A 60,948-nucleotide genomic window follows, 5' to 3' on the forward strand; every position below is an offset into this window, starting at 1 on the left:
GCTTAACATGAATTATTTCTTAATTTCATCATGTTCATCAATTAATAGCATTAAAAACAGAATAACCCCATAATCATTGCAATAGCATATGAAAATAATAAAAATCAATTGCTTAATCTATGAGAATCTGAACTACATCAAAACCATAACCCAAAATGGGTTAGTTGATAGCTAAATCCATACAATAAGCAAGAAAAACCATAAACACAAAATTCAACATAATAAAAATGAGAGAAAAGACAAGAGATCTCCCCTAATTGAAGAATCCACCGGGGTTAATCCCAAATCTTCTCACTTTTTAACACAAATTCGTCCAATCTCAAACTAAGAAGATGAAAAAGCTATTCTAGACTAAGGAAAACGCGACTCCTCTCAAAACGGTAAAGTTTCGCTTTTATAACTCGCCCAAAAACCTAAAACTTTGCCTAAAATTGAAACTGTGCGTTTTAAAGAAACTGAAAACTGCAGACTTCGCTGCGGCGAAGAAGAAATCTCGCCGCATTGACGAAGTGAACTGGATTCTCGTGCGTGACTCATTTCGCTGTGGCGAAGAACAAACTTCGCTATGGCGAACCTCCATGAAGAATTCTGAAATTACAGAATTGCCCTCCACTTGCTTCTTTGATTGAATCTTCGATCTTCGATGCTTTCCCATGGGAACAAGCTTCATAGTGCTTCACTCTACCTCAGAACTCTCCCAAATTATGAGATCTGCTTACTTCTAAGTCCAGAAACTCCAATTCGCTCATTATTTGGTCAAAATATCCATTTTAGCCTGAAACACAAAATGTAAAGAAATTAGTAGCAATTCAGGCATAAATGAACTAAAGAGTATCTAAAATCCACCCTAAAAGCCTAATAAAAATAGTATAATTCTCAGATTATCAAAAACCCCCAAACTAAAGACATGCTCGTCCCCAAGCATCAGGTACAAAACAAAATGAAAGAAAAACAACAAACGCCCAAATAAACGCAAAACAGCAAAATTAACAAAAATTAAAAAGAAAAACATAAGACTTAACTCAACACACAAACTGCCTAGAATTTATACAAATCTCAAAGGTTGTCGCAAAATTATTACTAGAAAATGTTCAACACTCCAAGAAGTTATAAGTTGCATCGACTATCTTTCTCTATTGGTCCCCCAAACTATTCTTTTAGTTCATTCATACAACTCTTCAGGTTCCTTGTGTTTGCATTAAGTCCAACATTCTCCTAAAGGGTATGATTATGTGTTTAGGGTAGTTGGATTGGGAAATTTTCGGTTTACAAGAAAATAAAACGCAATGATAATCTCATAAGGCTCAAGTGGGTGACTAGGGACAATTCATTCGTGGGTTGGCTGGAAAAGCTCAAACGTTCCGAAAAATGCCTAAATCATTTCCTCAACAATGTCTCTACCTAGAATTTCACCTCAAGCACTTCTCTACTAGGTTCTAGAGTCCACCAACATTATCAAACTTTACCTAACCACATAAAATGAATCTAAGCATGCCAAAATAAATGAAAATGGTGGCTGAACCACTCAACAAACCTCAATCAAAATCCAGTCAATAAACAAAAACTTGAAGCAATGCTTAACATTTTTCAAAAATAGAATCCCAACAACCCTAATCTCATCATTGATTTATGCAATTCATCATTAGCATACACAACAAAATATAAACATAAAATAAAATAAAATAAAAGTTCAAAAATTCTCAAATTTTTCCTACCCCCAAACTAAAGATGACATTGTCCCCAATGTCACATTATGCACAAATTAGGAATAGAAAAACAAAATCTGTAAAAGTACGATATAGTTCCCTGATTAATCCGTGAAGCTGAAGTGTCGCTCAACATTGTGCACACCCGGTCCTTGACTTTTTCATCACCAAAATCTGTAAACACAATTGAGAACTATGGTGTCCACTGTGTTAGAAAACATTTCACGAACTAATATGAAAATATTACAACCCTAATCTCGTCTTTTCAGCTAAAAAGTTCAACACAAATTTAAACTAAATGAAAAACAATCCAAAAACAAAACACAAACAAATCAAAAATCAGTTCAAAGTTCCACAATACCGAACAATAAGCCAAAATAAAAACAAACAAAAACAAAATACAAAACAAGTGTTCTTGCTCATTCGTCGGCCTCCTCGTCTCCCTCGGCGTCGTCCTCTTCTGACTCGAAGCCCATCCACTCATCTGAATCCCAGTCAGCCTATTGGAATGCTGAAGTGTCAATATCCATCTTCTGGCACCAGCTATGTTCCAAATTATAGATCATTCGGGTCTGTACTACCAGCCATTCCTGATGTTTTGACATACGTCTCATCTAACCCATCATTTGCTGTATCATTTCCTTCATAGTAGTTGTGGAATTGGATGATGTGGCAGCTCCCTGTGTGGTTTTCTATCGTTTTGTCCCGACGCTTGGTTGCTCATCATCTGTATGTTCAAGGTGCTTGTGATAATAGTCTGAGTTGAGGACTGGGGCAACATGGATCAGTGGTTCATCATTAGTCTTCTCGACTCCTGCTTTGAGGCACAATGCTGTAATGAGATGTGGGAACGGGAAACTGCCTCCCTTGGTTGAGCTGCATTCATGATAATGTTAAGAATAATGTTCCCCACATCAGTCTGTTTCCCTGTGGCAATGGAATAGAGAAGCAATATCTTTTCATAAGTTACTGTGCTATAATGCGTCTCCGGAATCATCCTTGCACTCACAAAATATTGCTACAACCGAGCCATCGGAGTCAGATTTATTCCCTTGATAGACTTCTTTCCTTTCTTCAAAACCTCCCAAGTGGTACTCGGTTTTGTTAAGACCGGAAGTATTACATCAGCATCAAATCATTTTGACTTCCACTCCGTATGCTCATCACAGGAGATTTTAGGTAATTCAAAGAATTTATTGATCTCCTTAACATTAAAAGGTACATCAATCCCCCTCACATAGATAACCCCTTCATTACACTCAGGGAGGTTGGCATAGAACTCTCTCACTATCGGTTCTACAGCCGCATGCTCGAGTTGACTCATAAACAACCCCCAAGTCTCCCTTGACTCCATTCGTCAGCGTGGTCAGTGGTCAATCCACGCTCGGGGATAAATCCTTTATCTTTCCTTTGGGCTGCCCCTTCATAGCGTTTTTGAGCGTTGTCACTTATAAACTGATTATCCACTTTCTTCCTCTTTCCTTTACCTTTGGATGGTACTTTGACCGGCATTTTTCCCACAACAAATTTATCTCACAAATTCAATTCTAAACACCCTACGAACAACCACACTCAATGCTGCATAAGCACCACAACTTTCAAAAACTACAAAATGACCCCCAAACTACAAATTTTCCGTAATCAACCCAATACTCCAAAAATCAAAATCCACACTCCTCAATATCACACAATGCAAAATCAACACTTCCTCCAACACAAAATTAACGCACAAAATCACCAAAATCCACAACTCAACCACAATCAATATTTTCATATCCACAATTCTAAACATGAAAAATTTCGATTAAAAGCTTAGGGAACTTGAAATCTTACCAAAACAATGGAGTATTCGCCACCAATTTAGTCAAAAATCACCTAGATTGCAAAAACCCCCAATTTCTTGAACCCAAAATTTCCTTCAATTTTTCGCAAAAATCTTGGTTAGATCGAGTTGTGTTTGTGTTTGGGATGGTTTAGGAGTTAGAAGAAGTGATGGAAATTCATTGGAAAGGATCAAGATTGAAAGTGAAAAAAATTTCTCTCAAATGTGTTTGAAGGGTGGCGTGAAAAATGAAGAAAATAAAGTGGGTATTTATATAAAGCAGACTTCGCTGCGGCAAAGTTCATCATGTCGAATTTAGGGTTTTTAAAAACCCAGTCAATGCTGTGGCGAAGACAAATTCTTTGCCGTGGTGAACAATTCCAGTAGCTACTAGCCCCAATGAAGAACTTTCTTCACCGCGGCGAAATTTCCTTTGTAAATTTTGCTTAACTTTCTTTGCTGTGGCGAAAAATTACAGAGACGCACCGCCGTTGAGAAAAAGATAGTTCACCGCGGCAAAGTCTGGGACTTTTTGAATTCCAATTTTTCACAAATGTGTTTTGCCGCGGTGAAAACTGGATAATTCCGTTTTCCACCTTGATTCGATAACTCACCTGAAACACCCAAAAACATACAAATTAGACTTCATCTAAAATTATAGGAAAACTAAACAATTAAAAATAACCACAACAACTGAAAACACTTGGGTTGCCTCCCAAGTAGCGCTTGTTTATAGTCAGAAAGCTCGACTCTTTTAAGTTCTCTTGTTGGAATGTTGAGCCGGAGAGGAATTGACTTGCAACTCATCACTTCGTCAATGTATGGCTTCAACCTTTGGCCATTGACCTTAAATGTGCCTTTTTCTTCATGTGACACTTCCACCGCTCCAAATGGGTAGACTCTTGTAACTATGAAGGGTCTGGACCATCTTGACCTAAGTTTTCCTAGAAAAAGCCTAAGTCTAGAGTTAAACAATAACACTTTCTGACCCACTTCAAAGTTCTTCTTCCGGATATGCTTGTCATGCCACTTCTTGGTCTTTTCCTTGTACATTCTAGCATTCTCATAAGCTTCTTGACGGAACTCATCAAGCTCATTCAAAGTCAGCATCCTTTCTTCCCCAGCAGCTCGTAAGTCCATGTTGAGCTGCTTTACTGCCCAACAGGCTTATGTTCAAGTTCTACCAGCAAGTGACATGCCTTCCCATAAACCATCATGAATGGAGACACTCTAATCGGAGTCTTAAATACAGTTCGATATGCCTATAATGCATCATCCAATTTCCGTGACCAATCTTTCCTAGATGCATTTACTGTCTTTTCTAAAATTCCCTTCAGTTCTCTGTTCGACAATTCTATTTGCCTGCTGGTCTATGGATGGTAAGGTGTTGCAACTCTACGTTTTACCCTATACTTTCCCAACAGGGCATCAAATTGCCTATTGCAAAAGTGCGATCCTCCATCACTAATGATTGCCTTTGGTACTCCAAATCTTGAGAAAATATTCTTTCTCACAAAATTAATCACTACCCTGGCATCATTAGACGGCAATGCAACTGCTTCCACCCACTTTGATACGTAATCCACTGCTACCAAAATGTATGGTTCCCAAAAGAATTTGGGAAGGGCCCCAGGAAGTCAACTCCCCACACATCAAATAGCTCAACTACAAGGATGTTGTTCAATGACATCTCATCCCTTTTTGAAATATTACCACTCCGTTTACATTGGTCGCATTCCTGAACCATCCGAAAAGAATCCTTAAAAAGGGTTGGCCAGTAAAACCCAGATTGAAGAACCTTGACTGCTGTCTTAGTTCCTCCAAAATGGCCACCTACTTCCCTCTCATGACAGTGCCTTAGAATACTTTCCATTTCCTCTTCCGGCACACACCTACGTATCATCTGATCAGCGCAGTGTCTATAAAGGAATGGTTCTTCCCAGAAATAGTATTTCAAATCTGAGAAAAACTTCCTCTTTTGTTGGAAGGTCATGCTAATGAGGAGCACTCTTGCTGACAAATAGTTTGCAAAATCTGCATACCACGGTACTTCCTCCACTCTCATCAATTTCTCATCCAAGAAGGTTTCTCTGATTTGGGTTTCTTCTTCATTTCCCTGAATTGGTCATTCAATCCTTGACAAGTGATCCGCTACCACATTTTTCGACCCTTTCTTATCTCGTATCTCCAATTCAAACTCTTGTAGCAATAGGATCCATCTTATCAGCCGAGGTTTTGCTTTTTGCTTTGCCATCAGGTGCTTGAGTGCTGAATGGTCCGTGTAGACTATCAACTTGGCACCTAACAAATATGAACGAAATTTATCAAAAGCAAAAACCATAGCCAACAATTCCTTTTCAGTGGTAGTATAATTCAATTGTGCATCAATGAGTGTTTTGCTAGCATATTGAATTACATGCAACACTTTGTTTTTCCGCTGTCTTAACACTGCTCCTAAAGCAAAATCACTAGCATCACACATCAATTCAAATGGTAGTCTCCAATCAGAGACTGCAATAATAGGTGCAGATACAAATAGTTTCTTTAGAGTTTGAAAAGCATGCATGCATTCATCATTAAAACCAAAAGCAACATCTTTAATCAATAAATTGCAAAGGGGTTTAGAAATCTTAGGAAAATCCTTGATGAACCGTCTATAAAACCCCGCATGCCCCAAGAAACTTCAAACTGCTTTAACATTGGAGGGTGGTGGCAGCTTCTCAATCACGTCCGTCTTTGCTCGGTCCACTTCTATTCCTTCTTTAGAGATTCTATGACCAAGCACTATCCCTTCCTGGACCATGAAGTGGCACTTCTCCCAATTGAGCACCAAGTTTGTCTCCTGACATCGCTGCAAAACAAACGAAAGATTTGATAAACAATTATCAAAGGACGAATAAAAAATAGAGAAGTCATCCATGAAGACTTATATAAACCTCTCCACCATATCACCAAAGATCGACATCATGCATCTCTGAAATGTGGCTGGTGTATTGCATAACCCAAAGGGCATCCTTCGGTAGGCAAGGGTGTCATATGGACAAGTGAAGATTGTCTTCTCTTGATACGCAGGAGCGATGATGATCTGATTGTACCTTGAACAACCATCCAGTAAACAGTAGTAAGCATGCCCGTGTTAGAGTAGATGCCCTAGAGTCAATCAATTATTGTAGAATTGACTCTTTGTAATGATGTTCATTAATCAATAATAAAAGGCATTTTATCCTATATCGCGTAAATCATTATTATTGCAATATGTATTGATATATGTCCTTAGAATGGTAAAACTGTGACGAGGGTATTAAGTGTTTCAAATCTTGATAGTGAGAACCCTATGAGCACATATGGTGGCCATTCTAGAAACGTCCGTAGCCCCAGCATTATTCTGAAGTAAGGGCACAGATAATACGATAAGGCTATCATAGTGTTGAACGACCTTGTCGAAAGGCAGTGACTGATCTCACTTGTCAAGGTTGTTTGGTGATAACCTAGTGCAATACATGGGTGCTTGCTGTAGGCGATTACACTACAGCAAGTTCACTGGACTGACCTACCAGAGGATTCCATATGGATGGTAACCCTAGTGTCTATGGAACAAATCCTCAACGACTGGTGGTGCATGTATCCCTAGACTTGAGATCACCAGAGCGCCTTGTGCACCAATTGGTGTAGTTTGACACTACCACACAGTTCTTTTTAGAGCTATCATACGGTGGTGATTAGCTATCGAGAAGTGTATCAAGACTATTGTGGATTGACAGAGGATTCATCACTCCCGGTACGGGAGAAGTTATCTCACAACGCAATTCAGTATATGCGATGACACTAAAACTGTGGCCACAGTGGGATTGGTTGTTGCTCTATCCGGATTATAATACAGGTCATTGGTCTAGAAACTGAATACATAATATCGAGAGTAACCGAAGGTTGACACTATTTCTATGCCTTCGTCTCGTCAAGATAACGTATGATGAAAGGATCGAATTGTACGGTAACCTATCGTTGACGGTACTACTTTGCTGAATCTGAATCTATCGGGTGGCCATGAGCCTTGCTAGGAGCCATCTTGGTCTGTGTATTGAGACGATTAATTGGTGTTATCGCGATACTATACACTACAGTATGATGAGGAGCCTATGGTCCACACTGAGATAATTTAAGACTCAGGAAGAAAGAATGGCGTTTTCGTCTTTTTAGGCGAAAGGGTATTTTGGTAATTTTACAATGCAATTAAATTTGCTGAGGTCGTAGCCTTTATTTAATTTGTTAGAAAAAATTAAATAGTGAAATTCCGTTTAAATATATGTTCGCATATATTTAAATAAATTATCATTATTTTTAAATGTTATAATATATTAATATATATTAATTAATTTTATTGAGATATGATGATTAAATTAAATATCTAATTGGGAGTGTTTGGCAAATTTGGCGTGTTTGGTTGGAGCTCAAACCCATTCCATATGGGAATATGCAACAAAATAACAACTATAAAAGAAAAGGTTTTAGTTGAAAATGTGATGTGCGTGTTATTTTATTTCATTTTGCATTGAAAAAAAAAACCCTCTAGCCTTAAACACTCTCACTCTCACGCCACTTTTGCTTTTGCAAAGAATCAAAGTTCTTCTTGGTTTGTTCTTCTTGATTTCTTAAGGCAAGTAGGATCTAGCAAATCCCTCATTGGTTCTTGTTGATTGTCTTCGTGTAGATCTCTACGGTTCGATCCTACACTTGGATCGGTAGCAAACACGTTCAAGACAATATTGGTGGAGCCTCCAAATGTGGGTATGGTTCTAAACCTTGAACTGATTTTTTGCGATTTGTTTACTTTATATAAACTGTGATTTTTGTACCCGATCTTGGTTCTAGGAACGATCCATAAAGTTTATTTTTTGTTTTCCGCTGCGTAATTGGGTCGTTTCCTAACAGCCCGGCCAATCTCTCTAACATTTGATCATGAAAGGGAGAAGAATGATCCTTCCTTGTCGCTTCATTTAATTTCCGGTAATCAATGCACACTCTCCAGCCTGTGACCGTCCTAGTTGGTATCAATTCATTGTTCTCATTCTTTACCACTGTGATACCTCCCTTCTTTGGAACCACTTGCACCAGACTCACACCCATGGACTATCAGAAATTAGTAAATTATTCCCGCATCTAGAAGTTTCACCACTCCTTTCTCACCACTTCCTTCATCGAAGGATTCAATCTTCGTTGTGGTTGAACTCTATGCTTATTCATCCTCCATGAGTATCTTATGCATGCAAAAAGATGGAGAGATGCCTCTAATATCAGAAATAGTCCTCTAATCGCTGATCGATGTTCTTTCAAAACCCGAATCAATCCTTTCTTCCAAGTTGCTCAACTTTGAACTAATGATTACTGGGAATGTTTCCGCATCCCCAAGATACATGTTTTGAGGTGGAAGGTAAGGGTTTCAATTCAAGCTTTGGAGGTTCCTCACTTGTTTCCTTTTCCTTCTCTTTCTTAAAATCAAATTCCTCAAATTCAAGATCTTGGTTCTCATCAATCGGCTGAAGTGCTTCCAACAATCTAGCACATTCATTCTTTGCCAATTCTCTACCTCTACTATTCTTGATTGTGTATACATGCTTCTAAGTAGTTGTGGAGTATTCTCTTCAGGGTCTTCGCACTAGTTATGCACCACATCAACACTAAAGCATAAATCCGTCTCGGTGGAAACTTCATAGCCTCAAACACATTGAATGTTACTGTTTCATCCTGAACCCTCACAGTAACTTTCCTTCTTGCACATCTATGAGTGCTCTTCCTGTGGCCAGAAATGGTCACCCAAAATAGAGGCATTTCCTTATCCTCCTCCTGTCCAATACGACGAAATTTGCCGGAAAGATTAGCTGTCCACCTTCACCAACACATCTTCACTATACCATGATGTTTTGTATGGACCTATCTGCAAATTGCAACACATGTCGTTGGCTTCACTTTACCATGCCCAATCTCCTGAAAACAAAGGCATTAAATTGATGCTAACCCTAAATCACATAACACACGATCAAAAGTAATATCTCCTATAATGCAAGGAATAGTAAACCTCCCTGGATCTTTGAGTTTCGGGATAGCTTCTTTTGGAGAATGGCGCTGCACTCCCTCATCAGCATCACTGTTTCCTCATCCTCTAACTTCCTTTTGTTTGATAAAATTTCCTTAAGAAATTTCGCATAGCTCAACATCTGTTGCAATGCATCTGTAAAAGGAACGTTAATATGCAATTTTCTAAATATCTCAATGAATTTGAAAATTGCTTATCCTGATTCTTTTTCTTCAATCTTTGAGGAAACGACACAGGTGGAGTGTGATGTGCCAATTCTGGTGGTATCTCAAGAAATGACAATTTCTCTTTCCTTCTCTTTTGCCTCTCTTCCCGTTTATGTTTCTCTTCCCTAGAATAGACGGTTTCTCTTCAGCATCTATCTCTTCATCTACTTCCTCATCAGATTCTTCTTTTTCCCTTGGTGGCTTTTCTTCTTCTCTTGATTTTTCCACCTCTTCCAAAACTGTCCCACTCCTCAAAATTATTGCATTTGCTTGCTCACATGGGTTAGTCTTGTGTTGCTTGGTAAAGACCCATGTGGTCTCTCATTTAGCTTTTCAGCTAACTGCCCCATCTATACCTCCAAGTTTCGAATGGACGCCCCTTGATTTCGAAATTAGTTCTTGTCTCTTCTAAAACCTGTGGTCTCTTGCAGAACTTCCCAAACATGTCCTCCAATTTTGTTACTCTTGGGTCTCCCTGTTGGTTGTTCACCCCTGTTTGATTGTTTGGCAATGCCCTTTGTTCCATTGATTGTTTTGCTGATTTTGTTGGTTTTGATTGCCCAAGACAGGTTGGTGATTCCTTCAACCAGGATTATATGTGTTGGAGTATGGATTGTTCTGTGCCTTTGATTTCCAACCAAGTAGTTAACCTGCTCCGAGATGACGATGCTAGGCAAACATGTTTCCTACTTGACATTCACTGCTCACTTGATTACCTGCGAAAAAATCACAAGTTAGTTAGGAGCTTGAATGGAATTTACCTGCATACTTCCAACTATTTCTAAAGTGCTGTCAGTTGGGTGAAATGGCTGTATATGCATCAACTTCATGAAGACCCATAGATTCTTCGGTTGCACCATCTCATTAGGTCTTTGATAATTGTTGCTTGCCAGAACCTCAAGCAACTCGTGAGCTTCTTCCGGAGTCTTATTCTGTAATGCTCCTCCCGAGGCTGCATCCACTATAATTTGCACTTTCACTGTTATCCATTATAAAATGTTTGGACTTGCATCCAAACTGGCAACCCATGATGTGGACACTTTCTCAGTAATTTTTGTATCTCTCCCAAGCCTCGTACAATGATTCTGACTCTTCTTGAATGAATGACATGATGTCTTTCTCAACCTTGCCGAGTTTGCTGGAGGAAAGAATTTGGTCAGGAACTTCTGCGCTAAATCATTCCATGTGGTGATTGTTCCTGTTCGTAGTGCTAGTAACTATCCCTTACTTTATCCTTCAATGAAAATGGGAATAGTCTCAATCTGATTGCATCATCTGACACTCCGTTTGACTTGAAGCATCACAAATCTCTAAAAATTTGCAATGTGTAGATTTGGATCTTCCTTAAATCACACCCTAACTGAACTGACCTACTGGATCATCTAGATGTTTCCGCTTTACTCGAAGTTGTTGGCTTGTACTGCTGGTCTAGTATACTTGACCCACTGTCTTCAACTGTGGAACAGAGAATTCCCTCTTCTCTGCCATCTCTACACCTATTACTTCTGGTTCAACTATGCTTCTCTTTCTCTTCTTTCTCTGTTTAGTCTTCGAGTGGTTCTTTCAATCTCAGGATCAACAGGAACCATTGGCTGACGTTTTGCTCTTCGCATAAACTACACAGAAAAATAGCAGGAGTGAACTCACACCAAACAAAGAAAATCACAAAATTAAACAACAACAATTAAGTAAAAAAAACACTCCAATCTAGCTAACACAAGAAAATTTTAATGTTAACACAAACTCAATCCGCGCAACGGCACCAAAACTTGGTGCGTTGTTACTACAACATGCATAAATAGCAATGCACTAGTCGACAAAGAATAAAGTGATGAGTAAGTATCGTTCCCCCGAGGATTGGTTGCTAATCACTAAGTTTTCTACTATTTTCAAGTTGGAGCAATCGAGTTGTTTGGATTATGGGAGAAAATTAAACTTAAAACTAAAAAACAAATTTCTAAATATTCAAAGCTAAATTATGAAAGCAAGATTTAAAAACAAGGATAAAATCAATTTAAAACAACGGGTAGGGTTTTGATTTCATTCGGACTCTATGGATTAAACCTACAGATTATGCTATTCCCATATTCACATGCATTGATTGTAAATCGAATTCTCTAAATTGTAAACATACCTTCTTAGGCTATGTTTTCCTACTTTTCCCTATTAAACTTCCACACCCAACAATTTGAAGATTAATAGTTCTAAGCTCATTAAGCACCTAGAATCCTAGATTGATTTCATTGATTCTTAAATCTATCTCTAGCATTTAATACTACAATGGTGATTACCCAAGAAACTTAACATGAATTATTTCTCAATCTCATCATGTTCATCAATTAATAGCATTAAAAACAGAATAACCCCACAATCATTGCAATGGCATATGAAAATAATAAAAATCAATTGCTTAATCCATGAGAATCCGAACTATATCAAAACCCTAACCCAAAATGGGTTAGTTCATAGCTAAATCCATACAATAAGCAAGAAAAACCATAAACACAAAGTTCAACATAATAAAAATGAGAGAAAAGACAAGAGATCTCCCCTAATTGAAGAATCCACCGGGGTTAATCCCAAATCTTCTCACTTTTAACACAAATTCGTCCAATCTCAAACTAAAAAGATGAAAAAGCTATTCTAGACTAAGGAAAACACGACTCCTCTCAAAATGGTAAAGTTTCGCTTTTATACCTCGCCCAAAAACCTAAAACTTTGCCTAAAATTGAAACTGTGCGTTTTAAAGAAACTGAAAACTGCAGACTTTGCTGCGGCGAAGAAGAAATCTCACCGCGCCGACGAAGTGAACTGGATTCTCGTGCGTGACTCATTTCGCTGCGGCGAAGAACAAACTTCGCCACGGCGAACCTCTATGAAGAATTCTAAAATTACAGAATTGCCTTCTGCTTGCTTCTTTGCTTGAATCTTCGATCTTCGATGCTCTCCTATGGGAACAAGCTTCATAGTGTTTCACTCTGCTTCAGAACTCTCCCAAATTCTGAGATCCGCTTACTTCTGAGTCCAGAAACTCCAATTCGCTCATTATTTGCTCAAAATGTCCATTTTAGCCTGAAACACAAAACGTAAAGAAAGAAGTAGCAATTCAGGCATAAATGAACTAAAGAGTATCTAAAATCCAGCCTAAAAGCCTAATAAAAATAGTATAATTCTCGGATTATCAGAGGTACATATAATTTCCTGAGGATTTATCATACTAATTCTCTCTTTTATCTTTTTACCAATATGCGTGCACCAGGTTAAGAATGAGAGTGACACTTCTGAAGATGAAATTTAATCACATGAAAAACTATAAGCATAGCAAATTTTACTTTCTTCGACTTGATTCTTGTAAGGCCTCGTTCAAGCCTATTCTCCAGTTGTTTTAGCTCCTTCACAGTTAAAGCACTTAAGGATTCGCCCATTAGGTGCCTACAAGGTAAAGAGAGCATTACATTAATTAATACAGAATGTGAGATAAAATGTAAAACTAAAGCTACTGAAAAAGGAATCCTAGAGAATGAGTTTACACTATTTAGTTAGGCTTTCTGTCAATTTATTAAAACATTTTTTTATTTAATTCATTAAATTGAACATCGAAATTTTAACAAAACAGGATAATAGGGGCTACAAATGTTAATTTCAAATATTGTAAGAAAGAAATTGTTATTCAGTGATTCCTTAAGATGGGAAATGGCAATTAACCATAATTTTTACTTGTAGTCCTCTATTAAGTTTTCTATACAACAAAACTTGATGTACTTTTCTCCAACATAGACTCATTGATACCCCATTAAGTACATTAAAACACTTTGAAATTAATATGCTTGAAGTCTTCAAAGGGATTATGCGTATTTGAAGCTTTTAATTTCTGCACAACATATGAATTTCCATGGTGTGAGTATAGATTGATTGAACACTCCATGTATTTATTCAGACTAAATCTGATTATTAATTTTCTGCAAAAATAATTAAGAGCTATATTGAATATTAATTTAATTCAAAATTTATGTTGAATTCCTTTTGGACTCTACCACCTGTTGGAGTTCTGCAATATTTGAATCTGTTGCTGCAGCTTTGCTGATTCCTGCTGATAATACTGCATTAATTGGTCACATAAAACATAACAACACAAAAGACTGTTAAGTTCAGTTTAATTATAAATGCTAATGATTAATATTAATTAAAAAATGAATTAGAAACCTTTTTAATTATATACATTCATACAGTTTATACTAAGCATTATATACTTCTAATGAGAAAATGATTTGTGTCATTTACAGAACATGTAATATTTTCTTGGCTATGCAGTATTGAATACAAACTTATGAAAAGTTTGCTTATTTTTAATTTTCTACTAATGTGATAATATTATATGAATAATTGAATTATATATGTGGAAACAACAAACCTGAGCATTGGTCTCTATGACAGACCCTGCATTCAAATTATCTGAAGACGCCTTCTTTTACCTCTCTATGACTGACCTCATACTGCGTGAAAAATAGTAAAAAAGCATTAAGCTTCTAAATTGCAGCAAAATGATAAGTGAAAATGCATGGAAACTTGCTCAAGTATAAAAACATGTGCATATGTTTTGCTTTTAACTTTTTGTCGCCAGAAAATAAAAAAATAGTGAGCCTCAGTCAAGCCTTTTAGAGTTAAGAGAACTGACAAAAGAGTTAAGAGAACTGATAGAAGAGTGAACAAAACTGACAAAAGGGATATGATCTTAGATTATATTGCTTCAGCAGAAGGATGTATGAATTATGAAAGCTAAAACTGGAAATAAAAAAAAAAATTAAGAAACTTTGATTGATGCAGACAGAACTACTGCACGAAAGCTACATTTACAAGACACTGCAACTTTTTCTTTATTGCATCTGGGAAAATGTTGCTGCCTTTAACTACTAAATGGTAACTCTTATTTGAATTGTTTTGTTTTGTTCTATCATGAAAGCTCATTCACGACTTAAACAGAATACATATATTGACCAAAAAATTAACTTTCCACTAATGAGATGCTAACAAATAATTATGGTGAGGATTCCACTGTGTAAAGTATGGGCATAAATGATGTAGCTACAGCAGTATGGGCTGCAGATTTCAATATTTTTCTTTAACATTTGGAAGAAAATTAAACTATTGAAACTACTTAGCCAAGGTCTGATTCACTGCAATCAAGTCTGAAGATTTCAACAGCAAAAGAGTTTCTGTTATCTTTTAAGTTGTCATGTGAAGGGAGGAACATAAACTTGCGTACAAACTCCCCTAAACACAATACATGAATTAAGAGGAAGAATTCAGGAGATCAAAACTTTTGCACGAACATTCGGACGCATGTAAAAAAGAGATATGGAGTTTTAATGTGCACAGTAAACAACAATATGAAGAGATTGAGAGATAAAGTGAGGAAGACAAACTACTACTGATTTTCTTTCTTTTGTTTACTAAGGAGAAGTGCAATTACTAACTAAAGTAACCCTAAGATATTCGTTGGAAATATTGAATCCTTCAATTTGACCCTGATAATGATAAAAGAAAAATCTCATAAAGAGAACTAAGAGTTTCATTTTGTTTATACAATGTACAGCTGGCCTTCCACTTATACACGGATTCTCAAGTATCAATGAACCAAAATGGAACAAATGAACAACAACTCAGGGCTTAGAGCTGAAGATCCAGAGCTTGGTTGCCCTTTTGTTCCTCTAGTTAATCAAACACTTCATAAAAATAGTGAATCCGTGATGGACAAAGATTTCAAACATGGAATCCGTGAAGTTCTGAAATTTTGAGGTTCATATTCTGTTGAGGACAGAGATATCACAATATGTACTCAAAACATTCAGAGGGTTTACAGTGAAATCAAATCTTAGACATTAAGGGGCCCCTTAGTACTCAGCCAAAATAGTGATAATAATAATAATAGTAATAATCTTAGACATCGCTGTGCAAGTTCTGTTTAATAGCTGTAACTGTGTAAATCATAAAATTGTCAACTACACTGATAATTTTTGTGCTATTATAAGGAAAAAAAAAAAAAAAATTGTTGAGTCCAATCTGAACTCAATCTACCAATACCCTTTTATGAATGATTCAAAAGTATATCCAAAAGGAAAGCTTCAATAGTTAAAGATGAATCCAAAGAAATAACATAGGAATTAAGTGCATAAATGTGGATATATAATCAGCTACTTTCAAACAAAAAATGAGAAGTAAAAATTCAAAGTGCGAAGAGATATATAGGCACACTGTGATAATCAAGGGATGAGAAGAAAACATTACTTGCTGTTAGAATATTCATAGTGGCGGCCGCGGCTGGAGAAGACGATGAGCGCCACTTCAGCTTCACAAAGAATTGAAAGTTCATAGGCTTTCTTCAGTAGTCCATTCCTCCTCTTGCAAAAGTTCACCTGGCGGTTCGTTGTGTTCTCAATCCTTTTGATCTCTATTTTTCCTCTCCTCATTTCTACACCAATAATCCTGGAAGAATACTTAATTCTTACAAAAATATTTAAGAAAATTACCCAAATATACCTCTTCTTTATTTGTATATATAACAAAGTTAGTTAAGAGATGAACTGAAACAAAAATATTATAGACTGAAGTACTTACAAAAATATTTTTTATGACACAAATATCTCATAAAACCTAGTAAAAGATGTCACGAAACACAAATATCTCAAACTCCGAGAGTTCCATTAACTTTATGCATGCCCGTAGAATATCATGAACTGGAAAAATAAAAAATGAAAAATTGTTTTTGGAAGATCTGAGATGTAAGTGATGAAAATCGATCCAGAACAAAGAGTTCAAACTGAAAGAAAAGAATAAAAGCTGTATGACTGTGACAAACGCTGTATGGATATGAAATATATATTAATTGCAGAGAAAAGGTTAAACGTCTCCATAACCTGTTGTCCGAGAGAACTTCAAAGTATACAGAAAAATTAACAAGAGTTTGTAGTAAAGCTATCAGTATGGATCCATATTTCATTTCCTGTAACTTCCCTCTCTTTGTGTACGGCTAATCCTTTAAAATGGAGAAATAAACTAAGATCATATCAGATGATAAATTAATCAAATTTAGCTTAAAAAGGCAGGAGTTGAATGATTTAACTCTTCATAATAATAATAATAATAATAATAATAAAAACCAAAAAACATAGGATTATGAGGAACAAAATAACAATAAAATAAAAAACCATGTATGCACAAACGAAAAAGGTGAAAATATTAAACCAGTCATGATATGTAAAATTGGAGAAAAAGAATGGATGGTAGATCTTCTAATGTATAAGAAAAAGAAATATTAAGTTTCTCCGTAATAGATCCAAGTTTATTAATTGAAACCTTTGATGCTAAAAAAACCATGCATTAATTCTCTAAGTATATGTATTAACTATGAGAAGCCATTGATGCTCAAAATGATTTCTTTAAGAAGATGAGGGGAAAAAATCCCATTAATTAACAGACCTGAGTTTGGCCACAATCCGGCAACTTTCAGCTTTCGGAAAATTTCGTATCCCAAAGAAGCCAAAGCTGTTTAGACTTTGGCCATACTCTTTACTTTGTTTGTCTATGTAGGGAGATAAAGTGTAAGGAGTTTCAATGGAAGCGTTATGAAGAGAGACAAAGAGAAAGAGACTGATTCCGAACAAGAAAATGACATGCGAATTGCTTTTTGTAATTTTAGCTAATGAAACAACTTTGAAAGTTCAAATTGTTACTATATATTGCAATACTTATTTAGAGGGTTTAAACCATTTATCTCCCTGAAGTATCCAAAGTTCATTAGGTCCAAAAGTATAGCATATTATTCAAACACCTCCCCAACGGTTAGTTTTGGCAGTCAAAACTAACCAAAGACTACTTTTGACCATGGAAATGACTAAAATACTCTTAAAATGAGAAGAAACAATTTATTAATCACTACTGATTTGATATGAGGTCATGTCTACCATATTAAATTAATAAATCTAAACTAGATACCATACGGGTTACTAGACCTTAGAGATGCTGCCAGAAGATCGATTATAGAGTTTATGCATGTGGGAAACTATGATACTCGACCTAAGTGAAACCAATCAATGCAACGATTGGTCAAAATCATGGTCAAGGCCCTCCTCTTATCCCATACACACTTATACCCACACATCTTCTAACATCATCTAAAAAGGCTAATGAAAATTAAACATATCAAGAACATAAATGAAGAACATATATATTAAACAAATCAAAGAACATAAATGAAGAACATATATGGGATCTTTTGCTACCCTTAACATTATCAAAATATTACAACACCCTTGAAGTTGAGGGAAAGTTTAGAAGTATGAAAGAAACATGGAAGAACTATGGTAAAGATGAGCAAAGAAAATATGCAAGGGAGAAGTGAGAGATTGTTGATAAGAGAATAATGTAAAAGTAAGAGAAATATACAAGAGTTTTTCATAATGCTCCTCTTCCACGAGAAGGTAAAAGCTTTTATTTATAGGGAAGATTAACACATTGCATTCAAGACTCATTAATGAGTCATTTAATACATGACTAGTCTTTTTTTTTTTTTTTTTTTGCCTACAATACTTGACTTTTGCAACTCATACGGAAGCTATTACACTAAGTTGGCAAATTACCATTTAGTCTGCCACTATTTTACATATAAACATAAAAGACACAACTTTTATTTTAAGACATGCAGAGCTTTAATCATCTGACAAGTTTGTAACGTGCCCCAAGTCTTCATCCTAGAAATCGAGACAACCCATTGATTGAATCCAGTCAGTAGGGATTTGTCGAGAAGATGTATCTGGATGAGTATCCAGAGAAATGTCTGGAAACTGAGATGTCGGCTTTGTAGAGGTACTTGGTGCATGCATGTACTGTTGTCGCTTGGATTTATGAAGATAGGTATTACGAGATTGCTGAAACTCTTCTTCCTGCACAGTATCTTGCTATGAGTTTGGGTACCACCATTCTGGATAATCTGAAGTGATATTGAATTAAGCAGTGATGGAACGTATGCATCTTTGTTTGGCTTGGAGTAATTTCTCAGTGTAGTCTGGAGGAAAAAGTTCCCACAGAGCATCATCGTGAAAGGATGGCCATATTTCATCTAGAATTATCTGAATTTTTTCAAAAAGGATTTTTTGAATTGATCTAGTCTCAACAGGATGGTCAAACATATTGTGGACGAGATCATATGGATAAGACCGATGAAATGTGACTTGATGCTGTGAAAAATATATGCCATCGGATCTGATAGAGTGATGTTTGTGGAAAAACATGATAGACCATGCCATTTTGGTAGACATAGGACCTTTGTATCGGGCAAGTTGATGAGTAAACACATATTTCCATTTTTCTAGGGTTTTGAACCATTTGAAAAAAGTCATCAAAGAGTGTAACTCAAAGGTTGAGGTTGACTGGTATTGGAAAATTATTTTCAACATATGATGGACTGGGAATTGAATGGAAATATGGTACTGGTGTAACATATACCAAAAGAACCATAATAATTCTTCTAAAAATATGATATCAAGACTTGGAGGTAAACAAAAGATTTTTGAAAAGGGATAATCTGGATGGACACCTAACATATCATACATGAATTGTCCATATTTTTCAATACATTGAATCTGATAAGAAAACATGAGGGTGGTAGCATTTTCATCAATGGTACGAGTTCGAACAAGGTCATCGAATTCAGGAGGTACTTTTGGAATATGGTTTGGTCAAGAAGATGATGAACATGAACTGGACTGGGTTAATGGTTGGAACATGAAACAGGGAAGAGGTTTGGATCTAGGGTTCATGAAACTGACTTGTTTAGTTTTAGGTCTGGAGAAATTCTCTGCAATGGTTTTGGTGTGACCTTTGATGTGCTAGATGGTGAAAGAATATTTGCTGAACCATTCTGCCCATTGAAGTAATTGTTGATGCGGAACCTTTTTCTTGTTGAATTGGAGCATTTGATCAAAAGACTTCATGTCTGTTTCAACAAAGAAGTGATGTGCAACAAGATGGAATTCAAACCTTTCAATAACATTTTTTACTGCTAATACTTCTTTGAAAGTAGAATGATAATGCTGTTGATGTAGTTCGAATTGTCCACTCTAGTACCCACACAAATGTTGTACTTTGTTATCATCTTGTTCAAAAAGCACTGCACCCAATGAGTGTCACTAGCATTCGTCTGAAGAATTCGTTTCCCAGAAGAAGGAATCTTCAATGGCTGTGTGTGGAAGGATTTGCGTTTAAGACTCTTGATTGCATTGGTTTGCTTTTCAGACCACGAAGGAGGATTCTTCTTAAGCATCTGGGAAGTGGAGTAGTGAGATGAGAAATGTTGAGAATAAAACTGTGCATGTAATTGGCAATTCCCAAGAATTGTTGTATTTCTTTCTTGGTTGTGAGAACATCTGGGAATTTTTGCAACTCATTAGCAATATGAGGCTGAAGATCATACTTGCCGTCAGCAATCACCATACCAAGAAAATCAATCTTTGTCTATCCTAACTGCATTTTCTTCTGAAAGAGCATAATACCATAAAAGTGTATGATATCAGCAAATTCATGAAGAAGACGTCTATGAGATTTCTCATCTTTTGAAAAGAGAAAGATATCATCAATATAAATGAGACATGTATGAAGAAGAGGAGCAAAAATCTTCGTCATGGCTTTCTGAAACAGGGAAGGAGTGACCTTAAGGCCAAAAGGCATGACCGTTTATTGGTAATATTGGTAAGGAATGTAGAAAACAGTCTTATAATGATCATCAGGATGAATTCCTAGTTGCCAGAATCTAGCTTTGAGATCAAATTTGGAAAACATCTTTGCATTATGGAGATTTGCAAAGAGAATTTGTCTAGAACGCAGAGGAGATTTATCATCATGAAGAAAGAAAATCAATGTTTGATAATTGATAACAAGTCTAAGTTTTCCTCTGACTTGTTCAGTACGTTTATTGACATAAAAAGCTTCACATGCCCATTAAGAATCTGTGGGTTTGATCAATCCTTGAGATAAAAGCTGAGTACATTCTTGTTGGGCTAGGCTGAGATGTTTTGGTGTCATGCCATAAAAACTAGCTTTGGTGGGATTGATATCTTCGCTCTTGATGAATGGAAGATGGATAACACTACAAGAAAAAATACTTTTTGCAACTAGGCAAAAATAGTTGCAGATACCCCACATTTAGAAACTAAATTCCAATTAGTTAGCCAAAGGGAATAAAATTCTATGGCCAATTTTATTCCCGCCTTTAGCGTCTAAAATTAATATTTTGTGACTAATGTGATTTCTTGCCCAAAATATCACATAAGCGACTAATTTATTTGGTTGCCAATTCTTGCGTGAACACAATTGGCAACTATAACAAGGGATTCGGCAACTAAAATTATGGTTACAGAAAATAATTATTTGCACCTACTATATAGTTGCCAAATTAGATGCAAATATTTATTAATTAATTTGTAACTATTTTTATTAGTTACAAAATAATACAATTACCGAAATATCCAAGCTTTTAACAATAATTACAAAGGGCCCAGGGTACATTTGGCAACTAATTATTTTGTGTATATTACAATTAGTTGCAAAAACTCATGTATAGCAACTAAAATGTATTTAGTCGCTAAAAGTTGATGAATTTTTTTGAACCCAACTTTCCCGGTAAAATGAAAAAATATTATTTTAATTTGTGACTAAAATTACTATTGCGTAACTAATTAGTTAGTTGCAAATTATCTTCTTTTGGCAACTAAGATTTTAGTTGCCAAATGTATGGTAAATTTTGAGCGCCCCAAGTTCCTGCTTGAAATAAATTAAAATAAATTATCTTCTTTTGGCAACTAAGATTTTAGTTGCCAAATGTATGGTAAATTTTGAGCGCCCCAAGTTCCCGCTTGAAATAAATTATCTTCTTTTGGCAACTAAGATTTTAGTTGCCAAATGTATGGTAAATTTTGAGTGCCCCATGTTCCCGCTTGAAATAAATTGAAATTTTGGGTATGTTATTTTGGCAACTAAAGTTATAGTTGTTAATAGGATTTTTTTGCAACCAAAATGTTAGCCACTAAATATTGTTTATTAAAAATAATATATACTACTACTAACCAAAATCAATTTTATTGTTTGATTCTACTTTTGTCGCCTACATTACCATCTCTTTGATTCTACTTTTGCCGCCTACATTACCCCATTAAAGGTAACTTTTTGTTTTTTACTTTTATGTCAAAGCTCATTCTTTTATAGATGGTATTTCAATTTTATTATTTGATTTTCAATCCGTTTCTTCACAACATTTGCTTTAATTTGTTTAAGCATTTGTTGTTAGTGATGTTCCTAAATGGGTGGCTTTAACTTCGTAATGGGTGATTTTATTTTTGTCTTCTCTTTCATCTGACATTAAAATGAGTATTATAATTGTAATGAGTATTTTAAATTCGTTTATTGTTACTAATAAACGAATGGTGTTTGATTTTATTTTTGTCTTCTCTTTCATCTAACATTACCATTTTTCCCTAAAACTTTTGCTTAACCGCTATTTCACTCATTTGTACAAACCCTCATAGTTAACCTGCTTCCGACACTGGAACAACAGTTCTAGTTTCTACTACTCTCGTTCAGTAGACAACGACTCGCTCACTAACTCTGGTGCTTATTTTGTGCCTATTTCGACGGAGATTGTTAACTTCGGTGAGTTTTGACAAGACGTATCCCGAACACCCAAATGTAGCGGTGTTTAGAAAAATATAGAAACTGAACCTAACCGAGAACTAAACCAGTTTTTCGTTAACCGTTCGATTGTGGTCCACAAAAATACAAAAAACTGAATTTCCAATTTTAAAAAACAAAAATTAAAAAGTAAACAATTTTTCCTTAAAATTTAAAAAGTAAACAAATTGAAAGTCCCTAAATCCTTACAATTAAAGAAAAACAAAATCCCAAACCCGGTTTTAGGGTAACATTAAAAACAAAAAAATAGAAAGTAAGCAATTTTGCACAAAAATTTTTGAAACTTAAAATTAAAAAAAAAATTAAAAAGTAATAAACCCACTTATACAAAATCCCCAAACTAATTTTACCCTAAAACGCAAACACTCTCCACTTCTCCACTCCATTGGCATCTTCTTCTCCATTTTTCCACACCACATATAAAACATTACAAAACCCTACTGCTTTACTTCTGAACCCAGAAAAAGAAGGCAGAGAGTTTTTAGAAATTAAAAATAGGTGATGAATCTTAAAGATTGGTGTGTGTATTCTACACACGGCTCTCTCTCTCTCTCTCTCTCTCTCTCTCTCTCTCTCTCTCTCTCTCTCTCTCTCTCTCTCTCAATCGGCCTCCGTTCTAGTAGATCTTTTCATTATAATCATTACAATGACATCATGTTACCAGCGGTTCACCGTCGGTCCCGCCGTGTCACACACTACTCTACTTGAATCATGAAAACCTTCACGTACGGCGGTGATTTCATGCCTCTTACGCGATCAGAGAAATCAACGGCCATGGTTCGTCCTAAAATTGCTGAAACAACATTCGAATTTGTACGTGGCGGGGCCGGGAGGAGTGTGGGAGAGATCGGAGGGGGAGGAAGCGGCGGTGCAGAAGAGGAAGGTGGGGACATGGTCGTACGTGGTGGAGAAAAGGAGGAGTAAAGATGAAAGGAGTAGGAAGGTGGAAGTGGTGGTGGCAGCGGCGGTTACGGTGGTCCTGGGCATTGGAAATCGAGTGTCGTATAAACTGGCGCTTGCTCCTCTGAAGCATTACCCCTTCTTTCTTGCTCAGCTTGCTACTTTCGGGTACCTAATAATTTTATTTCTCTCTTTTACTATTTTTATTAATTAGTGTTTCCATCATATTTTTTTTATATTGATTTGTGTAGTATGAGTTTTATTTAAATATTCAAAGAAGAGAATTTATTTTATTTTATTGTATTTCTCATTTTCAGTTTTATTTTATATATTATCCCTTCAAAATCTCATTTTTTTTCTTCCTTGTTGCATATAGGAATCTTCCACAACCCATATTGGAATAGTTTATTCAGGTTGGCTTTTTCATTCTCTCTCATTGTTTGTGTGGTGAATTCAAGAACTTTTGTTGGGAAGTTGTCAGTACAAGTTAACGATATCCTAAAGGCAGCAGGTGCTGATATTGTTGAAACCATGGATTAGCCTGTTATATTATCCAAAATTAAACATATTGGATGTTGGTGATAGTCAAATTATTAAAGATGATAGGAGCATTGTGAAGGTGGTTTAAGTGTTTATTTATTTATTTTTTTTTTTTGAAAAGCTTTAGAGGAAGGATTGTTAGAATAAGGTTTACTGTGGAGTGCTCTGGATGGACGCAAGGCCAATTAGCTGGACAGAGCATTTGAGGAGGAAATAGAAAAGGCGAGTTTGAATCTTGAAAACGTTATTTTGGATTTGATGGATGGTAAATGGTGTTATTTCATAATGGATTGATAAATGCTATGACTAGTGAAACTTTTAGCTTCTGCGAGGGGAGTTGAACCCTCGACCTTTACAGTAACCTTTCTGTAACTGATAATTATTAAAAATATTAAAAAAAAAAATTCTTTATAAATTCTGAATTCATTTGGAAGATGCAGTTCTGCTCTAATTTTTCAATTTTATTTACTGCAGTTGATAAGCTATATATTTGAAAAATACTATTATTGTAGTTTTGATTCCTTGACTGTTGTATATTCTCCTTTATAGAACTGTTAACTACATATGCTTTTATGTTGTTTCTTCGGTAACCATACGTTCAGAAATACAAATCATTATCCTTAAGCATGACCACTGTTTTTGAAGTGATGTGAGTACCCTGCTAGCAACTTAGATAGCTGTAAGATAGCTTGGTGTACAAAAATGTTTTGATTGGTTTTAGAATATGGTTAAACTGAAGTTGAAAATAACCATCGGAAGATTGGAAGCAATGTATGACTCGTCATCGCTAGAATTTAAAGAAGGTTTCATCTTTTGTGGGTACAACTTTGGGGTGAATAATACTTTTTGTTTTTCGGATGTGCATGTCTTGAGAAAGTGTGGGATGTGAAACCTTTGGTTAATGGGAAAGAGATTAGAGTGTTTTGCAGCTTAAATCTGGATGGCCACTTATTAGGGAGTGGGTAAGGCAATCTTTATGCATCTAAGACCCAAAAAGTAAAAAGTTTTCAAGTTCCAAAGCTAATTAACTCTTTACTTTACAGCAAAAAAACTCATGGCAGCTTGCCCATCCCTCTCGCACAGCAGAGGAATGCCTTGGCTGGACGAAGCAAACCTACTCAATCCTATCTGGTATAGAAGTTCTACTCAAATTCTTTTTAATTTTCAATACTAATTCTTCTACCTAGTCACTTTGTTCTAGTGATGCACTGCCTTTGGTGTTACCACTGATTGTTTAAATTAGTTGTTATCATGGTTAAAAATAAGAGATTACATGTTACTGTTGCCCTCTTCTTTATGAATTTCTTGACCTTTGTTTTCTACCTGCATTTTTAAGATAAAGGAATAACAATGTTTCAGGAAAATTGGTTGATAGTTGTTCATGCTGCTGTTGGCCGTTTCTGCTTCCAATTCTGGTGGTAAAAAGAACATTCATCCCACATTAGTTAGGATGACTTTACTCAAGCTACGCATGATTTCCTTCCAGTTGCTATGCGAGACATTAGTAAACCTTCTCCTGAAGGTGGTCGCTTTGGTTGGGATGATGTTGGTGGTCTTAATGACATCGGAAGCGATCAATGAGGTTATTTTTCTTTTACTTCTGATCTTCTTATAAATGCAAGGCTAATAGAACTCCTTTGAACTCGAACATTTTGATATTTATTGCTTCCTTGAGTTGATAGCTTGTTGGACCTTTTGAAGTAGAACCCTATTGAGTGTACATTTGTACGCTTTAGATTTTAAGCTTGAAAATCAGTTCATCAAAGTTGATACTCATTGAAAAATCTTTGATGATAAACAGTGCATCAGTCTCTTCTAACTCTGACAGTTTAACTAATAAAAGTTCCTGTTTTTGGAGTAAATTTTTAGTGTGTCCTGTGTAATGTACAAATGTCAGAGCTAGATGCTTCTAGCTTCCAAGTTGAATGAGAAACTATTCTGACAAGTTTTGCTAGACGCAAGGGTTGTTTCAATAGTCCTACTTTTTATCTACAAGATGTCATTGGTTTAAATCCTCTTGGAACCACATATTTAAGATATTATATCTGTTAGGTTTTCTAACAACTAAAAGTTGTTGTAAATAGTTTGGGCTCTAAACTTGGTGCTCATGCCGAGGGGTTTTTGGATTATAAAAAGGAAAAAACAAAATCCATTTGTCTATTTGTATCATATATATTGCTAATTCTATATTTAATTGTCAGATGATTGAAGTGCCTTCAAAGTTTCCAAATATCCTTGCCAAAGCTCCTTTACGTTTCAGGTCAAATGTTCTCTTATATGGTCCTCCTGGTTGCGGCAAAACTCACATTGTTGGTGCTGCTGCTTGTTCTTTACGATTTATATCGGTGAAAGGGCCTGAGCTGTTGAACAAATACATTGATGCTTTTGAGCAAGCTGTAAGATGGAATTAAGCCTTTTCTTTTTATCTATATTCCATTAAATCCTGTTCAATTGTATATTATTCTTGACATTTTGATGATACATAGTAACTAATAAGGTGTCTTATGAAATTCAGAAATTTCAATCCATTGTTCTCTGCTAATGTAATGGAGTAAATATGAAAGCCTTTTATAGTGTTATTTTCTTATATGTTCTATGATTTAGTTCTTTGTTTCCTTGTGAAAGTTATTTCCAGAATTGAGTTGGTCAGTGTCTAAAATGACTATACTTAAAAATTATAATTAACTACTAAATTTTGGTTACCAAAAGATACATTTGATCACTAATAAAATAGTTGCGAAAAGCATTTGGATTCTACATTCAGCGTCTAAAAGTATAACAATTAACTACTAAATTTTGGTCACCAAAAAATATATTTGTCGACTAATAAAATAGTTGCGAATATCTTTGACGAAATTACACTTACACCTTTTGCGTCTAATTTTTGTGGGATTCGCGACAAATTATTAGACACTAAAACGAACATTTTGCAACTAATTGGTTAGTCGCTATACAATTTTACCAAATTACCCTTGAACTTTTAGCGTTTAAGTTGGGGGACTAATTTGACCAACATTTAGCGACTATTTTGCTAGTCACAAAAGAAAACTTTTTGTGTCTAAACCAAAATTTAGACGTGCTATGAATCTACGACCAGGCTACTGCAACTAAGGGGTGACTACCAAATTTAGATGCTAAAAATGTCTTAGCGTCTAAATGTGACTTTCTGCGTCTAATTTTGCTAGACGTAGAATGCCAGTTTTCTTGTAGTGTGTGCTTGGCCCACACTCACGTCTTCCATATAGTAGTGTCCCCCCCTCTTAGTACCACACCCAATGATCTCCCTCGTTAGAATGTCCTAGAGAAGACAAAAAGTAGGATACATTAGCACAATACAATTAAGATCAAAGGTCAGTTAGCTCACGGAGAGAAGCTTATGATATAAAGATGGAACAAGTAAAGTATTATGCAGCTGTAACATAGGAGATAAAACCATAGTGCCCGTGCCAGTGACTGGAGAGGTAAAGCCATTAGCATTGGCAATATTTGTACGTTTCGTTAGGGACGTCGTGACGAAATCCGTAGCGGCAAACGTCATATGGTCAGTGGCGCCGGAGTCCAGTAGCCATGCACCACGGTTAGCATCATTATTCGAAGTATAACAAGCACAACCACAGTTACCTGAGTTCGAAACTAGTGCCATCTGTGGTGTGAAGGAGAGTTGAGGTTTGGCAATAACCATAGCTGCTTGACCAGAGCCTTCATCCTTAGTGCCAAGGTCACGACCCTTCCTAGCTTGGAGATCATTCCACCAATCAAGATACCCATGCAATTTAAAGCAAGTGTCATGAGTGTGCTTCGAATTGCCACAATGAGAGCACTTTAAACCTTCGGAAGATGTACGAGATTTATGATTGCCATTGTGCATGGTAGGAGATGGGGTAGAGGAACCAAGTCTGAGTCCTTTGGTGGCAAGAACAGCACCAGATACACCATCTACACTACCGGTGATCATAACAGATTAACAGAGGGCTTCAAGGCGGACATGGGCATAAGCTTGCTCCATGGTAGGGAATGGGCAAAGCTGCAACATGTTGCCCTGAATCTTATCTAGTCGATCATCCAGGCCATCCAAGAAAACATATACTCTGTCTTCTTGAAGGATAAGATTATAGTGTTGGATATCAACGGCACACTCCATAGGATTAGACCGCCTGAAGTCAATCTCACGCCATAAGCCTTAGAGGTCATTGTAGTATTTCTCAAGGGATCCTCTAGCCTGTTTCAATCGTGTCACTCGACGTTGAAGATCATAGACCTAAGACGTGTCACTACCATCGAAGTAAGTGGTAGCAATGGAATCCCACACCAACTTAGCCGTAGGAAACCGAATGAAATTCCCTATCAAGGAGGGATCCATGGAGTTTATCAACCAACCTTTGACAATGGCATTGTACGCCATTTGTGAAATGTTGGATCTGTCAAAGATGGTTGTGGAATATCACCATTGATATATCCCAACTTGTCTTTGCCAGAGATATACATCTCGACAACTTGGTGTTAGTAAACGGTCCCGTATACGCAGCGGAAACAAAAAAATAATATAATAGGATGTTTACATGAGCCAAGATCAAGGGTATGATTTTACAATTTATATTAAATAAAATCTGCATAAATATTCAACATGAGTTAAGAGAAAAACAAACGCACGTTGAAGGCTCCTCCAAATTTGTTGACGGACGCTTTGCTACCGATCCAAGTGTAGGATCGAACCTGCACGCAAATTTTATATTTGATGGGCTTCAGGCCCAATTTTCATCTTTCTAGTAATCTAATATTCCCAATAATCTAACATTCCCTAAACCAAACGCCTCCTTGAAGAAGTCGAAGATGGCATGAGTTGTGTCATAACATTTTTTATTTATAACATTCTTTATCAAAATCCTAAATAACTCATTTTATATTTGATGGGCTTTAGGCCCAATTTTAATCTTTTCAGTAATCTAATATTCTCAATAATCTAATATTCTCTAAACCAAACGCCTCATTGATGTCGTCGAAGATGGCATGAGTTGTGTCATAACATTTTTTATTTATAGCATTCTTTATCGAAATCCTAAATAACTCATTTTATATTTGATGGGCTTCAGGCCCAATTTTCCTTGCAAATATAACCAATTCTTGTATGAGTGTTGTTATGTTATTCAAGTCTTATCAAAACTTTTTAGATCGAACAGAGTCAACAAATGACAAAAAAGAATGCACTCATTCCCATTACATATCTCTCATATTTTTAGTATTCTTGCCATACAAGTGATAAATTATTAATAGTTTCATGAAATAGAAAAAATTGAGAGGTAGTATAAATTCATTGAATAGCGTGATTCCGTGATCCCATCTAATATTATATCCAAACATGGAAATAGAAAGGGAGAACGACATTTTTTCACCCAAGGTTTGATAAAACGACACTTTTACATCCGTCAAGTTTCAAAATAACACTTTCTTATTGTTCGTTTCCTATTATTCGTTAAGTTCTGTTAGTATTTTCTATTAATATTTGACTGAAAAGACGAAAACAACCTTAAATAGTTTATTTCTTAATTAGTTTCTTATAAATTAAAATTTAGTTAAGTCAAAGTTTTTATTTGATTATTTATTAATCAAGTGTAAAGATACATTTTCTTCTTTGTTTATTTAATTAATTAGGCATATTAATTTTTTATGATAATTAGTAAAAATAAAGAACATTATAAATTTAGTAGATTATTAAATATTAGTGATAAGAAAATGATGACATTATAAATAAATAAATATTATAGTCATTTAACTTTAAACAAAATTTCATAGCATTACTCTTAACTTTTTAGGTGGGGTTAACTAATTTTTCTTTTTTGACTTTTTAATATTTGATTTTTTAACTAATAAAAAATAATAAAAATTTTATAAAGTAAAATATTTAAGGGTATTTTAGTCTTTTTAGTAAAATATTAACAGAAAACATAATAGAACCTAACAAAGGGTGGAAAATTGTTATTTTGAAACTTGATGGGTGGGAAATGTGTGTCGTCAAACCTTGGGTGGGAAAATGTCGTTCTCCCTAATTAATTGCAACATACTTCCGTATTTAGAATTTCAAAATCATTAATGGGAGAGGTATATGTTGGTTGTTGGAACTTGGACTTGGACGCATTGAATTGGCCCCAGTCGCGGCATCCAACAAACCATATCGATCGACGTAATTAATTTAAGCAATTCCATATATTAGTGGTCCAGACCAGACTGCAGACCTGGGCAAGAGAAAAAAAAGTCTTGCATGTATCAAAAATTACAGTCCACACTTTAGTACTGAATGGATCGTAAGGATTGTAAGACACCATATTTTCATCATTGATACTCTGTAAACTTTATTACATTTATATTACGAAGTTGGAAGGGTATCATTTTATGTTCATCCATTCATCTCCGAAGATGGGATTTTGATGATCACTTGAACCTGTTTCCAGGTAAAGATATACATGTTGTCGGACATTAAAAACCTGGATATATTATTAAAAAACTTTCTTATTAGTAACACCGCCCCATTCTATTACACAGAGAAGCAAACAAGAAAAGTGCAATTATAAACTTCGAACTGGAGTCCAGCGTAGAATCCTTAAAACACTTAATTGATCGATCGATCTGCTATTATTTAGAGTACTTAGCCATGAGGCGGAGAGCATTTTTCTTGTGCATGGCTAGACCTGGTAGAACATCAAAATCTAAGTCTTCCTTCTTCATCCCAGCCACCATTTCCCAATCAAATTTGTATAGAAGATTCACAAGTGCAAGGTCCACAGTCGCAATTCCCATGTATAAACCTGGACAAATTCTTCGACCAGCACCAAATGGTATTAGCCCAAAGTGTTGCCCTTTAAAGTCAATAGAACTCCGTATGAACCTCTCAGGATAAAATTCTTCTGGGTTCTCCCAAGCTTCAGGGTCCCTTCCTATAGCCCATGTATTCACAAGAACGAATGTTTTAGCCGGTATTTCATACCCCTCTATGATGCACTTTTCAATTGTTTCTCTTGGGACCAAAAAAGGAACTGTTGGTTGCAGTCTCATTGTCTCTTTCACTACAGCCTTAAGATAAGGCAGATCCTGGACATCATCTTCATCGACAAAACCTTTGTTTCCAACTACAGACCTAATTTCTTCTTGAACTTTCTTCATTATTCTAGGATTTTTCATCAGGTAGGTCATTGCCCAAACCACGGTAGCTGCACTGGTGTCTGTGCCAGCAACAAATACATTCTGCAACGAAGAAAAATTAATAAATCAGAAGAATAATAATAATTGCAGTTTGAAGCTAATTAAAAGATATATATAGTATATGAAAACTAAATAAAGTTGAGAAATTTTGCTTTATGAACGAGTAATATAATACCATGAGCACTGCTTTGATGTGATCGGAAGTGAGGTCAATTTTAAATCCACGCTCTTTTCGTACTTGCAGTAGAACATCAATTATATCCTCTTGATCATTCTTTGGTTTCTTGGGATCTAAGTGCTCCTCGATGAGTTCCTGGTAGAACTTATCAAATTCCTTGAAATTGTTTTGGAGACGACTTACCATTCCTGTGAGTTTGTCAACCCAGCCCATGAATGGAAAATAATCTGAATAAAAGAAACTTACGAACAAGGCCTGAGTTTCATTAAGTAGAGCATGAAATCTACTTCTTTCAGTTCCTTCGTCTTCATACCTCTTGCCAAAACCAATTCTGCAAATAATGGTGCTAGTAAGAAACATCATTTGCTCACTTAAGTTGACAGGTTTTGAGGCAGCAACTGATTTTGAGATCTTTTCAATCATACGGGAAACTTCATCTTCCCTAATTGGACGAAAATCAGCCACTCGGTTAGAATTGAAGAGATGAACCACGCATATTTTTCTTATCTCTCTCCAATAATCATCATATGGTGAAAAAACCAAATCTAACCCATTGTAAGATAACTTTTGCTGACCAATTAAGGCAGGCCTACTGCAAAATACAAGGTCATGGGTCTTCATAACTTCTTTAGCCATTTTTGCCGATGAAACTATTAGGGTTGGCACGTAACCAAGCCGCAAGGACATGAGGGGTCCATACTTTTGAGAGAGTTTCCACACATTTTTAGGTTTTGAACCATCAAACTGGTGCAAATTTCCGATTAAGGGAAGACCTCGGGGGCCAGGTGGCAAACGAATTGTTTTGGGTGTTTTTTGTTTTTGGAGAAGAAACAAGAGGAAGATAGGAAGAAGCAGAAGGATGATTAGCAGTGCCATTTTGTTATGTGTTTCTGCAATAAAACAAGTGCAAAACCAGAACCTCAATATATAGACTTCAGGCCTTCTCAGACAAAGGTAAATTAAAGAATTATGCCATTCAACATATTGTGGTTATTGGAGCAGTTTCAAATTTTAACTCTCTTTACATAATATATTTCTATTTGGAGCATTGAAATTGTCTTTAATTACTAGAAATCCTATAGGCTATAAGTTTTCTATTGGAAAATGGCTTGTGCCGATGGTGAGTTTTCGTTTGGTTGGGAAAGCACGTACGCATTGGAGAGGGATGGTGATGGTAAAACTGAGAAAGTCTACTTCGAGCCACGTGTTTTCATTTGATGATAGCCAACACATATTGGCTTTGAATGACTGTTCAACACGTAGCAATTGGAGAGGCCACGATGCACATTGAAACAAAAGAGAAAATACATGAAGATAAAACGAAAAGACAGAAGAAGGAAATCAAAGACAAAACAGAAGAAAAGCGACATGCTATAATTAGCTTGTTTGTATACTAGTGAATATTTATATTTATATGTTTTATGATTATTAACAATGAAAATATCTTTTTCAAGCAAGAACTCTCCTATTATTTATTTATTTAATATAGCTAAATGTTTTAGAGATATATAAGGGGCCCATTTGATAGGTTCCATACATATACTGGTTGGGATACGTGTATCATCCTACCGTCCCGAAATGGAATCTTCTCATCTCATACGGACTGTCTTTTGTCTTTACTCATTATCCTCGTCTCTGTCGATCATTTTACTCATCTATCTATACCGATTACAAATAAATCTTATAAAAAATAAAATGATAAAAGAATAAATAAAAGAATAAATTTTTGCTTCACTTTTTTTTTTATTTTTTAACACGTTACTTTGTGCTAAAATCTTTATAAGATTTTTTTGTAATTGTAAGTATTACTCATTTGTTTAACCTTTATTTATGCATTTATATTAAGTAAGTTGTTGATACAAATTAATCTTTACAAACTATCAAGTTCAATTTATTTAATTTAAAACTATTTTTATTTTAAATACATCAATTTATATGAGAAAAATTATATATAATGTATTATTCATTTATATTTGACTTTTAAAATGTTAGTTTCTTTTTCTTTTTTCTTTTTTCTTTCTTTTTTTAATTTCTGGTTGAAGTTCTTAATTGTTTTTTGTTACAAGTTTTAATTACCATTCAATGTTCTAAACATATTCAATATAAAACAATATGATTTTATATACTAAGCAAAAGACAATATTAGTTTATATAGAGTGCAGCATTCTCTCATTAAATGCACTAAATCCGAGTTAAATTGTGAATTTATATTAAAGTGTGATAAAATCTTTTAAATGATGTGAGTTTATTTTAAAGTGTGTAGCGAATTCTCTTATATATATATATATATATACACCGACGACTCGCACTTGTAAAATACTAAGTTGTTCTTAGAAATTATACGAATGATTAGGATAATCAAATGTAAAGATTAAATAATAAATGAAAGATAGTTTATTATTTTGACATATAAATATGTTTAATCAAGTAATTGAAAATTTCGGGAGAAGTGTCCTCTTGTACCTGGGGATTTCTTCATTGCCATAATTGGTTCGCTCAAATTCGAAACCGCGAGCCATTTGCTATTGCGGGACCGATTAGTCAGAGATTTTCTGATGAAGAGCAGACACTAAATCAGACCCTCCTTTTAGCGTCATACTGTTGATGCTTGATTTTAAACACAAACTACTCGCACATGTGAAATACTAAGTGGACTAAGAAGACACACATAATATGAGAATATTAAATTAAGGGGTGAGAGGCAATGTTTAAAGTGGTTCGGATGCTCAAAAGTGAATCTTATTGCTATTGTATTAACAAGAGGATAAAGGTCAGGTCGCGTTCAGTGAGCTGTGCTACCGTTTAGAAAGAATACAAGAGAGAGAGAGAGAGAGAGAGAGAGAGAGAGAGAGCTATTTTAGAGTAAAATTAGTCAATCCCGCAAATGAGAGGGAATGCCTCTATTTATAATGGGAGAAACCAAGGTAATGATTACTAAATCTGCAGATGGCTGGGTACCGTGCAGATCCTTCTCTGCGTCCTATTGTTCACCTGCCCAAGGGATTTCCTTGACTTATGCAGGGCTTGGACACGTGGACGATTTCCAACCACCTGCTAGCTTGGCACTCACCTACTGTACTGACAGGGGCATGCCACTTGCGCCATTACGTGACGTGATTGCTTTTGGATGGTCACATATCCTTATCAAGTTCTGACTATCCCATGCTGACAAGACTCCACATCAGCCCTTCTTTTTCAAGCATAACATATTTATATAACAAAGTAAAGAAAAAATACACCAACTTTAAACATATTCATTTATCTACCTTTTAATTGAATGCTTTACATATAATTACCATAGACATTATGTTAATCTTCATTAATGTCAGTATCTATCTAGGGACGTTAAATATATATAAATTTTTTTTTTACTTCTCAACAGCCTAACAGAAAGAAAAAAGAAAGTTATTAGGAGTGAATATTAATTAAAAATATTTTTAAAATGTTAATATAAATCATAATGTTTTTAACATGCACCAAATTAGGTTTTCATGGGGATCCCCATCCCCATTTGAGACTGAATTGGGCAATTCAATGATGGGGTTGTGGATAGAAATCCCATACTTATTTGGTGATAGAGATGGAGATAGTAATTCCGCCCCAATCGTCATCCCTAATTTTCACCCTATCATTTTTTTAATATGATCCCATTAATAATAAATACTTCGTTAAAAAGTGTTAATATGTGTGTTGGGATTTGAGTTGTGAGGGACATGTTTAATTAAAGCGTAATACTACACTGATAAGCCATTCTTCCTAACTTTTTCTTATAAATCTGACGTGTTAGCTTATAATGGGTCTCGTTTATCCAACAATGAGTCTCGTCTGATCAAATACGAGCTGATCAATTGCGAGATGTTACATTTCATTTGTGAGAGAAAATTATGAGAATTGTTTATCAACCTATCTTTATTTTTAACTAAACAAATTCTGAATATGGGTGGTCCAAACCTTGGCAAGAATATAGGATATGTATTAAAAAAAAATCTTGTATTTGAAGAATTGTGAAAAAAAAATTACGAGAATTAAGATAATTTTGAGAGAAAAATCTAGAACCACTATCAACTGAATTACCAGAACTGTTGAATACAGATCTGAGCGGGATTACAAATGACTGTTTTTTACACAATTACAATAAAGTCCAACTACTTCTGAAACTTAACACATTGGTCCTTCGCAAATGTGCATTGATTTTCCAGAAGACAAAATAGGCACAAGAATGAGGTCATCCTCATTGGGACGGCTTGTTTTGGAGTTGAGAATACAGGGACAGTTGTCCTTCCTTTAGGAATGAGCGTCCCTGATTTTCTAGAAGTCATCCTCCTTGGAACAACTTGTTCTGGAGTTGGGACGGGCGTCCCTCTTCATAGGGACGGGCGTCCCTTGCTTCTGCTACATGTTGCTCAATAGCATTGAATAGATCTTTAGCATTGTAAGACAATATTATCACTATTACTGTTAATATATCAACTCTTCATTAACAAACTCTATCATAATAGGGTCAGTAATGCTAAACATACAAAATTAGAATCCCAACTTTGTATCCTCAATGATATGACAAGTTATCTGTCAACACCACCTTGATTTTAGCATAATGAGATAAATAAATAATTTCTATATAATTAATCTGGTGTTGACACATAAATTATCACGTCATTTGGGATACAAAATTAAGATTTCAACTTTGTATATATAACATTACTATAATTTTATATAGTTGATGGGTGTTCAATTAATGTTCATCAATTTTATCACTGTAGATGGAATTTTAACTGTCCCTTTGAACTTATTATTGTTATTGGTAAAAGATATATTTTTGAACTTGTTATTACTATTGGTAAAAGATATATTTTTGAACCTGTGTTATTATTACTGGTAAAAGATATAGAGTAATGTTATACTTACAATGAAATCTTACAAAGATCTTTATAGAAAGTGATGTGGCAAAAAATGAATGAAAGAGTGAATATAATGAGTTTGACTTTTTGTTTCACTCTTTCATTCATTTTATACCACTTCATTTTGTATAAAAATCTTTGTAAGATTTCTTTGTAAATATAGTATTATTAAAAGATATATACATGTTGCCAGACATCGTCACATAAACTTGGATAAATTATTAAAAACTTATTTATTAGTAACACCACCCCACTAAAAAAAAAAAAAAATAGTGCTATTATAACCTTCGAACTGGAGTCAAGAGTAGAATCGTTCAGATTCGCCAACATTAAACGCTTAATTGATATTTTTGCTATTAAAGCCATGAGACGGAGAGCATTTTTCTTGTGCATGGTAATACCTGGTAGAACATCGAAATCTAAGCCTTCCTTCTTCATCCCAGGCACAGTTTCCCGATCAAACTTGTAAAGAAGATTAGCAAGTGCAAGGTCCACAATCGCAATTCCCATAGATAAACCTGGACAAATTCTTCGACCAGCTCCGAATGGTATTAGCTCAAAGTGTTGCCCTTTAAAGTCAATCGAACTCCCTATGAATCTCTCAGGACAAATTTCATCTGGATTCTCCCAAGCTTCAGGGTCCCTTCCTATGGCCCATGTATTCACAAGAACGAGTGTTTTAGCCGGTATTTCATACCCCTCTATGATGCACTTTTCAATTGTTTCCCTTGGGAAAAAAAAAGGAACTGTTGGTTGCAGTCTCGTTGTCTCTTTCACCACGGATTTAAGATAAGGAAGATTCTAGACATCATCTTCATCTACAAAACCTTTGTTTCCAATTGCAGACCTAATTTCTTCTTGAACTTTCTTCATTATTCTAGGATTTTTCATCAGGTAGGTCATAGCCCAAACCACGGTAGCTGCACTGGTGTCTGTGCCAGCAACAAATTCATTCTGCAACAAAGAAAAAGAAAATAACTAAATGAATGAAAAATATAATTTGTATTTTGAAGCTAATTAAAAATCAACTCGTTGCCGTCGGATTTGCCACCACGTGGTGATATACTTGCCAACTTCAGTATTGAGCGTACAGCATGTGTTTTACGTACGGAAAATAAAGGGCTAATATCATCCAAAACAAAGGGCCCAATCTAACTTCTTCTTTTTTTTGTTTTTTTTGTAATGTAGTATTAGGTAATACATCAGTTCCAATCTTTATAGAAAGACAATAAAATTTCATTGGAAGAGAAGAATAAATTATTAGACACTTTGACAATGGGAATGGAAATTTTTTGTCATGTTCAATGCTGTCAAGAAACGGATTAAAGCCGTGGAAAATTAGCTAAAAAATGATTCCTTTGATTTTATCGAATGACTAACGATAAGGTATATAGAGATGTGCAAAATATTTCTAGATTTTAGCTTTCACACGCAACAATAGACGCTAGTCGGATAAGAGAATTTAATGCTGATCTAATAGGCAAAGCTGAAATGCTTTGTCATTGATACTGACTGGGATTGCTTACAAAGACTTGGGCTGCTGATTGTACAATACTAATTCTTATATTCACTCACACCCCTTCAAGCTTAATTGCCTAGGATATAAATTAAGTTTGCTTCTTAAGAATTCAAAATGTTCAACTGTAAGAGTCTTGGAAAAGGTTGACAGAATCTTTACTGGATTTTCCGGCAAAATGTCTTTGTTGTCGGCAGCTTCTCCATTTCCATCGTCATATAAATCAGATGACAATCTATCCAAGGGAGTCGATAGTGATGCTAGACTCATTATTGGCGATGACCAGTATTATTGTTGTCGGCAGCTCAACGGTGATACACCGATCGTTTTGTTCTATTAGTATTATTTTAATAATTTTAATATTTATAAAAATATTTTTTGACAATTTTTTGGTTTAAAAGTTTGGGTTATCGCAGATGAAACGGGTGGGGGGTATGTGATTAATTTTGGTTTAATAGTGCAGAGTTCTCCACACTTTTAATATTGTCCTCTCCTTCTAACCCAGCCAAACAGGGTTTAGTTTTAAAATAGTCGTCATAATCCCTTTAATGCAGTCCAATCCCGTGAACCAAACGTACTCTAAGCATACAAAAAAAATTGGACCCAAAAAAGCTTTATTTCATTAATTACATAGACGCTAGCATCTACATAAAACAATTAAGAAGAACATTATTATAAGCATCGAATTGCAATCTACTGCTGGTGGAAGGTTCAGGACCAACATTTTTTTAACATAAAATATGACAAATCTATGAGCTATTATATCCAAGGATTTTCGGTGGTTAGAATTCAATACAACTTGCATAATTAATAATTAATATACTTTGAAAATACTATAATTATAATGTGATCTCAACCATTCAAATACTATCATTTCCTTTTATCTATGTGCTGGTTGGACTCTCTCTGGGCTTTGTTATTTCCTTCTGAGCCGGGTTTTTTTGTTCCTCTTACAAAATGTGGCTATTACAGATACGGTTATATCTTTATTGAAAGAATCCTTTCTGTGATAAAAGTATATTTGTTATTTAACATCCAATTTTGTTTTTCATACGTGTCAGTAGGATATAGGATAATATACCATTTATGTTTCTTAAACTTTAAGAAAAATGGGACTTCTTCAGTCCATTAGTGGAAATGAAAGCAACACATCAACAAATTACGCCTGTAAAGAAAACGCCAAGTGTTCTACTTCTGACGATGACAATTCCGGGTATCTTTGCGAGTGCAAAAGTGGTTACCGAGGGAACCCCTACCTCTCCAATGGTTGCCAAGGTACTTTTGTCTTAGATTAATTAAATTGCATTTTAATTCTAAATCTAAATCGTTTTTCTGAAGTGATTAACTTTCTTTCAATGGATTTTCAGACATTAATGAATGCCAGCATCCAGAACTTCATAACTGCACACATACATGTGTCAACGAAATAGGGAGTTATAGCTGTAAGTGCCCCAAGGGCTACCACTGGAACCGAAGAGGTGATAGAAAAGGTTGTGAACCCAATCAATTTCCAGTCGTCAAGGTCTCTACTGGTAAGTTTCTGTACTGTATTACTATACATAGTAGATGCATTATTATGATAACTGACGCAATAGTTATGTATGTTGTATTACATGCTATAATTCATGTGTATTCAAGACTTCTTTTGTAGAAATTACTTCGAAGTAAAGTAGCGGTTAAGTTAAGCAATTGTATTTCTTGTTTATCATCTCAATATTATGGTATAATAGTTTCGAATGCTTCAAATGTAGGTGTTGGCATACTTTTTTTAGTGCTGCTTGTGAGTATCTCTTCTTGGCTCTACTTGGTGACGAAGAAAAGAAAGCTCATCAAAATGAAAGAGAAGTTTTTTCAACAAAACGGTGGTTTTCTTTTGCAACAACAACTCTCCAAACAAAATGGGTCTTCTGATACTGCAAAAATCTACACTGCAGAAGAACTCAAGAAGGCTATCAATAACTATGCTGAAGATAGAATCATTGGCCGAGGAGGCTTTGGCACAGTATTTAAGGGATTTTTATCAGACAATACCCCAATTGCCATAAAAAAAGTCCAAAATAATAGATCAAAGCCAGATTGAACAATTTGTCAATAAGGTAGTTGTGCTCTCACAAATCAACCATAGAAATGTGGTCAGACTTTTGGGTTGTCTAGAGACTGAAGTCCCTTTACTAGATTATGACTATATCAATAATGGCACCCTCTTTGAACATATTCATGATAAAGACAAGGCACCCGCCATGCCTTGGGAAACACGTCTAAGAAAGTAAGAATAGCAGCAGAAATAGCAGGAGTGCTATCCTATTTACACTCAGCTGCTGCGACTCCAATTATACATAGAGATATAAAGTCCACCAATATACTCTTAGACCACAGCTTCACAGCAAAAGTGTCTGATTTTGGAGCTTCAAAGTTGGTTCCAATTGATGAAACTCAATCGTCGACAATGGTACAAGGAACACTTGGATACTTAGACCCAGAATACTTTGCATACTAGCCAACTGACAGAAAAAAGTGATGTCTATGTAGTCCTTGTGGAACTAATGACAGGAAAGAAGGCACTTTTGTTTGATAGGCCTGAGGAGGAGAGAAGTCTGGTTATGTGCTTTATAACTTCACTGAAATAGGGTTGCTTATTTGAAATTGTTGAGAAGGATACAGTAAACGATGGGAATAGAGAGCAGGTGAAGGAAGTGGGTGAGATTGCGAAAATGTGCTTAAGAGTCAAACGGGATAAGAGGCCTACAATGAGAGAAGTAGCAATGGAATTAGATGGATTAAGAATGATGCATAAACACTCGTGGGATGTTAATCCTGAACTGGTACCAGAAGAGACAGAGTACTTGCTCTGTGACACCTCCAACGCTTATCAAAGTGGTGATGCCAGAGGTTTAATTGTGCCTGGGTTTGACAACATCATTGGAGATCACGTACTGGTGGACTTCACTGATGGGAGGTGATTGTTGCATCATGTTATACTATACCGTAATATTTTATATAAAAATAATAAAAATAACTTTAAAGTAGGTATAAAAATTTTTATTTCCAACTTGAATTAGTTAAAAATAAAAACAAACTATACATGATAATAAATTATAATTTTTCTAAGTCCTGTTTTAGAGAACTTATCTCTACATAATAATAATTATATTTATATTAAAAAAATATATGTTATATTATATTAAAGGTTTACCTTAAAATCACGAGTATCCTCTATCTACTTTATAAGATATTTTTTCTTCTAATTGGGGTTTAATTCTTTCATTTTGGCAACTCAACACAAATTTTTTATGTCAATTGTTCGGGTATTAACTTTAGGTGGCATGCTTGACTTGCTAGAGGAAGAAGAAAACTTATTACTGGGGGGGCGTTTGGTTGGGGGTTATGTGGGATTACTGGGGTTAAGTTACCTTATATTACTAGATTATCATGTTTAGTTATCAAGTAATATAAGATACCGATAATCTTCAAATGCCAATAATGGTTACTAGTAGTAATATTAGAGGTAATCTGATTACTTCTATTTTCTTAAGTATTCTAAGATTACTAGGGTTATCTTTTTTTGTTACAATTTTATCCCTTATTAATAAAAATTTTGGACAATAATGCCCCTATTTTAAAATAAATTTACATTAATATCCTATTTCAATTTTACCCTTCTTTGATTAAAATTTTGGACAATAATACCCTTATATTTAAAACAATTTACAGACCACCACTGCCACCACCGCTGACAACGAGCCAATCACCACGGACCGCCACCGGAAAGTCGTCAGAGTCCCTAAAAAAGAACGAGATTCGGTGGGAGGCTCCGACAGGCCTTGATAAGGCCGTTTTCGGCCATATTGATGGCCGAAAACAGCCATATCAGGCCAGATCTGGGCGAGATCTAGCCGAAATAGATTTGATTGCTAACGGCCAGGTGCATGGCCATTGACGACCAGATCTGGCCCTATCGGAGCCTCTTGATCACGGTGAGCTACTCACGGGGACTTTCGGAGACTTCCAGCGATAGTTTGCGGCGGCGGCGGCAGGAGGTGGGGGTGATTTCATCATAAATTAAAGTTTTATATAAGCGGAGTGTTTTAGCTAAATCTGAAATATTGGGGGTTAAAAGAAATTATTCAAAAATTAATAATAAAAATAATATTATATTAATATTTAAAAAGGGGACAATTTAGTAATTTTGATAAATAACCCACTAATTTATTCCCCATAACAAAACATATTAATATAACATACCCACCAATTAACCAAATATATTTTCTTAAAGATTCTTAATAATCTTCAAGGTAATCTATTTTTTCAGTAATCCAACATTCCCAATAATCTAATATTCTCTGAATTGAACGCTCCCTTGAAGTCGCCGAAGATGGCATGAGTTGTGTCATATCAATTTTTTATTTATAACATTCTTTATCAAAATCCTAATTCCTAAATAACTCATTTTATATTTGATGGGCTTCAGGCCCAATTTTCCTTGCAAATGTAACCAATTCTTGTATGAGTGTTATTATTCAAGTCTTATCAAAACTTTTTAGATCGAACAGAGTCAACAAATGACAAAAAAGAATGCACTCATTCCCATTAGATATCTCTCATATTTTTAGTATTCTTGCATACAAGTGATAAATTATTAATAATTTCATGAAATAGAAAAAATTGAGAGGTAGTATAAATTCATTGGATAGCGTGATTCCGTGACAGTTGATGCCATCTAATACTATATCCAAACATGGACATAATTAATTGCAACATACTTCCGTATTTAGAATTTCAAAATCATTAATGGGAGAGGTATATGTTGGTTGTTGGATGCATTGAATTGGCCCCCGTCACGGCATCCCACCAACCATACCGATCGACGTAATTAATTTAAGCAATTCCATATATTAGTAGTCCAGACCAGACTGCAGACCTTGGCAAGAGAAAAAAAGTCTTGCATGTATCAAAAATTACAGTCCATACTTTAGTACTGAACGGATCGTAAGGATTGTAAGACACCATATTTTCATCATTGATACTCTGTAAACTTTATTACATTTATATTACAAAGTTGGAAGGGTGTCATTTTATGTTCATCCATTTCATCTCCGAAGATGGGATTTTGATGATCACTTGAACCTGTTTCCAGTTTCCAGGTAAAGATACACATGTTGCCGGACGTCGGACATTAAAAACCTGGATAAATTATTAAAAAACAACCTGGATAAATTATTAAAAAACTTTCTTATTAGTAACACCGCCCCATTCTATTACACAGAGATGCAAACAAGAAAAGTGCAATTATAAACTTTGAACTGGAGTCCAGCGTAGAATCCTTAAAACACTTAATTGATAGATCGATCTGCTATTATTTAGAGTACTTAGCCATAAGGCGGAGAGCATTTTTCTTGTGCATGGTTATACCTGGTAGAACATCAAAATCTAAGTCTTCCGTCTTCATCCCAGCCACCATTTCCCAATCAAATTTGTATAGAAGATTGGCAAGTGCAAGGTCCACAGTCGCAATTCCCATATATAAACCTGGACAAACTCTTCGACCAGCACCAAATGGTATTAGCTCAAAGTGTTGCCCTTTAAAGTCAATAGAACTCCCTATGAACCTCTCAGGATAAAATTCTTCTGGGTTCTCCCAAGCTTCAGGGTCCCTTCCTATAGCCCATGTATTCACAAGAACGAGTGTTTTAGCCGGTATTTCATACCCCTCTATGATGCACTTTTCAATTGTTTCTCTTGGGACCAAAAAAGGAACTGTTGGTTGCAGTCTCATTGTCTCTTTCACTACAGCTTTAAGATAAGGCAGATCCTGGACATCATCTTCATCGACAAAACCTTTGTTTCCAACTACAGACCTAATTTCTTCTTGAACTTTCTTCATTATTCTAGGATTTTTCATCAGGTAGGTCATTGCCCAAACCACGGTAGCTGCACTGGTGTCTGTGCCAGCAACAAATACATTCTGCAACGAAGAAAAATTAATAAATCAGAAGAATAATAATAATTGCAGTTTGAAGCTAATTAAAAGATATATATAGTATATGAAAACTAAATAAAGTTGAGAAATTTTGCTTTATGAACGAGTAATATAATACCATGAGCACTGCTTTGATGTGATCGGAAGTGAGGTCAATTTTAAATCCACGCTCTTTTCGTACTTGCAGTAGAACATCAATTATATCCTCTTGATCATTCTTTGGTTTCTTGGGATCTAAGTGCTCCTCGATGAGTTCCTGGTAGAACTTATCAAATTCCTTGAAATTGTTTTGGAGACGACTTACCATTCCTGTGAGTTTGTCAACCCAGCCCATGAATGGAAAATAATCTGAATAAAAGAAACTTACGAACAAGGCCTGAGTTTCATTAAGTAGAGCATGAAATCTACTTCTTTCAGTTCCTTCGTCTTCATACCTCTTGCCAAAACCAATTCTGCAAATAATGGTGCTAGTAAGAAACATCATTTGCTCACTTAAGTTGACAGGTTTTGAGGCAGCAACTGATTTTGAGATCTTTTCAATCATACGGGAAACTTCATCTTCCCTAATTGGACGAAAATCAGCCACTCGGTTAGAATTGAAGAGATGAACCACGCATATTTTTCTTATCTCTCTCCAATAATCATCATATGGTGAAAAAACCAAATCTAACCCATTGTAAGATAACTTTTGCTGACCAATTAAGGCAGGCCTACTGCAAAATAAAAGGTCATGGGTCTTCATAACTTCTTTAGCCATTTTTGCCGATGAAACTATTAGGGTTGGCACGTAACCAAGCCGCAAGGACATGAGGGGTCCATACTTTTGAGAGAGTTTCCACACATTTTTAGGTTTTGAACCATCAAACTGGTGCAAATTTCCGATTAAGGGAAGACCTCGGGGGCCAGGTGGCAAACGAATTGTTTTGGGTGTTTTTTGTTTTTGGAGAAGAAACAAGAGGAAGATAGGAAGAAACAGAAGGATGATTAGCAGTGCCATTTTGTTATGTGTTTCTACAATAAAACAAGTGCAAAACCAGAACCTCAATATATAGACTTCAGGCCTTCTTAGACAAAGGTAAATTAAAGAATTATGTCATTCAACATATTGTGGTTATTGGAGCAGTTTCAAAATTTAACTCTCTTTACATAAAGACAGAGAAGTGTTGCTGTCAAATTGTCAATGATATTAAAAAACAATGGTGAATTATTAAGAAATAATATATTTCTATTTGGACCATTGAAATTGTCTTTAATTACTAGAAATCCTATAGGCTATAAGTTTTCTATCGGAAAATGGCTTGTGCAGATGGTGAGTTATCGTTTGATTGGGAAAGCACGTACGCATTGGAGAGGGATGCTGATGGTGAAACTGAGGAAGTCTACTTCGAGCCACTCTTACCAATTGGAGAGGCCATGATGCATATTGAAACAGAAGAGAAAATAGATGAATAAAAAACGAAAAGAGAGAAGAAGGAAAATAAAGAAAAGGAAATCAATGACAAAACAGAAGAGAAAGCGACATGCTATTATTTGCTTAATTGTATACTAGTGAATATTTATATTTATATGTTTTATGATTATTAACAATGAAAATATATTTATTTATTTAATATAGATAAATGTTTTACAGGTATATAAGGGGCCCGTTTGATAGGTTCCATACATAGAGTGGTTGGGATAAGTGCATCATCCTACTGCCCGAAATGGATCTTCTCATCTCATACGGACTGTCTTTTGTCTTTACCCATTGTCCTCATCTCTGTCGATCATGTTACTCATCTATAGCTTTCTGTAACCGGCGAAACTCAAGCAATTTGTTTGCATTACGATAAATTTTACAAAAATTTACATAAAAAGTAAAATACAAAAAGTAAATGAAAGAATAAATATAAATTTTTATTTCATTCTTCTATTCATTTTTTTACCACATTACTGTATAAGATTATTTTATAAATGTAAGTATTACTCATTTATTTAATTTCTTTTATCCATTTATATTAAGTAAAGTTGTTGATACGAATTAATCTTTACATACTAGCGGGTTCAAATTTTATATGAGAAAATTTATATATAATATATTACTCATTTATATTTGACTTTTAAAATGTTTGTTTCTTTTTCATTTTTTTTCTTTACTTTTTTAATTTCTAATTAAAGTTCTTAATTATTTTTTGGTACAAGTTTTAATTACAATTCAATATCTAAACATATTAAATATAAAACAATATGATTTTATGTACACAGTATTAGTTTATATAGATTATAGAGTTAGAGTGCAGTATTATCTCATTAAATGCACTAAAACGCTAAATCGAGTTAAATTATATATATATATGCTGGTAACTGGAAATATGACTTGAATAGTTGAATTATTACTGACACATCATGTGTGCAGAATCCAGATACGTGAAATATAAAGCATATAAAATACATTAAATATGACTGAGATGTTGCTTTAATTTGATCTTTTTTTTTCTTTTTTTTTTCAAATAACATAGTTCCGAGCCATAAGTTGGAGAGGATTCTTCTTATGCACGGTAACGCCAGGCAAAACATCAAAATCTAAGTCTTCCTTGCTCATTGCTGCTGGCATTTCCCAATCAAATTTGTAAACAAGATTTGCAAGTGCAAGCTCCACGATTGCAATTCCCATATATATCCCTGGACAAATTCTTCGGCCGGCACCAAATGGTATTAACTCAAAACTTTGTCCTTTTAAATCAATGGAACTGCCAATGAATCTATCAGGATTAAATTCTTCTGGGTTATCCCAAGCTTCAGGGTCTCTTCCTACTGCCCATGCGTTCACATAAACCATTGTTTTAGCTGGTATTTCGTATCCATTTAGCCTACAATTTTCAGTTGTTTCTCTTGGGATCAGCAACGGAACAGCTGGTTGCAATCTCATTGTCTCTTTCACTACAGCCTTAAGATAAGGGAATTTCTGAACATCATCTTCATTTAGAAAACCCTGGTTCCCGATTTCGTATCTAATTTCTTCTTGAAGTTTTTTCATTGCTCTAGGATTCTTCATTAGGTAGGTCATGGCCCAAATCACCGTAGCAGCACCTGTCTCTGTCCCACCAACAAAAACGTTCTGCCAAAGAAAAATAACAACTATTTCACCCAAAAAATAATAATATAATAATAATAATAATAACAACTAGTTAAGTTATGAATTAAAACTTAGATATATGGATATCAATGAGTTGCGAAACTAGAATTTGGACTCAAAAAAATAAATGGATGAACGTACCATGAGCACTCCTTTGATTTGATCCCATGTAATATCAATTTTAAATCCACGCTCTTTCCGAATTTGGAGTAGAACATCAATTATATCCTCCTGCGCAGACTTTGGTCTCCTTGGATCTAGATGCTCCGCAAGGAGTTCATCGTAAAATTTATCAAATTCGTTGAATTCTTTTGGAGACGACTGATCATTCCGGTGAGTTTATCAACCCAGCCCCTAAAAGGGAAATGATCTGCAAAAAAGAGCTTCCAAACATAACCTGTGTTTCACTAAGTAGCGCATGAAATCTGCTTCTTTCAATTCCTTCATCTTCATATCTCTTACCAAACGCAAGTCTACAAGTAATGGTGCTTGTAAGCGACATCATTAGTTCACTTAGGTTGACGGGTTTGGAAGCAACAACTGATCAATATTTTTCAATCATACGGGAGCCTCATCTTCTCGAATTGGACGAAATTGTTGCACTCTGTTGGAGTTGAAGAGATGAAACACATATTTCCTCATCTCTCTCCAATAATCATTGTATGGTGCAAAAGCTAGGTCTACGCCCTGGTAAGATAATACATGTGGCCAAGCAAAGAAGGCCTATACAAAATATAAGGTCATGGGTTCTTAAGACCTCTTTAGCCATTTTTGCGGAGGATACAATTAGAGTTGGCACGAAACCAAGTCTTAAAGACATAAGAGGGCCATACTGTTGAGAGGTTCCAAAGATACCGTTGAGGGTTTGAGTTATCAAATTGGTGCAGTTACCAATTAAGGGAAGACCTCGAGGGCCAGGAGGCATATGAACATTTTGGTGGTTTGTATCTTTGAAAAAGAAACAAGAGGAAGATAGGAAGAGATAGGAGAATGATAAGCAAAGCCATTTTCAGTACGGAGAACAATGCAGGCATAAACCGCAATGGGATAACCTATCTATACATGGACTCTGGGGGTGGTGGGAATACAATGAACGTTGTGTATAAGATATTATACTGTACTCCTTTTCTCTTTCATTATCTTTAACAAAAATAGATTTTAAAATTGAATTTGTAAGTTAGCACAGGGTGATGTTAATACACTTGGGGATTAATACCCATACAGATCCAGACCGCTCACATAGAGTTTTCCCTCATGTGACGTCTCAAACTGGGTGAAGATATTAGTCGAGCCATTAATTAATTAATGTACTTAGGCTCCAATTAGAGGACATTTTTTGTATTCTTCCTAAAGATCCTGGTTCATTATAAGTTTGTTATTCTCTTCCGTGGTGAAGTAATGTTTGAAATCATGAATTAATTAGACGAGAATGGAGACTAATAGTAGAAAATAGTCAATAATATTGTAAACTTTTGTCAAAGCAATAAACGCAATTAATGATAATTCTCCAAAATGTGTATAAAGCATAGTATTCTGTAACAAAAAATGTTGAATGCCTTTCACGTGGGTACGTGGCTTAGCTAGGAGCCAAGAACTTCGGAACAACTAAGACATGGGGGAGTCATATTTGACAAGTGAAATGAGTTTGGGAGAAACGGTAGCTTTTGTGCCCGTGGCTGACCCTGATTTGGGATTCATCGTCATCAGCCATTTTCCAGTCTATTTCGTTTTTGATAAATTCAGTCATTGTATTAGGGAAAGAATAAAGAATTACAGCCCAGAAAGGGAGCATCCCTTTAGACACACAACCTTGGCATTCCCAAGTGACATGGCTAAGCAAAGGCTCAGAGGAGCCAAAAGAAAACTTAAGCCAAACGGCCAAGAACACACAGATAACCGAACCCTACTAATTACACAAAAAGAGCCTGCAAAAGCCAAACAAATTTCTCTGTCTATTTCGAGAACTTGATTTACGTTAATATAAAAATTAATGGTATTTTAAGCTTTAAATTAAAAGTCAACAAGATATATCCAATTGATCGTGATTATGGATATTAATTTCTTTTCTGTATTTGTTCCACTAAAATTATCTTTCATCATCAATGAGAATGAAATATTATTTTCTTTCGTCATCAATGACAATTTGAAATGAACCATCACCGGATGTTTCAACATCAACTAGAACTTTTGGATGTATTATTCAAGAGATCCTAAGTTTAATCCATATGGGTTGCTAATAGAGGTGGCCTCATGGGGGGATTTACCTGGCTGTCAACTTCAGGGTCTCGGAGGATTGGTTGAAGTACGCACAAACACTCAGACACCCCTAATCACTAAAATAAAAAATCACAGTTAACTCTTTTAAACCACCACTGGGTGGTCTAACAGTCAACGATGATTCTTGGGTGTATTACTTAAGAGGTTTTGAGTTCGATCCATCTTCATTGCTAATAGAGATAGCCACTGAGGAAATTTATCCAGTTGTCAACTTTAGAGCCCCGAGAGATTAGTGCATAAGCTAGCTTGGATACCCCCGATCACCCCCCAAAAAAAAAAAGAAAAAAAGACAATTGAAATGACAAAGTTTAGTGGACTTTTTCCTGACAAAACAGGGGAACCCATGAATTTCCCATTTGATTGGTAGCTTCTATCTGAAAAATAAGCTTACATAGAGAAAAGAAGATACGCAGGCTGATTATAGAAATGTTAAGTAATAAAAACTCATATTATATCAAAGTTCTTGTTAATATATTTCACAATTATATAACATGAAAAGAATCATTTTCGATACAATAATATTCTTCTAAGTATATTTATAAAATGAATTAATGAAACATCATAAACTGGGCCACCACGGCGGCTAATGCGCAGGCCGATTATTCTAATAGGTTGGTCGATCTCGATCATAGGATATCATTCTCATGCAAAATAATTTTGGATATCAAGGTAGTCTTGTTAATGTGGTACCATAAATTAATCCATGCATGCCAAGTCGTTATTTTTATTTAATAATTACCAATCACAATCAATCTAAAGATAATAATATAGGGAAACTCAAATGTGACAATTTCATTGGACCATGGTATAAATGATATGAACATATAATGCCACTAGTGCCATGGTAGTATTCTAGATTTTTTCTATGCCTATAAACTTCTAGATAGGATAAATGATTAGAGAAATGCTGAGTTTAGACCCATCATAGATATTTATATATTAATTTTAAAATTGTTATTTTTAGTTCATCCTATTGGCTGGGCTCATCCGAAATAAGCATATTCCAATTTTAAGAATCTCAAAGAATTCTTAATTGTATTGTCTTTTTCTTTTTCTATTTAATTTATTTATATTTAATCCATTCATAATATTCAAAATAATAATACGAATGGACTTCAATTCCTCTATTTGATCTAGACAAAAACGTACAAACATTTCTTGAATAGCGGGAATTGTAAAAATGAAGATTGGTTTCTTCAATAAGCATCTTGTATTTCATAAAAATTGGGGGCAATATAATCCTTACATAAGGGCCATCCGATCCAACTTTTAGGCATTAAGATACGTTTCAGGCTTTCAGCCATGGATGATTATCATAAAAGATTCCCAACATATCATAAGATTCCCGTCTTGAAAATTCACACTTTTCCAAACCCAGAAAACTGATGGAATTTTAGGATTACTCCTTGGAGTAAATACTTTTATGCATACCTCTTCTGATTGCTCTACACCATACTCTATTCTCGTAAGATGATACATACTGGCTAACAGTCCACCTAGTGCTACATCATAGGCACATTGAGAATGTAGATAATTATAACCATATACATATAAAATGACAGCAAGGGAATGCCAATCCTCGGGCTTTATTTGTAAAGTTTCTATTCCTTCGTAATTGAAGCCTAAAGATCTATGAACTAGCCATGTTTGACTAGCCAAGCAGACAAATGACCTTGCATCTTTTTTATTTCTCCCGCATTTTGATTTCCATACGTATTTCATATTTACGATGAAATTTTTGAATTTATACTTCTGCAATTGTTGAAGTAAAACAATATGAATATAATGCTTCTACAGTTGAAGCTAAGAAAGGGCACTGATGTGGCAGCGATTAAAAAGCTTGTTGGATTTAAGCAATTTGAGTGTGCTACGGTGCTTGCAGTAACCGGCGAAACCATGGCAGGTGCAATTACACAAATTAGGAAAAATAAATTGGAAGAGAAAAAGAAATTTCATAACCTGGTTGAGAACTCCCGGCTATAGCTTAGAATCTGATATTCCTTGTTGAGAAATTTGGAATGCTCAGTGCAAGAACACTCGAAGTGTAGCGTTATGGCATTATTAAAAAGCTCAAAGCCTCAAACCCCATAGTTCTATCATTTTCTTCTTCGGTGGAACATTTGAATCGCTTGAATTGGTGCTTAAACACGTTTGAACTGTAAGTGAACATGACGTTTACTGCTAAAATGTGAAATGTTACCACATTCAAGATTCTCAATAAAATAAGTACACAATAAGTTTAAATACAATCATGTCAAATATGATATATTGAGATTTTTGTGTAATAAGATAAGTAAAATCTTAAAATATGATTATTATTTTTTCTATAATCTCTTTGAGTTTTTTTTATATGTTCTTTAATTTTTAGAGATCGAGTTTTCTTTCTCCTTCTCCTACAACTCGAAAACAAGACCTTCTGTGTATAACTAACCCCAGTGACTAAAATATTTACCATCTAACCACAAGAGAAAAGATTCTCCAAGAGTTCTTCTATTGTGAAAGACAATAATTTTGAAACAAGATATTTTCGTTAATTTCATAAATAATAAATGAAAATAAGTAAATAACTACTAATAAAATAAACAATGATAGTTTGTATAAAATTGGTAGTGATTATTATGAGCTCATATTAGACTGTAGGCCCTGAATTGATTTATTTTGTATGAAAAGAAAAAATTTATAACCTATGGAGAAGACTCCTATACCATCAAAAGCCCTGGTCATGTCCAATGACAAAAATTATCAATAATGTTTTACTTATACCTGAATTATACAATCAGACAAAATTACATAAAATTAATATAAAATAACTATTATATCTTTTATTTTTTATTTAGTTATATGATTCACTTGAATACTATTATTCCATATAAGAGGCTATACAAATAAGTAAAAAAAATAATACAATTACCGAATGATATACACACCAAATTTATACATCAAAATAATATAGTAAAATCTTCACTATTAATTAATATTAATTTATAATTAATATCACATTATTAGCACACAAATTTGGTGTGCGTCATTCATAAGAGGAAACGCATTCAGAGGAGGTGGGGCTGCAAGAAAAAGACAGCCCCTCTCCAACCGCAACTTTGCAGTCAATAATGAGCCAAAAGGCCGAGAGGGCAGTTCACAAGTGGTTTGTTTGTAAGTGGCAATTATTCATGAATAATGACAACACCAGGACCCTACAGTTATGGGAGTACTGTATCGGGGCCAAATAATGCTCACTGGATATTTTCTATCAACAGTAGTATGGGAAGGCCAAACACCAAAATTAATTTGTTCTATTTCGATTGAGGTGGTCTTAGCTAGGGCCTAGGAGCAGCATTTATTTGTTTAGAATATTTTTTTCTCTGCAAAAGATCATTATTTCTCTTCTTTGCTCTCCTCCTTATCTCAAAATTGTGGAGTTTTCTTAAACAATCGAATATGTTGAAAACTTAAACAACAACTGTGTTGTAGAATTGGAAAGGGAATGACCATTGTTTTAAGATAAACTTGATGTTACCAGATGCCATGTGAATACAACTTTATGCGTAAATATATTTCTCTGGACAATATTTGAGAGAGGAACCCAAACATGATGCGAACCATTTTCAGCCTTGAACTAGAATTAACTTTACAAAAATTCTGAAAATACTTTTTCATAAAACACTTATTCATATTTGATTTGAAAACCAACCATCAAAGATGAGTTGCCTTCGTATTATATTTATACCATTAGCTCTCAAGGTGTCATTTGTTAGTGAGTTCAATTTTAATTCCAACAATAAATGTATGTTACGTAGATATTAATTAAATAATAGTTATCAATTATATTGAATAAAAAGATAAATTAAAAAGAAAAAAATTCTACGTTATTTTAGATTTTTTTTTTTTTTTTAACAGAATAACACAACAAATAAATATTATAGTACTAGACCAATAACATTCACTCCAATCTGGCTCTAGTTCATGTAAACCAAAATAAAAAGCACGATTAATATAGTAAACAACAATTATACGATTAGGAAATTACACAACAGAAATTCAATAATTTTTGTGCCTTAATTTGCGTGCATATCATAATGGTTTGTAGCCATTAGCCGAAGAGCATTCTTCTTGTGCATGGCAAGACCGGGTAAACAATCAAAATCCAAGTCTTCCTTATTCATTCCCTCCGGCAATGCCCAATTGAACTTGTAAAGAAGATTAGCGAGTGAAAGCTCCACAGTCGCAAGTCCCATGAATATCCCTGGACAAACTCTTCGCCCAGCACCAAATGGTATTAGTTCATAATGCTGTCCTTTCAAATCAATACAACTGCCAATGAATCTATCAGGATTAAATTCTTCAGGATTCTTCCAAATTTCAGGATCCCTTCCCATTGCCCATGCATTCACATAAACAAGTGTTTTAGCTGGTATTTCATATCCCTCTATGATGCACTTCTCGGTTGTTTCTCTTGGGACTAGTAACGGAAGCGTTGGTTGCAATCTCGTTGTCTCCTTCACTATGGCTTTAAGATAAGGGAGATTCTGACAATCATCTTCATCTACAAAACCTTTACTTCCGATTATTGATCTAATTTCTTCTTGACCTTTCTTCATCGCTCCAGGGTTCTTCATTAGATAGGTCATGGCCCAAACTACGGTAACTGCACTCGTGTCTGAGCCACCAACAAATACATTCTGCAAAAGAAAACTAAATCATTAAGAAACATAAAGCGATTAGCGAGTAATATTTGATATACACTGAATTGAAACACAGTAAATTACCATGAGCAGTGCTTTGATGTGATTCAAAGTAAGATCAAATTTAAATCCGCGATCCTTTCGAATTTGAAGTAAAACATCAATTAGATCTTCTTGCGCAGTTTTTGGTCTATTTGGATCTAGATGGTCGTCGATAAGTTCTTGGTAGAACGTATCAAAATCCGTGAAGTTCTTTTTGAGGCGACCGACCATTCCCGTGAGTTTATCAAGCCATCCCATAAAAGGGAAATAATCTGAAAAAAAGAAGCCTACAAACATGGCTTGAATTTCATTAAGAAGTGCATGAAATCTGCTTCTTTCAATTCCTCCGTCCTCGTACCTCTTGCCAAAAGCAACTCTGCAAATAATACAGCTTGTAAAAGATATCATTAGCTCAGTTAAGTTGAAGCATTGAGAATCCACTGATAATTTAGATATCTTTTCAATCATGAGAGAAACCTCGCCTTCACGAACGGGTCGAAAAGACTGGGATTTCACAGAACTAAAAAGATGAATGACACATATTTTTCTCATCTCTCTCCAGTAATCACTATATGGTGCAAAAGCCACATCTAAGCAATTATAAGATAACATTTGCGGGCCAGTCCAGTTACGTCTACTAGCAAACTCAATATCATGCGTTTTGAAGACCTCTTTTGCCATTTTTGCAGAGGACACTATTAGGGTTGGCACAAAACCAAGGCGCAAAGACATAAGAGGACCATATTGTTTGGAGAGTTTCCAAAGAGAGTATTGAGGTTTTGAGCTATCAAGCTGGTGTAAATTACCAACTAAAGGAAGACCTTTGGGACCAGGTGGCAAATGGACACTAGCTCTGTTAGTTTTTCTATGCCTGTGAAGAAGCAAGAGAAAGGCTGGGAGGAGGAATAGGAGGAGGATGAGAAGTGAAGTCATTATTGAACATGGAGCAATTCTGTATTTCTGCCCCAACTACAAAGATAAGGTATCTATTTATAGACTTTTGGGGACAATTTCTGTGGAGACAACTTCCTAAATTCAAGTGCACATCATTTGAAATATCAGATTTTTTTTTTTTTTTCTTTTAGTGTCTAAGCCTTATATATGGTCATATTTACTAACTTTATAATCAAATTTGGATTCCATATAACAGTACAAGAAAAAGAAATTTCTGCAACCAACTATTTTTGCAAGGCAAAAATAGTTGCAGACACCCACATTTAGTAACTAAATTCTAATTGGTTGATGTAGACGTAAAAATCTACATGTACGGAAGAGGGGTCTGATCCCGTGAGGTTAAGGCCATTAGCGATCCGCTGCACCTGCACACGTAGAGAAACAAACGTGTGAAGCGAACAGGAAACATCGGGGTGGTGTTTGCCGTAGGCACTCCGACGCTCAAGTCAGCAAGGCTGAAAGAGACTAGTATAATGAGGGCTAGAGAGTAGAGAGGTTACCGAAAGTCTAGTCGGGGACTGTGACTACGAAAGTGATGTGAGGCTCTCAAGTCAGAGCTTCAGGTGTGAAGGTGTAATGTCATCTGTCTTGTGAGAGGGCTGGCCTCTGTTTATATAGTGACCGTCTGGTCTCTCAATCCTGGTAGAAGTAGGAGTCCTAGTGCGATTCTGATACAGCCCTAGAGGAGTTAGAGCAGTGGTGAGCTGTCTTACCAGTACCCGGATAGGAAGGTGATCCCAATCAGGAAAGCAACTTCGAGTAGGAAAGTGATATGAACAGGAAGATGACCTTGAATAGGAGATTGATCAAGAATAGGAAAGTGATATGTGGGGGCCGTGGGCTCTGGATTCTTTCGTGGATCCAGGAAGTGAACTGGGATTAGGAGGCTTGTGCTCAGATGGTTTGGGCCGGCTGTATCTTGTATCAAATGAGCCTAATCCGGATTGGGTCGTATCGGGATTGGGTTTGGCTTCTTCCTCACTATCGGGCCCATTTTCCTATTTGGGCCAATGACGATTTTTGGCCCTAACAGTCGATCAATGGGGAATAAAATTTTGGGGCCCATTTATTCTAGCCTTTGGAGTCTAAAATTAATATTCTGCAACTAATTTGATTTGTTGTCGAAAATATCACATTAGTGACTAATTTATTTTGTTGTCAATTCTTGTGCAGTAAATTTTTCCAGCATTACAACACAATTGACAACTACAACAAGAAATTCCGTAACTAAAATTATGGTTACAGAAAACAATTATTTGCAACTACTAAATAGTTGCTAAATTAGATGCAAATATTTATTAATTAATTTGTAACTATTTTTATTAGTTACAAAATGATACAATTACCTAAATATCCAAACTTCTAACAAAAATTACAAAGGGCCTAAGGTACATTTGGCAACTAATTATTTTGTGCATATTACAAATAGTTGAAAAACTAATGTATAGCAATTAAAATGTATTTAGTTGCTAAAAGTTGATAAAAAAATTTGGCTCCCACTTTCCCAGTAAAATAAAAAAATAATATTTTAAATTACTAATTAATTATTTGCAAATTATCCTCTTTTGGCAACTAAGATTTTAGTTGCCAAATGTATGATAAATTCTGCAAAATCAATTTGGGCGCCCCATTTTCCCGCTTGAAATACATTGAAATTTTGGGTATGTTATTTTGGGAATTAAAGTTATAGTTGTTAATAAGATTTTTTCGCAACCAAAATGTTAACCACTAAATATTGTTTATTAAAAATAATATATACTACTGATAATCAAAATCAATTAGTTACAAAAAGTTTGGATATCAAAATTTTACAATGGCAACTACAACATTAGTTGCAAAATGTTATTTCTGACAATTACTAAAATATTAGCTGCTATTGATAGTTTACAAACGATGAAAGTTAGGAACGGTGATTAAATTTGCTTGTTACAAACAAATAACTAATCAGATAAATAAAAGGGCCATCCTATATAAACCCAAACTTAAAACCAAATCCCTAATATCCCAATTTCCCTATTCGTACCCGCGTCCTCTTCTTCTCCACGCACTCCAATTTCCCTCTTCACTTTACCATCTCCTCGAATCTACTATTCTTACCCGCGTCCTCTTCTTCTCCACGCACTCCAATCACTTTACATCTCCTTGAATCTACTTTTGCCGCCTACATTACTCCATTGAAGGTAACTTCTTTTTATTTTTATGTCAAAGCTCATTCTTTTACAATGTCATATTTTGTGTTTGTTGTAAGCTAGATTGAATGGTTGAGATGTTAAGTGACAAGGATTACGAACTTTTCTGTACAAATAAGTTCTTGTCCGCCATGGCTTTGAAAAGCTCAGAAAGGCATGTGTTAGCGCAGATTTTCAGCTGCCTCCTTTCCACCCTTTACTCATGCTTTTTTTCATTCAATCCATAAATAGATTTTAAAGACAACTGAAAAAGAGAAAAATAAAAACAATAGACACACACGAATAAAGAAATCCTCATTTTAGAACAAATTAAAGACTGTTACAAAGTTCACTTGTGTTCGTGTTCGCTTTGGTTTTTATTTCATAGATCTTGTACTCTGCTATTGGTACAGGGAATCATAACTCCGAGACTGAAACGTAGTCATTTTGGAAAGTTAAATGAACAATGGGGGAGATTAACTTTGTAATGATGAAATGTCGTGTAAATTATTGCCCCCATCTAGAACGTTTTGGTTAGGTTTACTTGTGAGTTATGCAAGCTGCACTCAAACTCAATCCCAGCAGAAAATAGTCAAACCTTGCTGCTGAAAAGCTCCAGTTCGCAGTCAACTCTGCTACTAAAAAGTTCCAGCTCACATTCAAACTTTGCTGATAAGTTCTAAAAAAGAAAATGGAAAAGATCCTACAATCAGCATCTCTTCTTGGTGTGTTTGTTCTTGTACAAATAAACGGCTAAGATAAGCAATCACATGGATTGCCGATTGTAACTATAAAAGGAGTTTGATTGATGAATTAAAAAAAAAAAAAAAATTAGAAAAACATTTAACCTTTGTTGATTATATGTTTGCTTAATTGTAGTTAATGATCTGATTTGGTTAGTTGAATTTATATAGCTTGTTATATTTAACTTGATGTTGTTTATTTATGCTGATCTTTGCGAAGATGGCTCCTGGAACAAGAAGATCCTTAGCTCGAAGGGCAGCTGATGTTGACACCATTCAGCCTTCAGATCCGACTCCCGAAATTGCTGCAGACACAAGTAAAATAATGATATTTGTTAACTTCATTAGGCGCATATAAGCACTTAGATTTCAGATCATGTCTCCAATGTTTGCTTATCATTTGAGAAGGTGATAAACAGAAAAGTAACCCAGTTAATTGCCCAGCTTATTCAGTTTCAATAAAGAGTCAAATCCCTCAGGTAGTAGTACTCTATTCGACTAGTTTTGACAAATGGACCTCAATAATCCTATTGGTGTCAGTCAGCAGATTCTGGACCGCCTCTTAATTTCAACCATTAAGACTCTACCCCTTTTCTATCATGGACATGCTCATTGATTGGCATAAATTTAAACAATTAGAAACTGTTTAAATTTATATGAAAGAAAATAGGATAGTGCCAAGAGTTAATGTGACTAATTTTATAAAGGTTTTATTAGATTTTTCATCAGTCAATCGACATTTATATTAGTAAGTAAATCATTAACTATGAGAGCATTAAGTTAATTAGCTCAATGTTTGGTAGCTTATATTAATTGTATCTCGGATTAGTAGCAAATTGGATAATCTAATTAATCAATATCCTCGGTAACTGCATTGCCCTCCACAAACTACCCAATTAACAGTCTACTCCATTATATGCTTTAACTTAATATTAAGTTATTATTTCATATAAGATGCTGGGTTTGTCTTTTATTTACAATGTATGTATATAAGCTTCAGTTGGTTCAAAGAACTTTATTCAGCACAAAAAGGAAAAGGTATTTACAATTTGTCATCTACACTAAAAAACAACTTTGTCAGCGATTTTACTAATTTTTTTTTTTTTTGGTTATCATTGACATTATAAACTGTTAAGGCACAACAACTTAGGGATTCGGTCAATCCAATACAATTGTTTCACGACACTCATTGGAGCGCCGAGAAAGGGTGAGTTAATGAACAAGCAAGAGAGCTATATGTAAGTTCATCGCTTATGTCTATTATTACTTAATTTCTTGTGCAAGAGACTACTCAATTCAATGCTTATTTGTCTAGTAAACAATGTTTTGGTATTTTAGATTGTTGGTCTTGTGTATTTCTTTGGTGATATCATAGCGAAGTCATGTTTATAATATTAAAATGTCTGTTTATCAAGAAGTTTGATGCTTTTCTTTTAGTCAGATTAATTTTTATCTTCTTATTTTGCGAAGTCTAAAAGTTTTGTTATTTGGGTTTGTTGATTTTTCATGCATTACGCTGTTGGTCTTGTTCTGTATTTCTGTGAGTGATAATATTGAAGCAACATCATATTTATAGTATTATACTCAAATTAATAACAAACTAAGAATGGTAATACTATATCATTTTAGTAATAAATAATGCATGACCCATAGGCCATAACTGTTACTGTTTTCACATTGTCTGGGGCCTGGATCTTAATAAGCCATTGTCAAGAGTGGTCTTGTAGTTCTGTAATTTCTAGTTTCCATATTATATTGTACTTGCAAATGATAAGGCCAAACATAGGAGTACAACTGTCGCAAACAACCACATCTACACTATCCTTAGTGCAATATTAGAATAGATGAGAAACTTAGAAACTTACATAAGCAAAATAACTCTTGCTAGACTTAGAAACTTACATAAGCAAAACTTAGATATTGGTGGATGAGAATGGATGAGATGCATATGCGGTGTTCATACTAGACACATTCAATAAATGGTGTTAAATGTTATTATATTTTATCTATTGTATACCAAATTCTTGCTGGACTTATTGCATGTGGTATGAATTGATGGCAGGAGAAAATGATTGAGATGCAAGAGGAAACCCAGGCAGGGGAAAGTGAAAGATCGGAAGCTGAAATATGCGAGGAATTGCTTGGTAAAGCTTCCGGCTTCAACCAGAATTTTGCATTCTTAGTGACTCAGCAGCAAGATACAACAGATGCAGCAGAGCTAAGGCACACAGTTGAACAACAAAAAAAATGGATTCATGATTTGGAGGAGTAGCTCATAATGTTTGTGTTAGACCTCCCATACATAAGGTCTATAAATCCAAGGGCAAAAGTAGGAATAAGAATAAAGAGGTGCTGGGTATGAGTTTGTTTTCAGGGGTTGAGGTGTACAATAAAAGTTGTTAGGATGTTGGAGTCTGTTATGAGTCTGGACAGGTGGCTGGACAGGTGGCTGTCAAGTCTGTTACAGAAGGGAATAACTTGCTTATAAATGGGAAAGAGAGTGGAGGGTAGGAAATAGTTTATATTCTGGAAATTGGGTGGGAGGTCCCCAGCTCCTCGAACTGCTGGGATTTATCAGTTTGCTAATTGCATTTGTTCTGTTCTTTCATTCAGTAGCTATTAATACAATCTGTTATTCCTATTACCTTGCTATTGCCTTGTGTGTGTGTGTGTTGGTTCTGTGAGTTTCTCTGTTACAGGAGGGTTCCAACATTTGGTATCAGAGCAGGGAATGGTCAAGTCGAAGATGGAAGGTAGAATGGAAACGTGGAAAAAGAGATGAAGCTGTCAGAAGATATAGTTCATTAAAACATATGTGGAGTCTTAAGGAGTACTTGATTAGATGAGGGAATTGATGAGGTTGAGAGAGGAGAGGGATGAAAACGAAACCATGAAAAGGAGTCCTCACTCAACAACGAGAAAACAGAATCCGGGAATTACCAGAACTGGAACAAGAAACAAGTGGAGAAAGTGGGAAGGAAGAAAAAAGGCCGGAAACTGGAATTACCAATTTTCAGTGGAGAAATCCTTTTGGTTGACTTTCCGCGCCGATCGATACTTCACTCTAAACAAATTTGGATCATCAGAGATGGTGGAAGCCGCGGCAGTCTGTATGAGGGTAGCATTGAATTGGTACCAATGGATGGAAGGGGAGAACCTTTCAAAACATGGGATGAGTTCAAGGCGCTCTAATCACCAGAT

At 35.2% G+C, this 60,948-nt stretch overlaps 3 protein-coding genes, 2 long non-coding RNA genes and 4 pseudogenes across 5 annotated transcripts; 3 read left to right on the top strand and 6 right to left on the bottom strand.

The window, feature by feature from the left end:
• LOC116128588 overlaps positions 1-16,292 on the bottom strand; it is a 17,560-nt pseudogene extending 1,268 nt beyond the window's left edge.
• Positions 16,293-23,461: 7,169 nt separating this feature from the next.
• Positions 23,462-24,183, top strand: LOC116128523. The gene is made up of 3 exons (XR_004127764.1): positions 23,462-23,631; positions 23,840-23,876; positions 24,125-24,183. It is a non-coding gene; the product is annotated as an uncharacterized LOC116128523 (long non-coding RNA).
• Positions 24,184-30,472: 6,289 nt separating this feature from the next.
• LOC116128602 (cytochrome P450 83B1-like) lies at positions 30,473-32,308 on the bottom strand. The gene is made up of 2 exons (XM_031414350.1): positions 31,373-32,308; positions 30,473-31,239 (listed from the first exon to the last, which is right to left on the bottom strand). The coding sequence occupies exons 1-2, from the start codon at positions 32,249-32,251 to the stop codon at positions 30,631-30,633; spliced, it is 1,488 nt and encodes a 495-aa protein (XP_031270210.1). The 5' UTR covers positions 32,252-32,308; the 3' UTR covers positions 30,473-30,630.
• A 2,435-nt stretch (positions 32,309-34,743) lies between these two features.
• LOC116128489 lies at positions 34,744-38,059 on the bottom strand (annotated as a pseudogene).
• Positions 38,060-38,898: 839 nt separating this feature from the next.
• LOC116128490 lies at positions 38,899-40,749 on the top strand (annotated as a pseudogene).
• Positions 40,750-43,088: 2,339 nt separating this feature from the next.
• LOC116128566 (cytochrome P450 83B1-like) lies at positions 43,089-44,841 on the bottom strand. Its single transcript, XM_031414301.1, has 2 exons — positions 43,885-44,841; positions 43,089-43,751 (listed from the first exon to the last, which is right to left on the bottom strand). The coding sequence occupies exons 1-2, from the start codon at positions 44,761-44,763 to the stop codon at positions 43,143-43,145; spliced, it is 1,488 nt and encodes a 495-aa protein (XP_031270161.1). The 5' UTR covers positions 44,764-44,841; the 3' UTR covers positions 43,089-43,142.
• A 1,373-nt stretch (positions 44,842-46,214) lies between these two features.
• LOC116128569 lies at positions 46,215-47,988 on the bottom strand (annotated as a pseudogene).
• Positions 47,989-53,125: 5,137 nt separating this feature from the next.
• On the bottom strand, positions 53,126-54,871 carry LOC116128574 (cytochrome P450 83B1-like). The gene is made up of 2 exons (XM_031414313.1): positions 53,925-54,871; positions 53,126-53,837 (listed from the first exon to the last, which is right to left on the bottom strand). The coding sequence occupies exons 1-2, from the start codon at positions 54,813-54,815 to the stop codon at positions 53,214-53,216; spliced, it is 1,515 nt and encodes a 504-aa protein (XP_031270173.1). The 5' UTR covers positions 54,816-54,871; the 3' UTR covers positions 53,126-53,213.
• A 1,983-nt stretch (positions 54,872-56,854) lies between these two features.
• LOC116128668 lies at positions 56,855-60,384 on the top strand. The gene is made up of 4 exons (XR_004127795.1): positions 56,855-57,016; positions 57,968-58,064; positions 58,884-58,985; positions 59,810-60,384. It is a non-coding gene; the product is annotated as an uncharacterized LOC116128668 (long non-coding RNA).
• Positions 60,385-60,948: the final 564 nt, after the last annotated feature.

Source organism: Pistacia vera, unplaced genomic scaffold (genome assembly GCF_008641045.1).
Source record: "Pistacia vera cultivar Batoury unplaced genomic scaffold, PisVer_v2 Contig200, whole genome shotgun sequence".
NCBI lineage: Eukaryota > Viridiplantae > Streptophyta > Magnoliopsida > Sapindales > Anacardiaceae > Pistacia > Pistacia vera.

Coding starts and splice junctions, on each gene's coding strand:
- LOC116128566 (XM_031414301.1), bottom strand. CDS start 44,763: ATGGCACTGCTAATCATCCTTCTGTTTCTTCCTATCTTCCTCTTGTTT. Junction 43,752..43,884: donor ACATCAAAGCAGTGCTCATG/GTATTATATTAC, acceptor TCTTCGTTGCAG/AATGTATTTGTTGCTGGCAC.
- LOC116128574 (XM_031414313.1), bottom strand. CDS start 54,815: ATGACTTCACTTCTCATCCTCCTCCTATTCCTCCTCCCAGCCTTTCTC. Junction 53,838..53,924: donor ACATCAAAGCACTGCTCATG/GTAATTTACTGT, acceptor TTTCTTTTGCAG/AATGTATTTGTTGGTGGCTC.
- LOC116128602 (XM_031414350.1), bottom strand. CDS start 32,251: ATGGCACTGCTAATCATCCTTCTGCTTCTTCCTATCTTCCTCTTGTTT. Junction 31,240..31,372: donor ACATCAAAGCAGTGCTCATG/GTATTATATTAC, acceptor TCTTCGTTGCAG/AATGTATTTGTTGCTGGCAC.